The sequence below is a fragment of the Dioscorea cayenensis genome, chromosome 19 (assembly GCF_009730915.1).
Source record: "Dioscorea cayenensis subsp. rotundata cultivar TDr96_F1 chromosome 19, TDr96_F1_v2_PseudoChromosome.rev07_lg8_w22 25.fasta, whole genome shotgun sequence".
NCBI lineage: Eukaryota > Viridiplantae > Streptophyta > Magnoliopsida > Dioscoreales > Dioscoreaceae > Dioscorea > Dioscorea cayenensis.
Window position 1 is genome coordinate 16,299,183 of NC_052489.1, and position 72,089 is coordinate 16,371,271.

General features: G+C 37.8%; 1 protein-coding gene, 1 non-coding gene and 1 pseudogene across 3 annotated transcripts; 2 read left to right on the forward strand and 1 right to left on the reverse strand.

Moving 5' to 3' along the window:
• Window positions 1-41,995: 41,995 nt before the first annotated feature.
• LOC120284089 lies at window positions 41,996-45,029 on the reverse strand (annotated as a pseudogene).
• Window positions 45,030-47,120: 2,091 nt separating this feature from the next.
• Window positions 47,121-52,301, forward strand: LOC120249657 (beta-fructofuranosidase 1-like). Of its 2 annotated transcripts, none has more exons than XR_005532866.1 (8): window positions 47,121-47,514; window positions 47,620-47,628; window positions 47,715-47,862; window positions 48,715-49,438; window positions 50,916-51,077; window positions 51,193-51,433; window positions 51,574-51,661; window positions 51,958-52,099. XR_005532866.1 is itself a non-coding variant. In XM_039258237.1 (8 exons), exons 1-8 carry the CDS (start codon window positions 47,187-47,189, stop codon window positions 52,153-52,155), a joined length of 1,893 nt encoding a protein of 630 aa, XP_039114171.1. In that variant the 5' UTR covers window positions 47,132-47,186; the 3' UTR covers window positions 52,156-52,301. The 2 variants fall into 2 exon arrangements, 1 of the variants encoding a protein (XP_039114171.1); XM_039258237.1 differs by having other exon boundaries at window positions 47,132-47,514; window positions 51,193-51,428; window positions 51,958-52,301.
• An 8,090-nt stretch (window positions 52,302-60,391) lies between these two features.
• On the forward strand, window positions 60,392-60,498 carry LOC120250894. Its single transcript, XR_005533225.1, has one exon. It is a non-coding gene; the product is annotated as a small nucleolar RNA R71 (small nucleolar RNA).
• The last annotated feature ends 11,591 nt before the right edge of the window (window positions 60,499-72,089 follow it).

The window sequence follows — 72,089 nt, forward strand, 5'->3', positions numbered from 1 at the left end:
AATCGCATACAAGTAGTAAAGCGGTACCTCGTGAGGGGTAGGGTTGTTGAACCATAGGGACTTGACTCAAAGTATGAATTAATCTTCGAATGTCCAATCGGGTCACAAATTCAATGTAAAGATGACAACCAATAATCTCAAAAAGAGTGAAGGATGACAAGTAAGGGCTAAAATTGAACTTGTCGACGCACTCTAGAGATAGACCAAGTGGAATTATCAGGTAAATGATAAGTGCTTGTGTGATAAGAATGTGAAGTGTTCTTTCCTTATGATGAGCATTACTTTTATCGGGTTTTAGCGCTAATATGTGTGCATTTGTGTTACTTTCATGTATATTGGGTTGTGAAGCCGAATGTTAAAGAAAGAAGCCAATGTAGATCATGAACACACTATTTGGAGGAAATCTTACGAAGGATCAAACGCGAAGACATAAGTCATGTTCAAGATATGAGAATGTGTGCCAACCTCCATGTATTCAAGTTAGCACAATGATTTGGAGGGGCACAAAGGCAGTCACATTCGAGTATCCCAGCTTGAGCATTAATAGCAAGATCTTCACCGATGAAGCCATTGTTGAAGAAGCAAAGCGATCTACGATGTAAATGTGTGCTCGTTTATGTTACCTCGATGAAAATATGGATTCGAGAGTGTTTTGGGCCGGTACTGTACCAGGGCAATGTAGCAACACTGTAGTAATATACTATAGCAGGTAACCATAAACAGTAAGAAAGCAGTATTCTTTAAACCAAACCCCCCCCCTTGATAAGTGTCTAAATGTAGGTGTTTTCATATATGTATCGTATGCACTTTGCATGTATTTTGTGAGGTTTGATGCCCGTTTCGCGCTTAATCGTCTATTATTTGCTTTGTAGGGCATATGGAAGCCATGGAGAACAAGAAGATATCATTTTTGGCAATAAGAGAAGAAAACAGAATTTCATACTACCCCCATACTACCCAAGATGGGGGCCGTATGCAATCGTGAAAGCCGGATTGAGTTGGTGTTCGTCCGATTTCCATACTACTCAAGATATCGGGGCCGTATGGAGGCCGTATGCACCCCGTCTCGGAACGCGAATCTAGGGTTTTCGTAGTGCTATACGACTCCCCATACGACCCCTATACGGCCCCGTATGCCCTCGGGGGTATATATACTCACTTTTAGGGCTGATGAGGAAACTTTTTGCTGGGCCGACTTTTGGGAGATCATTTGGGAGATTTTGGGCGACCTTTGGGGAGGAGAAGAAGGGCAAGAAAGCTAGAAGATCATTCAAGCCCAAGGTCCAAGGCTCTCAAGGCAAGAAGGCAACATCATTCAAAGGGGAGATCGATCACGACTTGAAGGAAGGAGACCATGCGCTAGAGGAAGCGCCATTCGGCATTCCTTTGGCGGGGAAGCGTCATTCGGCATATTCTCGCCTCATCCTTCACCATTTCATCTAGGGAGTGTCATACTATGTCTTTGTTTCATGTTTTGCTTGATTGTATGCTTTGTTATGAGATGATGACAGACTAGACCCCCAAGGCCACCGGGTGTTGGTGAACCTTGGGGGGTTTTTATCATGTATTTTTGGATGATTACTTGTTAATTCTATGCTTGGGTATTTTTTTGAGATCTAATCCATTGTTTTCATGCTAAGTGTTACACCAAGGAGAAATCCGTAGCTCTTTTTATGAATGATGCATGTAGATGTGACTTGCTCGCATGTATTAGGTCATGAATGGATTAGAAGGGATACTTGTATCATCACGCAGAAATCGGGTGTTTGGTAGCCCTCCATGTAGGTTTAATCCGAAGAAGAGTAGGTTTATTCCTAAGCGAGATTTCCTTGTACTTAATGCAATCGTAGGAATGTAGATTTTGGAAGAAATTCCTATCTATGTTCGTATGGGATTAGGGTTCAATCGCGAGAAATTGGGGTTGTTCTAATCTTGGAATCTCATGGTCCAATTTACCCTTGCATCTTTAGATCATCATCCATGTTGCATGATAACCCCTCAAGGGGATCCACATCCATAGGCCTTTGCATTTCATCGATTATCTTGCTTGCTTATTGCTTGTTCTCTCTAATTTGTTCATAATATTGTTTTAATCTTGTTTTAGTTTTAATTGCACCTATTAGAGTAAAACCCATCACTTGAGATCTTAGGCTTGATAATAGCTCGAGAAGGAGTAATAGGAGATCCTTAGCCCCGTGGAATACGATCCTCGTGTCTTCACACGAGGTATTACTTGGCGATCCCGTACACTTGCGGGGAAGCGATCAAGTTTTTGGCGCCGTTGCCGGGGACATTAAGGAATTCTAGGAAACTTTTAGATTATTACTCTAGCCATTTCATTCTTTACTCATTTGTTGTTTTTCCTTTCCCTTAATCTTCACTCTCTATCATTTTTCTTTGTTGTGCAAGGTACTGTGCATGACACGTTCGAATCCATCGACCTTGATTACACCATACATGGAAAATCCGAACATCAAGTTGGAAGACTACGTATATAGATTTGACGGCTGGATTACTGGGCAAACTCAACTTCATGTTTCACAATTTCCGAATGATTGTCTAGACGCACTTTTACTATCGGGGGACCCTAGTATAACTTATGATGGAAGTGACTGGCACACAGTGTTTAAGGCCTTTTTGGATAGTGGTGCCCCATCAGCGAGTGGAGGAAACATGTCACTAGCCGAACTGTTTATGTTGACCACCGAGGGTCAGAGATCCACTGCCATTAGCCCCACTCTAGAGGATTGTACTGAAATGGGCCAGATGCTAGCATTGGTACAGGAATCCGATGTGGAGCCTCGAGATATACAAAACTGAAAGTCTTGGATATGGTACTAGATGTTGTGAGTTTGGTGTCCATGGTATCGAAGACAACTCTGATGGTATTGCAGGGTCAGAGCAGGGGTGATGGGCTTTGGGAACGAGGGTTACCGCCATCAACCGAGGAAGCACCCAACTTGGAGTTAAAAATCACTACCGCACCATCTTGAATATGCCTTTTTGGGAGAAAAATACGCAGCTTCCAGTCATCATCTCTGCAAAACCTATTAATCGAAAGCGTAAGAATAGATTGGTGGATTTGCTAAAGAGGCACAAGAGCGCGATTGCTTGGAAGATTGCGGATATAAAAGGAATAAATCCGTCGGCTTTGCACTCACAAAAATTCTAATGACGGATGAACACAAGCCCGCAGCCTTGCCCCCAAAGAAGACTCAACCCAAACATGAAGGAAGTGGTTCGGGCAGAGATCATCAAGCTACTCGATGCGTGCATTATCTACCCGATATCGACAGCTGAGTGGGTAAGCCCCGTCCCGTGTGGTCCCAAAGAAGGGGGTATGACCGTGATCACCAATGAAAAAAATGAGTTGATTCCAACTCGCATAACCACCGGGTGGAGAGTATGTATCGACTATAGAAAAACTAAATGACGCCACCCGAAAGATCATTTTCCCTACCATTCATTGACCGGATGCTAGAGCGATTAGTCGGACATTCTTACTATTGTTTTTGGATGGGTTCTCGTGTTATTTCCAAATCCCTATCGCCTCAAGATCGTGAAAAGACCACCTTCACTTGTCCCTATGGCACCTTTGCTTATCGCCGCATGCCTTTCGGGTTATGCAACGCCCTCGACTACCTTCGTAGGTGCATGACGGCCATTTTTTTGAGGATATGGTGGAAGATTTTTATGGAGGTATTCATGGATGATTTCTCCGCTTTCGTGATTCATTTGATGTTTGCCTCAAGAACCTTGAGTTGGTCCTTATTCGATGTGAAGAGACTAATCTGGTGCTAAGTTGGGAGAAATGCCATTTTTATGGTCCAAGAAGGGATAGTTTTGGGTCACAAAATCTCTAAAGATGGAATTGAGGTCGACAGGGCAAAAATCTCTACCATTGAAAAGCTACCACCTCCAAATTCTGTGAAGGCCATAAGAAGTTTTTTGGGACATGCCGGGTTTTATAGACGATTCATCAAGGATTTTTCAAAACTTGCTAGGCCCCTAACAAGGTTACTCGGAAAAAGATGTCCCATTCGAAGTTCAATAACGATTGCATGGCGCCCTTCACGGTGCTCAAGGAGAAGCTAATCCAAGCACCCATCATGGTCGCCTCCCGATTGGGATTCCCCTGCTCGAATTGATGTGTGATGCGAGTGATTTTTGCAGCTTGGGGCTGTGCTTGGTCAGCGGAGAGACAAACATTTCCACCCCATCTACTACGCAAGCAAGACTCTAACGGGTGCCCAACTCGAATTACACTACCACCGAAAAAGGAACTACTTGCCGTGGTCTTTGCCTTTGATAAATTCCGGTCATATTTGGTTCTTTCTAAGGTTGTGGTGTACATCGATCATTCGGCGCTGAGGTACCTACTTAGCAAATCGGATGCAAAACCTCGCTTTGATAAGGTGGGTTTTTGTTGCTCCAAGAATTTGACCTTGAGATTAAGGATAAGCGGGGAGCGGAGAATCTCGGCACGATCATCTATCCCGTTAGAAGCCCCCGCCCGAAAACTTTAAGAGAGAAGGACATTAATGACTCATTCCCTGAGGAGCATCTGTATAAAATTCAGGCAGTTGAAGAGAAGGAACCACCCCTCGGGTTTGCCGATTTTTGCTAATTACTTAGTTGGTGGGGTCATCCCGAAATGGTTTACATATCAATCAGAGGAAGAAATTCTTTTTCTCGATCTTAAACACTATATTTGGGAAGATCCATACTTATTCAGAGTGTGCTCCGATCAAAGTTGCTCAAGATGCGCCTCTAGAACGGAGGGTCTAAGTATTTTTGAAGCATTGCCACTCAGACCAACAGTGGCCATTATGATGCAAATAGAACAACCAAAAAGATTCTTGATGCAGGCTTCTATTGGCCATCAATATTTCAAGACACACAAAAATTCATTCAATCTTGTGACAGATGTCAGAGGGTCGGCAACATATCTCGCCGGGATGAGATGCCCCAAAATTGGAACCAAGCTTGTGAAGTTTTTTTGATGTGTGGGGGATTGATTTTATGGGACCCTTTCCAAGCTCCCAAGGATACAAGTTTATCCTCGTGGCGCTTGATTATGTGTCTAAGTGGGTGGAGGCCCTGTGCTTTTGCAAACAAATGACGCGAGGGTGGTCGTAAAAATTCTTAAAGAAATTATTTTTCCGTGTTCGTGCACCGCTAGGCGATCATTAGTGACAGAGGCACTCATTTCAGAATGCCCGCTTGCCAAAAATTCGAGCGCTACGGAGTATCCCACGTAATGGCAACGCCTTACCATCCACAAACCAGTGGGCAAGTTGAGGTGTCCAATAGGGACTTAAAGCGAATCCTAGAGAAAACTGTGTCTCAAAACCAAGAGATTAAGCGTAACATCTAGATGACGCCCTCGGGCCTACAGTAACGGCTTTCACAAGACTCCTATTGGAATCACTCCATATCGTCTGGTCTATGGAAAAGCGTGCCATTTACTCGCTGAGCTTGAGCATAAGGCTTATTGGGACGATAAAGTTTCTAAACCTTGATTCTTCTCTCGCAGGTTGCAAGAGAAAAACTCCAACTAAAATGAACTTGATGAGTGGCGCCCACGGCATATGAAAGTTCGAGACTCTATAAAGAGAGAGTAAAAGAGTACCACGTATGCACGCATCAAGCACCCTAAGCAATTTCACGCGGGCGATCAAGTTCTACTTTTCAACTCAAGGTTGAAACTATTTCCTCGGAAGCTTAGATCGCGCTGGTCGGGCCCATACACGATCACTCAAGTCTTTCCCCATGGAGCGGTCGAGGTAACTCACCCGAAAAAGGGCACTTTTTAAAGTCAATGGGCAACGATTGAAACTTTACTTCCAAAACAACACTACAAGGGAAACCGGGGGTGGCTTCAAATTGTTTGAACCCCCATGAGGTAAGGAACAAGGTACGCCAGGGCTCGTGACGTTAAACAAGCGCTTCTTGGGAGGCAAACCCAAGCATTCGGGGCATTTGTTTGCATTTTCCGTATTTTTTTAGTTCTTAGTTCATTTCAATTTTCGTATTTCTTAGACTTGTTTTTTTAATAAGTTCATGCTCATACACTTGGCACATTTCTCTCATCATTTTTTTATTGTGGTATATTTGTGAAAACCTCTTGAGACACACATGTGTAGGTGTTAATTCATGTGCTAGATCGTCGCTTTTATTCATTTTAGTCATTTTTGGAGAAATCGCCAGCTTTTCTTTTTTTCATTTTTTTACATCATTTGAGGCAGTGTTTTCATGGATTTGATTGGCATTTAAAGGTTTACTGGGCCATATCGGGTCGTATGGAGGTCGCTCTGAGCTGACCACGAGCCGATCCCGGATGGCTCCGTGCTCACTCGGGACGGCCCCCATACTGCCCTCGTATGGGGCCGTCCGAGTCGGGCTCGGATGTATCGGCCGAGGGGAGCTCCTCACTCAGACGGCCCCCATACGGCCCAGTATGGGGGCCGTATGGTGGCGGGACTCCCCCCCTTAAAGGCCTCTCATTCTCTCTCTCTCTCTTCCACCTCTCATTTCTCTTCAACTCCACCGAAATTTTCTCTCCTTTCTCTCTCGATTCTTGGCCGAATCTCTTCATTTTTCTTCCAAAAACTTCTTCCAATCCATTTGAGACTTCGATCTAGTGATCTTACCTGAGTTTAAAGCTTGTTTTCTCAAGATTACGTCGGTATGCTTTTTCTATGCCCTAGTTTTATCTCATTAATTTCTTGGGCATTCTTGGAGCTTTTATGTGGAGTTTATTTAGCATTTTGCTTGGTTTGGATGGTGTGATTGTTATGGATGAAGTTTCCCTTGAATTTATGTAAAAAATTTTTCGATTTTCATGTTTTTAGGGAGGTTCTGTCAAAATGAACAATAACCATACGGCCCCCATACGGCCGTATGGACATTATACATCATAATTTTCATTGTTTCTTCATCTCTTACACTACATTTTGAATCATATTGGATTCCTCTATGCTTGATTGAGTTTTTCATGGTTTGTAGGAATTTTGGGGATGAAGAAATTTACAAGAAACCATGGAGTGATATTTACACCACACGGGGTGACCACATGGAACAAGATGTTATTTTGTTATGAGAGACTTAATTCTAAGGACAAGGATGAGCATGGACACCTAGCATTTACTTTAGTTTGCTTTTGTTTTTGTATTTTTTTGTTGTATTTTGTTGAGTTGGCATGGTTCTACCCTACCGACTTGTGTTGTCGAACTCTATGTTATTTTCATCTTTGTGTTTTGTTGACTACTCCCTAGTTTTTCCCTTGTGCATATATTTTTTAAAATCTTTATGGAATGATGATGCCCCCTTTTTGCCTCGCAGGGCATTGAGGGAATTTGGTGAGCTTTCCTAGTTTTAATGGAGGTCGGACAAGACATGTATTGCTCACCACACCTTTTGTCTAGTCCCACCTCACGACGAACACAAGATAAACCGGGGAAGTTTTGTTTTTCACCCTCCTCTATTATTATTTGCATTGGCCCTTCTTACATGTCTTTCATGATTAGTGTACATTGAGGGCAATGTACAACACTAAGTGTGGGGATGGGTGCATTTCATGTTTTAGGAACATTGTTTACATGCTAGTGTTACCAATGATGGCTTTATTCATTCTTGTAAGATTCTTTTAGCTTGGACTAATGATGGATGTGAGTTACTTGTTTTTATGCTTTATTGAATCATGTTTCACCCCATAGTATTGTCTTGTGCACTCGAATTTTTTTGTCGATGCCCCAGGAATAGCCAATGTGACTACTCTAACTCTCTTGTATGCTTAACACACTACTTTGAGTACTTGGCCTTAGAACACTAAGTTCTATCCTTCAATGTTTTTCTTAAGAACTTCTAAGTCTTGTTGAGCTAATCCGAGTTTTGTGGCATGTAGTGTACTCGAAGATGTGATCTAGGGTGAGAGTGAAAGTGAAAAAGAAAATGAGTCTATGTCAAGTATTCCTCCGCTAATGAAGCATGAATGCGTCTATGTAGACCGTAATCGAGTAGTTGGGTGGCTCTTGTGCCTAACCAAAGCATGTGCATCCTCTAGAAAGATTTTTAAAAATGATTTTTGATGCAGTCTACGTTAGTCGGACTCGATGTTGAATATTGAGTTGAAAATAAAAAAACCCTAGTAATCTTTTTGAGTACCTACCAAAGGTTTTTGAAAAGAAAAAGGATTTAGTTTCAAGCTATAGAATTAGAAGGATCTTACTTGGCCATTAAAGTAGCACTTAGTAGTTTAAGACTTAGTATTCTTTGTATGTGGAGTGATTAGCATCTAGAGTCGCATCGATTGAAGTCCTTGAGCTAGACCGGATCGAGGGCAAATGAGATAAAGGATTCACTTACACGCACATACATATTAGGGGTGAGACAGGATATTTTTTTATTATGCTTAATGACTATAACTCAACATCTATGTTTCATTATCCTTTACTTTTTGGAATCTTATATTTGCTTGGGCGGAGGTATTGCATTTAGCCACTTCTCGTCTCTTTGTTTTTTTCATGAGTTGTTTGCTTGGGGACAAGCAACGCTTAAGTGTGGGGATGTTTGATAAGTGTCTAAATGTAGGTGTTTTTCATATATGTATCGTATGCACTTTGCATGTATTTTGTGAGGTTTGATGCCCGTTTCACGCTTAATCGCTCTATTATTTGCTTTGTAGGGCATATGGAAGCCATGGAGAACAAGAAGATATCATTTTTGGCAATAAGAGAAGAAAAGAGAATTTTCATACTACCCCCATACTACCCAGATGAGGGGCCGATGCAATCTGTAAAGTGCCGGGATTGAGTTGGTGTTCCGTCCGATTTCCATACTACCCAAGATACGGGGCCGTATGGAGGCCGTATGCACCCCGTCCCGAACGCGAATCTAGGGTTTCGTGTGCTATACGACCCCCATACGACCCCTATACGGCCCGTATGCCTCGGGGGGTATATATACTCACTTTTAGGGCTGATGAGGAAACTTTTTGCTGGCCGACTTTTGGGAGATCATTTGGGAGATTTTGGGCGACCTTGGGGAGGAGAAGAAGGGCAAGAAAGCTAGAAGATCATTCAAGCCCAAGGTCCAAGGCTCTCAAGGCAAGAAGGCAACATCATTCAAAGGGGAGATCGATCACGACTTGAAGGAAGGAGACCACTGGCTAGAGGAAGCGTCATTCGGCATTCCTTTGGCGGGGGAAGCGTCATTCGGCATATTCTCGCCTCATCCTTCACCATTTCATCTAGGGAGTGTCATACTATGTCTTTGTTTCATGTTTTTGCTTGATTGTATGCTTTGTTATGAGATGATGACACACTAGACCCCCAAGGCCACCGGGTGTTGGTGAACCTTGGGGGTTTTATCATGTATTTTTGGATGATTACTTGTTAATTCTATGCTTGGGTATTTTTTTGAGATCTAATCCATTGTTTTTCATGCTAAGTGTTACACCAAGGAGAAATCCGTAGCTCTTTTATGAATGATGCATGTAGATGTGACTTGCTCGCATGTATTAGGTCATGAATGGATTAGAAGGGGATACTTGTATCATCACGCCCAGAAATCGGGTGTTTGGTAGCCCTCCATGTAGGTTTAATCCGAAGAAGAGTAGGTTTATTCCTAAGCGAGATTTCCTTGTACTTAATGCAATCGTAGGGAATGTAGATTTTTGGAAGAAATTCCTATCTATGTTCGTATGGGATTAGGGTTCAATCGCGAGAAATTGGGGTTGTTCTAATCTTGGAATCTCATGGTCCAATTTACCCTTGCATCTTTTAGATCATCATCCATGTTGCATGATAACCCCTCAAGGGGATCCACATCCATAGGCCTTTGCATTTCATCGATTATCTTGCTTGCTTATTGCTTGTTCTCTCTAATTTGTTCATAATATTGTTTTTAATCTTGTTTTTAGTTTTAATTGCACCTATTAGAGTAAAAACCCATCACTTGAGATCTTAGGCTAGATAATAGCTCGAGAAGGAGTAATAGGAGATCCTTAGCCCCGTGGAATACGATCCTCGTGTCTTCACACGAGGTATTACTTGGCGATCCCGTACACTTGCGGGGAAGCGATCAAAACAGTTCATCCATAGCTCGACCCTCCTGAAATGAGTGATGAATAAAAGAATTAAGTAACAAAAAAAACAAAATAGAAAGGAATATATACAAAAAAAAGATAAATGGCTAGATCACTAGAAACCTAATGTGCCTAAGAGTTGCTAGTACCTGGCAATGACGCCAAAAACTTGATGCGTTCTCCGCAAGTGCACGAATCGCATACAAGTAGTAAAGCGGTACCTCGTGAGGGGTAGGGTTGTTGAACCATAGGGACTTGACTCAAAGTATGAATTAATCTTCGAATGTCCAATCGGGTCACAAATTCAATGTAAAGATGACAACCAATAATCTCAAAAGAGTGAAGGATGACAAGTAAGGGCTAAAATTGAACTTGCTGACAGACCTAGAGATAGACCAAGTGGAATTATCAGGTAAATGATAAGTGCTTGTGTGATAAGAATGTGAAGTGTTCTTTCCTTATGATGAGCATTACTTTTATCGGGTTTTAGCGCTAATATGTGTGCATTTGTGTTACTTTCATGTATATTGGGTTGTGAAGCCGAATGTTAAAGAAAGAAGCCAATGTAGATCATGAACACACTATTTGGAGGAAATCTTACGAAGGATCAAACGCGAAGACATAAGTCATGTTCAAGATATGAGAATGTGTGCCAACCTCCATGTATTCAAGTTAGCACAATGATTTGGAGGGGCACAAAGGCAGTCACATTCGAGTATCCCAGCTTGAGCATTAATAGCAAGATCTTCACCGATGAAGCCATTGTTGAAGAAGCAAAGCGATCTACGATGTAAATGTGTGCTCGTTTATGTTACCTCGATGAAAATATGGATTCGAGAGTGTTTTGGGCCGGTACTGTACCAGGGCAATGTAGCAACACTGTAGTAATATACTATAGCAGGTATTGTTCACAGCCGGCCAAAAAAGAGAATTCTAGAGAATCCACAAGGGCATGTGTATGCCCGATTCCAGCCCTATTTAAAGCCGATTTCAACCCGATTTCAGTATTCTTTTCTCCATCTTTTCCCCAACTTGAGAGAGGGCGGCGGCTACGGTTTTGAGAGGTATTAGCTAGGGATTTAGAGAGGTTCTACGGCTTGGACATCGCGCTCAGTTTGGATGAAGGTTAGTGGGAGAGCTTTCATTGGCACCAATCCGGCGAGGTGTATCCTAGGCCGGACAAACGGACCTTTGGAAGAGTCAAGGCTTCTCCATAAGACCATCGTCATGACTATCGAGGGAGTCTTCTATGGATTACTTACTTTTATATTCGATTTCATTGTTGATTATAACTAGATCAATGGAGAGCTAAACCCCCTACTGGGTACTTGGATTTGTGAACCCTAGGATGTATTTGTTTCATTAAACCTTTCATTATGCTTTCATTAATTGATGTTTTAATTGAGTTCCAATCTTGAATGCTTGATTGTGTGAATACTCCCTTAGAGTGACACTAGGGTTGAGAGTTCTTTTTGGCAACCCTTATGAGTGAGTGACACACCACGAGAGTTAGACAAAGCTTGATTGAAGAGGATTGAGAGGGTGAGTCAAGAGGTAGCGGAGCGTCCCCTTCCCCTTCCGGTGTGATTTATCCTACCTCCATTTCCTCGACTTCTTTGCGGTCATAGTAGAGTGAATGGGCTAAGGGATGACCTTCCTCTTGGGCTGAGTTGCAGAGGCAACAGAGTGAAGTGTTGAAGTAATTTTAGCACCTATGGCTTAACTTTGACTAGGGACATTTCACCTGGACCAAAGGGTTTGGTTTACATCTAGGAAGAGAATTTATCACTTGGAATCCCTAGAACTCATTACGATTCTATACGAGTGCGAGGTTGAGAGATTGTTCAATTTCTCCACCGGGACATGTATAGAGTTAGGCATGGTTGACCTTAGATTTGGGATCATGTATTGAAGGATCTCCACGACTCATTAATGCATTAGTTAGAAAGCATAACAGAGGGTTTTTGCACTTGAAACGATTGTCCTAGGCGGAACAATATCTGGGAACCCCATTTATATCGATTGCCTTACCTCCCCTTTACATGTGTTTTCTCTGTTGTCTCTTTTACTTTTGTTTACATTACATCTTCTCAATCAAATCACTATTCATTTTTGCTTAGTTAAGAAACAATTCAAGTATTTTTACTCCCTACTCCCTATGGATACGATACCCACTCACTTGGGATTTTTATTACTCCACAAACCCGTGCACTTGCGGGACATACGCAAGAGGCATTGTCAGTAAATTAGGATTGAGTATTTCAATAGCAAGAGAACAATGCCCCGAGATGATTCTTGTGAGCTATCAGATGCCGACTAACCTCTAATGTCTACCAGGTACATTCTATGGTTTTTGTGTTTGCTCAAAAGCAATGTTGCATATATGGTTCTCAAAAACACCAAGTTTTGCTAAGGTAACTGTGGTTTCATACACTTCGAGATTTGCAATCACACAAGGCAACTATAACTATGGCAATCCACACACCAAGTTTAACCTAAGAAACTGTGCAAATCAAACACATCAAGTTATGCAAACACGAGGTTAAACACAAGAAACCAAAAGAACTCCGTAGATCCTTAGAAGAAAGTATTCAAAACATACAAAGCATCAAAGTTCAACATCCCATGCACCATGGACTGTTAGCAACTAAGGGATTGGTACAACATGGAGGAAACAACAATAGATCTAAAGAAAGAAAACATGACTCCCTTCTTTTTAAGATCGCTTCCAACGTTGAGCTCCAATGCTAGCCCGACTTCTATTGTACCTCTAACTCTACTCGTGCTATTGCACCATAAGTTTAGTCTGGCCCCAGAAATGTGAAGGGGAAGAACTTGGCAGCCGCCCCCAAGAAGGAGGATGAAGGATGAGGAGATGATCATCTAAGAATGCCCTAGATCTGACTTAAAAAGCAAATCTCTAGGCATGGCACACCATAGACACAAGGGTGTCACTCCCGCTGAAAAACACTAAAAGACAGTCACTGAAAAGCAATTTCTAGCTCAACACACCGTGCGACACAAAGAAATCAAGCTCGACACGATCATGCTAGAAGCACACAGACCGTATCCTTTCTCCAGACTTATGCTACAGTGATTTGCTACAGTACTCTGCTACACTAATTTTGCTATAGTGCTCATCTTCACAAATCACCTAGAATAATCAGTGGAATGTGCACGGTCGTGTCGAGACTTTGTTATGCCTGAGAGCACTGTAGATTCTCATCTTTTCGCACTATAATTGTACCGAATCCTGCTCTTTTGCATAAGGACCTATTTTCAAGCACAAATACACTATAGTGCCCAAAGTAGCACCAAATCACAACCAATAAATGATTGAAGACACGATAAATACATGATAAAGGTATGGAAATATATATGTGAAATGCACTCATCATCGTAATAAAGAGAGAACCCAGGGGTTTAGGAAAGAGGGTCCCTCCCCCCTTCCCCCAAAGAGGGTGTAAGGAGTAGCTGCACCAAAAAGCACTAAGAAATGAGACTAGATCCTAACAGAGAATGGACAACTTAGTAAGAGATGGATTATCCCTTCATTAGCCACATTGCAGAGGACGCAGGTGCTAGTTGAGATATGATTACATATTACATCAGCGTCTAGTCAGGGTTTCTTGAGATAGGATTTTATTATGCGATGCCAACCAGAAAAAAGCTTTCACTTTGTGTGGGTAGGGATCCTTCCAAAGTGTTTTACCGTTAGCGCAGTGAGTCCTGCCATCATTGAGAAAAGCATAAAAGAATTTAACTGAGAAACCTTTGTGACTCCATCTCCAAAATTTATCGTCCCTACTTTGGGATAAGTCATTAAGCAAGTACCCTCGCAATGGTAGAAGCTTCAAAAGGTTCATGTCCGAATCATCTTGCAAAAAGGTTTGTAACATCTATCGAAGAGATTAGGCCATTTGTCTTTTAAAGTATAGCTATTGTCTAACCAAAAGAAGCATCAACCCCATCCTTGATAGATATCTCAATGCTAGCAAGGAAGGCTACTCTGCACATAAGCAGGCCTTTCCAAAAGAAGCATTTTTTCTTAGAGTAAAGTGCAATATAGTAATCAAACTATCGCTAGGCATATAGTTAAAAGTAATGATATCATACCAAACAAGGTTACTACAGTTGCAAAACTTCAATCACCATTTTCCCAACATAGCTAGATTGAAATCTGTTAGATTTAGGATACCCCAACCATCTTGGTCTTTGGACTTGTAAATTTGGGACCAAGCCACTCACCAACATTTGGTTTGGAGATATCACAACCACTCCATAGAAAATCATGCCAAACTCTATTGATATCCTTTTGTACCCATTTGGGCAGCTCAAACAAAGACATCCAATAAGTGGGCATCGAAGATAAGACAGAGTTGATCAGAATGATATAACCCCCATGAGTGAAATAGGTTTTCCATGTGGAGAGATGATTACTAATAAGAAGAGTAAGCTTGGTCCAATTCTTTTTTCTGAGTTGATTGCCTGAGAGTGGAATATTGAGATAGGTCACCGGAAGCTACCTCGCTAAATAGTTTAGCTTAGATGCTTCCATCTACTTAGGGGGGATTCCTTAGGTTGTCGAGTATAAACAACTTTTCTGAAAATTAACCACCAATCCCGTTAAGCCTTCAAAAATGAATAGAATAAACTTGAGGATTCTTAGGTCTTGCAACCCTTGATTGTTATCAAAGGAAGGTCGTCTACATACTGCAGATGGCACATATTACCTAGATAACCCAAGGGAACCTAGTAAGGATTCTAGAAGAAAGGACATGGGAACACATGGTGCTAAGAACATCCAAGACCAAACACAAAAGGCAAAGGGGAGAGAGGGTCACCTTGGCAAAGGCCTCACTTGAACCGAATATAACCAGATGTCGAACCATTGATAATAATATTTGCCTTGGAAGGTTCCAAAATTGAACGGATCTAAAGAATCCATTTCACACCAAAGCCCCTAGCAACTATAATATCAAAGAGAACTCCCAGTTAACCATATCAAAGGCTTTAGCGACGTCAACTTTGAAGATGTGGCCCAAAAGGTTAAGCTTTTGAATGTTAAAGATTAATTCCTTCAGTGCCACAATGTTGTCCAAGACACATCGACACTTAATGAAAATAGATTGGGTGTTGTTTACTAGGAAGTTGATCACAAGACTAAGTGATAAGTGCTTGAGTAAACATATTTTTTTATATGTTTTACATACATTGAGCATCAGTTTTATCATGTTTTATATCTCATAAATTGTATTTGGTGTTCCTTTGTGCAAACAGGATTATGAAGGCCTTTAGAGAAGAAAAGGGAGCAAAGATAGGTTATGAAGGCATATTTCGGGAGTCTTTTGTGCAACAAAAGAATCAAGACTCAAGTGGAGCTCATACACATGGGGGTGTGTGACAACTTACAAGAGAATTCAAGCTAGATTATGAATTGGAAGGGCACAAAAGCAGTCACACTCCCATGTCCTGACTTGGGTAAAGAATTCAAGAGCCTTATCACTGATGACTAGATGATTAGAAGCCTCATAACCTACCACGCGAACATGTTCCTGTCCATGTGGCCTCAAGAGAAGAGTGTTGGAACCTTGTTTATGAAGAGCAAAGTACTGCAGTAAATAAATGTAATAGTACTGTAGCAATCACTGTTCACACCACCGAGTGAAAATTCCGCCCGGTCGTGTGGGCAAATCTGTAGCCCACACGGTCACTTGGAGACACGTGACAGCCATGGGTTTTTTGAGTATAAATAGCTCTTTTGCCTGATTCTTTGGAGATTTTTCATGGCTTCTGAGAGGCAAAGCCGCTAGGGTTTAGAGAGGAGGTCTTTACGATGTTGGGGGAGGGGTATTCTACACCAAATTTGATAGATTCTTTCTTCGTCATAACATTAAGGAAGCTATTGGTGACCTAGTTTCTGAGAAGAATCCTTCAAGACATTGGACGACCCATTAAGGCCATCATCACGAATTCAAGGGGGTTTTATTCCGTGGTTTTCATTTATTTATATTGCATTATTTTTTTTTATAATTTACCCCTTGGAGAGCTAAACCTTAGTAGGTATTTGGCCATGAGAACCCTAGGATTTTATTCTTATATTGATTTACTTTATGTTTTCTATTAAATCCCAGTTTAATTGAGTTTTAATCTTGCTTTCTTATTGCTTGCTTGCCTTATTGCTCTTATGGTTGATTGGTATGCTTGATTTGTTTACCTTGGTGAGCGTGAGGTCTCCATTAGGGTTAGAATCTCAGGATTGAAGAGGGTTGAGAGGGTGAGTCATGAGATAGTGGAGTGTCCCATTTTACTTTTGGATAGTACATTCTATCTCCGTATTGCCTAGACTTTATACAACTATATTTGGTGTGAGGTGTGAGATTGAGAGATTTCTGTGCTGGGACCTAGTGGAGGTTAGGGAGCTTTCACTTAGAAGTAGGGTTACATCTTTCCTTAGGAATCGGATGTACTCTTAGGAATTCCTAAAGCCTATTGTGGCTATATGTGGTGTGAGGTGTTGAGATTGAGCAATTTTTCCACTGAGACCTCGTAGGGGACTAGTATTAATGATATGTAGGCAAGGACCGATTATTCTTGGATTTGTTCGACTTGATTAACTCAGTTTAGAAACACTTTATAAATCTTGTGCTTAATGTTTAAATCCTAGGGGGAGCATTGCCCGGGTATCTCATTTTCATTAATTGATACTTCCCTCATTTTTTACTCTTCCGTGTTTGCTCGTGACATTCATACTTCTCGTGATTAAGTTCATGTCATTATATTCTTAATTCCAACTAGATAACTTAGAAGTAGTTATTACTAATACTTCCGTTCTTTGTGGATTTGACACTCGTGCACTTACGGTACACACACGCAAGAGGTATGTCACTAAGTCTGGAAGTAAGGGTCTTGCAAATGATTTTGAGATAGGTGCTTATGAGAATAATAAGATAAAAATTGCCAATCTCAGAAGCACCAATCTTCTTAGGAATAAGAACAATATTTTCCAAAATGATGTGTTCTAAGTTTGTTTTTCCTACAAAAAATTCATGGCAAAGTTGGACCAAATCATGTTGTATAACATCCCAATGTTTTCAAAGAAAAAGGGTGAGAAGCCATCGAGGATAGGAGCTTTATCTGCACCTAAGTTAAAAGTCATTCTTTTAATTTCTTCTAGAGAAAAAAGAGCTTCCAAGACACTGAGGTTCACCTGGGGTTTGTGAATAAAGAGACAAGACCAATTAGCTAGGAATCGAAAGCCTCTTTTTGAGTAAAAAGTAAATGAAAGTGATTTGTGAAAGCTGCCCCTATCTCTAAGTCACGCTTAGTCCAACCACCCTTAGAAATGGTGCAGTTGATGTGATTATGGTTACATCACCCATTCACTACTACATGAAAGAATTTTATGTTGGTGTCGCCCTCCCTTAACCAAGTGACTTGTGATCGGGTCTCTATTTCTTTAAAAATTTCTTACTCTGAAAGAGCTCTGACCTTTTTAAGGATATCAAAGGAACCGAGACCTAACATTAGCTTATTTTTATGAACGCTAATAAAGATGAAGGAAGTCCTAGCCCAGGAACGTAGAAAGGATTTGAGCATCTTTAGTTTTTTTTAGCAAATATAAAAGCACCACAACCAAGTGGCACTGGGGTTAGGCAGTCTCAAATCTAAACACAAGTTTACGCAACAGAAAGATCCCTAAATGAGACATATAGGAGCATGATCTGAGTCAATTCTAGGGAGGGTCGTCTAAACACATCTTGGAGAATTCATCATCTAGTTAGAAGATAGAAGGAAGCGATCAAGCTGAAGCCAAGTGGGGGCTTCTTGGTTATTGGACCAAGTAAACTTTCTACCTCGAAGAAGGGGGTCAAAAAGGGATAGATCGATGATTAGTCGAGAGGAATTACTAATGTCTTTAAGATTGGGAGCACCCTTGCTTAGTAGAAAAGATTGCATTGAAGTCGTCATAGATGATCCAAGGTAGAAAAGAAGAGTGATTGCTAGCTTTGATCTTATCCCACAACCGGGGTTTAAGGGACCGGTCATCCAGGCCATAGATAGTGGTGCATAGCCAAATAGGATTATGAAGATTTTTTGGGCATAAGAACTAGACAGAAAGACTAAAAGTCCCTAGGAGAGTGTAACTTTGCTAATTGCCAGAGCACTATTCCAAGCAATGATAATACTACCAGCCAACCCAAAAGTAGACACATAGGAAAAGCTCTCCAGAAATTTTCCTCTAATCAACCTCCTACAAGCTGGAGATATTGTGGCCAATTTGGATTCTTGAAGACAACAAAAATCCACACTAGCTGATTCCAATGTGTTCCTAACCAGGAATCACTTATCCGGTCTTCCCTAGCCTCTTACATTCCAAGAAATCACTTTCATGGAAAACTTGAAGATTCCTAGGGCAAACCCTAGACTGGGTCTCTATTAAGATACGGTCCTTAGTTAAGGACTCCAAAGAGATGCACATTAGGTTATTCTCCATCATACTAATCTATTAAACAACAAGCCTTGTACCCCTAGGAGGTCTCTAAAACCATGCCACAGGCAATGCTATAGCAAGATAATTGAGAATCATTCCAATGAGAAACTAACAAGGGAGAAAAGGATATACCTGTGGGATGTCGGTCAGGCTTTTCCACTTCGAGGTGCAAGAAAGGTCTATAAGGAAGCCTAAATCTATGTTCCACTACAAACTTCATTTCTCCTTTTGATCATTGGGGAAGATCGAGATGCTTATGCCACTTCTGTGGGTGTGGTGATGACTAAGTTCCTATCATGTGCTAGAGAAGAGGACTCACCACCACAAACATCGAAAGCTTCACAGTGAACCATCATGTCTAAACTGTGTTTACCCTTTGGATAGTTAAATCCACATGGACTGGTAAGCTGTCAGTACTCATTGTTCTTTTAATATCTAGCAGAACAAAAGGGTAATTAAAGAAAATTGACTAATGACTCAAGTAAATGTAGGACTGAAAGTGAAATGGGTAAGGATTACAAAGATAGAGTAGTGCCCCAGACTAATCCCCACGACGAATGTACTGACTAAGCAATGATTATATGTACACCTCCATGGACCGTGGTGAACACCTCGGAGGATTTGATAATGTACGACCACATTCAAGGCTTGAAGTAGACTCAACCCTTTCCCTTAATCTGTGCCCTAACTAGATGGATCTCTCAATCATCATGTAGACAGTGGATGTATAACTAAGGTTAACATGTTGATTGACTGTAATTGCAACTATAAAGAACATGTACACCAAATCAATACTCACGCAGCTAGTTGCAATTCCCACATCAAGTTTTGTAACATACAACATTAAGACAATCAACACAAAGATGTGCAACAAAGATTAACAAGAGAGAGACTATAAGGAAACTCAATAACTAAAGCAACTAAGTTTAATACATCACAAGTTAAGGATCATAATCTAGGGCACCGAATGACAATTATCCCCTCATAGTATTACATACACATGAAAGACTAAAGAAAACTAAAAAGTGCTTGTGTACTAAGAATATGAATTAATCTTTTCTTATGATGAGCATTATTTTTATCAGATTTTATCGCTAATACTTGTGTTTTTGTATTCTTTTGCGCATATAGGGTTGTGGAACCAAATAGAGAATAAAGGAGTCAAAGTAGATTGCAAATGCACTATGTTGATGTAATCTTGAAGTGGACACACGAGAAGACGCAAGTTGTGCTCAAAGACATATGAGTGTGTGCCAACCTCCATTATGCTTGATGGAATATATAAAATGGAGGGGCACAAAGACAGTCACACTCATGTGTTCCGACTTGTGAAAGGCTAGCAAGATTCCCGCCAAATGTGCTTTTACTTGAAGATGCAACGCGATCTACAGCATAGATGTGTGCCTGTTTGTGTTGCCTCGATGAAAAGTGTGGATTCGGGAGTATTTTGGCCGAGTATTGTAGCAGGTACTGTAGCAAATCAATGCAGCAATTTACTGTAGTAGTTACTGTTCAAAGACAGGCGAAAAAAAAACTTTCTGCAAATTCACACGGGCGTGTGGAAATTCCACACATCCGTGTGGATTCTCGATTCTAGCCCTATATAAAGTCGCAATTCAGCCTGATTTTAGAATCTTTTTTCCATCTTTTCTCCATCTTTTGAGAGGCTTACAGCTAGGGTTTAGAGGGGCTTTGGCAAGGCTTTTGCAGTGGTTCTACAGCTTCAACACCATGTTTCTCTTGGAAGATAGTTATTGGTGGAGCTTTTGTCAGTACCGATCCAGCGAGGTGTGCCCTAGGCTTGAAAAGGAGACCTTTGGAGAGGATGAGGCTACTCCATAATGACCATCGACATGAATACCAAGGGGGTTTTTCTAATGGATTACATGTTTTAGCTTTTGATTTCATTATTGATTGTATCTTGCTCCATGGAGAGCTAAACCCCCTAGTGGGTACTTGGATTTGTAAACCCTAGGATGCTATTGTTTTATTGACCTTTTATTATGTTTTCCTTAATTGATTTATTTAATTGAATTCCAATCTTGAATGCTTGTTGAATGATTTCTCCCTTAGAGTGACACTAGGGTTGAGAGTCTATATTGGTAATCCTTGTGAGTGAGTGACACACCATGAGAGTTAGACAAAGCAAGAATGGAGAGGGCAAGAGGGTGAGTCGAGAGGTAGATGAGCATCCCCATTACCGTCCGATGCGATTAACCCTACCTCCATTTCCTAGAGTTCTTTGCGGTCATAATAGAGTGAAGTGCTAAGAGAGGAACTCTACTGTGGCTTAGTTGAGTGAGCAACAGAGTGAAGCGTTGAAGTAATCCTTAGTATCTGGGGATTAATCGTAACTAGGGGTCTTTCACCTGGACCAAATGGTTAGATCTACATATAGGAATAGGGTTTATCACGTGTAATCCCTAGAACTTCTTGCAACTTTGCACAGTGTGAGGTGTTGAGACTGAGCAATTTCTCCACCGTGACATAGTGTAGAGTCAGTCACGGTTAACCTTAGGTTTAGGACCATGTATTTTAGGATTTCCACCACTCCTTAAGCATCACTTTGGAGACATAATAGTTGGTCTTGCATTTGAATCAATAACCATAGGGGGAGCAATGTCTGAGTGCCCCCACTTTCAATCAATTGCCTTTCCTCTCATTTTACCGTGCCTCTCTTTCTTATTTTCATTAGTCTCATTCACATTGATTTTATCCACACCATTATTGTTTCATCTTCATTTAGTTAAGTAGCAATCATTGTGTTTCTGTTCACTATTCCCTATGGATACAATAACCCACTCACCTGGGATTTATTACTTCGACAAAAACGTGTACTTACGGGTCACACGCAAGGGGTGTGTCATGTTTTTGGCGCCGTTGCCGGGGAATAGGCATTTTAGAAACACATTGCACTTTGTTATTTGGCTACTCATTATTTGTTATATTTCACACTTTCTTATTCTATCATCATTCTGATTTGTTTTTCTTTCTTTTGTAGCAGCTCTAGGTTATGACTCGAGGAAACCCTTCGACTTTTGTTGAAGGGAATCCGGACATTGAATGAACAATTCATAAAAGGGGGAAAGAACATGTACAAGAACAGTCTAATCAAGTTGAGATAAAAGGTAAAGGGTCAGATAATATGGCAGAATAGAATGAGCAGCAGAGGACACTCTCAGATTATGTCAGACCCTCAGTTTTGGGCACACAGCCTAGTATTATAAGGCCACTGATTACGGCTCATATTTTTGAGCTAAAGCCACCATTCATCCACATGTTACAGCAGTCCGCACAATTTAACAATTTAGCCGATGAGGATACAAGCTGTCATATAGAGAATTTCTTGGAAGTACATCCTTTGTGGAACAAGTCGATTTTGTAGGTAATGCAATGAGGGGCCAAGGAATCGATATAGCAATACCTACAATCCGAGTTAGAGGAGCCACCCGAACTTTTCTTGGAATAATCAAGGGCAACAAAAGGCCACAGCATCAGGTTTCCAACAACAACAACAACAAGCCCCTAATATGGAGAACTGAGTTCAGGCTTGGAGACCTGGATGACTGATCTAGAGAAATCTTTGACTAGATTTGTTCACTCATCAGATACATGATTTCAGTCGGTCAAACCTACACTTCGCAATCGCACTGCTTCATTACATAATCTAGAAAATCAAGTGCGGCAAATTGCAAAGTCTCAATCGGAGAGACCTCAAGGGAGTTTACCTAGCAACACCGAAACCAATCCAAGAGAACTTGTGAAGATGATCACTTTGAGGAGTGGTCGTGAGGTTGAGGGTAGGCTTCCAAGTGAGAAAACCAATGTTAAAGCACCCAAAATCGTGGAGGTTGAGGAGAAAACTAACAAGGAGAAGGAGGTGGCACCCTCACCTTACAAGAGAAGAATCCCTTACCTTTCAAAATTAAAGAACGACCAAAATGATGAACAATACAAGAGGTTTTTAGGTCTGTTCAAACAATTGCACATCAACATTCCTTTTGTGAAGGAGTTGTCTCAAATGCCTCGGTATGCAAAGTTTTTGAAGGATCTTTTGACCAACAAGTGGAAGTTAGAGGAGAGTGCATCGGTAACCTTAGATGCCTCTTGTTTGGCAGTATTGCAAAAGAATATGCCGAACAAGAAGAAATGCCCCGGAAGCTTCATCATCCCGTGCAACATTAGTAACATGGGTGAAGAGATGGCATTGGCGGATTCAGGGGCTAGTATCAACGTCATGTCGTACTCGTTCTTTTAGAAGTTAGGCTTAGGAAAGCCTGCTCGGATGACACTTCAATTGGCAGACAGAACGGTTAGGCATCCGAGGGGCATCATTGAAGACATGCTTGTCAAGGTTGACAAGTACATATTTCCTGTGGACTTTGAAGTGTTGGATGTCGATGAGGATGTAGATGTTCCTTTGATACTTGGAGGTCATTCTTGCGCACTTCCAAGGCACTTATCGACATAGACGATGGGGAGTTGACACTGGGGGTTGGCGATGGCAAGTTGACATACCGCCTCGCCGAAGTCATGCGACATTCTCTTGACTTCGATGATACTCTTTACTTTCTTGATACTACTGATGAACTAATTGATGAATATGTGTAGGAAATGATGAATCCGGATCCACATGAAGGGGTGTTAAACCAAGAAGTGGAAAATAAAGAAGTCTTGATGCTTGGTTTAGAGGAAAAATTACCATCTACCCCGGGGATCGTGAAGAAGGTGCTCCAAAAGATGAAGCGAGCAAGAAGACGCCACAAGAAACACCGCAAGGCTATTGGGGATGTACAAGAATGGAGTAAGGGTGATAAATCCTCATGTGGTAACATGCTCGATAACTCATCTTCTACCCTTAAAAGATTATGTTAATCATGCTTTCAAGTTATGGGTAAGAGGGAAACCTTCATCTATGAGCCCCCATGAGGTAAGGAGAGGTACGCCAAGCTAAGTGACGTTAAACAAGCGCTTCTTCGGAGACAACAAAGTCTTTACTATTTTTCTAGTTTTTAGTTTAGCACTTGCATGAATAAGGCTTTGATTATTGGTGTCTTAATTTTTTTATGCAAATTGCTATGTTTTTATTGTGGATTATTAATGTTATTGTGTGCTTAATTGTGTGTGGCGAAGTTTCTTGGTTGTTTGAGCATGTTCTTCATGATTCTCTGTTAATTTTGCATTGTAGAGGCAGGCTCTGAGTATGTATTGGTCAGTTGAATTTGTTTTTCGAAGAAAAGTATCATATGATTTTGATTGAGGTAGTATTGATTTAAATATATTTTTAAAAAATAAATCTATATTTAATAATTAATGATGGTATTATTTAATGTTTATTATTATACTTAATTAATTGAGATTAGTGAGATAATCTTCATCTTTTAGTTTTGATATTAAATTTTGATAAACCATAGATTGGTACTCCAGGTTTTGACTTAACATAGGAATGAAATAAAGGACAAATCATTATCTCTTTTTAAAGGATTTTTCATTTCATTTAGGGTTATATATTTAGATAATACTTTAGTCTAGTTGGTTGCATCCTGGTTATGATGTATTGGATTTGAATATACTATTAAAAGAAGTTGAGGGAAAAGGAAAGAAAAGGGAAATGAATCACTGGATTATGCATGGGAGACGTTACATAGTCAAGTAGCATGATTAATTAGTTGGAAAAAAAATTAAATCTTTTAGCACACTCAACAGAATTTTTTTTTATTAGCTTTGTTTCTTCATTTTGGACTTTAATAATCCATATTTACTCCATTTCCAACTTATTTAATAAAAAAAATTAATATCTCACACCAAGTAGATGATCCAAAGTTTCAATTAGGGGGGTTTTCACTCAAAGTAGCTTTCATGGTTTGTCGAACCTGTCTATTGATTTATCTCTCTTCTTGTCAAATTTCATAAAGTCTAGTAACGTGACTATGTTCCGCATTAATAGGCTAGCTCTATGAGAAAAATTGATATCTGTATGCTGTTATTTCAATTTGAATTGTTTCTTGATTTCATGATTAATTTTATTAGTTTATTTTTTTTGTATTGTTATTTTAAATGATTATTTCAAATATTGTTATTTTTAATTGATTATTTTTTTATTAAAAGTTGACTAGTATTTGTATTATATTATAATCAAAGTGGTACTAATTAATGCTATATTCATGTATTTTTGGCATCTATCTTTAGATGATTGATATAAGGACTATTTTTCATTATTAGAAGGGAATTGACTAATGTTATGTTGATTTTTATCCTATTTGTAGAGGACATAAAATGAAGCTGATCGGGAATGGATGTATAACAGATTTGTAGAAGGGCGTAGATACATTAATCCTGAATTTTTGGTTGGAGTTAAGGCATTTGTTAATTATGCTTGTCATCAACCAGTATTTATGGATTGTGATAAAATAAGGTGTCCCTGTTGTAAATGTCAAAACCAAAGGTATCTTTTAACTGATGAAGTCAAGTTGCATCTTACTAGGGATGGATTTGTCTAGGATTACTGTTAATGGGTTTGCCATGGGGAACCTTTAGATATATCAAATCCTATGCAAACACAATGCAATTCATCTTTTACAAGAGAAGTAGAAGGATCAAATCTATATCGCAACATGGTCATGGGTGCCATTGGTTCTAATTTTGACCCAAATTATGATGAAAATAAATAGGAAACACCATATCCAAAAACTCAAAGATTATATGTCATGCTTCAAGTAGCCGATGAGCCATTGTGGGCAGGTTGTTCTAAGCACTCACAGTTGTCAGCTATGACATGATTGTTGAATATCAAATCTGAGTTTCATATGTCAGAGAAGTGTTATGATGCAGTATTGCAATTAATGAATAAAGAATTACTAACTGATAATAAATTAGTTGGTAGTTTTTATGAAATAATGAAGTTTGCTGCAGATTTAGGTCTTCCATGTGAGAAATTCCACTATTGTCTAAATGGATGCATGATATACAGGGATAACGATATCGATAGAAGAAGTTGCAAGTTTTGTGATTATCCTCGATATAACAATAGACAAAGAGCATCTCCAAGAGGGAAAATTGACATACCATATCAAAAGATGTACTATTTTCCTCTTACACCTAGACTACAAAGATTGTATGCTTTAGAAGTTACAGCTAAATATATGAGGTGGCATGATGAGCATAATAAAAAATATGGTGTTATGTGACATCCATCTAATGCAGAGACATGGATACATTTTCATCGAACAAATCCAACTTTTGCATTAGAGGCTCGAAATGTAAGACAAGGATTATGTACAGATGGATTTCAACCATTTGGGCAATCAGGTAAGCAATATTCTTGTTGGCCTATTATTTTGACACCATATAATTTGCCACCATGGATATGCATGAAAGAGGCTTACATGTTTTTGACTATTATTATACCTGGCCCAAGAAATCTGAAACAGTAGTTAGATGTGTACTTCCAACCTTCGATAGTAGAATTAAAAGATCTTTGGGATGTTGGTGTTCTCACATATGATGTTTCTAAAAGGCATAATTTTTTTATGAGAGCTGGACTTATGTGGACCATTAGTGACTTTCCAGCTTATGCAATATTGTCTGGGTGGAGTACAACAGGTAAAAAAGCTTGTCCATATTGTATGGATAAATCAAAAGCATTTAGCCTTTTGAATGGTGGAAAAGTTTCTTGGGTTGATTATCATCGTCAATTTCTACCACAATGTCATACCTTTAGAAGAAATAAAAATGATTTCATGAAGAATAGAATTGAAGAGTCTCCACGTCCTCTTATGTGGACTGGAAAACAAGTTTTAAAACAAATTGAGGATTTAAAATTGAAGAAAGTAACAAATCTTTGTGCTGAACAATGGAATGCTCCTATTTGCAAGTCATGTGGTTGGAACAAACACAGTATCTTTTGGGATTTTCTATATTGGAGTACTAATCCCGTTCGTCATAATCTTGATGTCATGCATATCAAGAAAAATGTTTTTGAGAATGTGTTTGATATAGTGATGGATGTTGAAGAAAAAACAAAGGATAATGCAAAATCGAGAGAGGATATAAAAATTTATTGCAGGCGTAAGGAGTTGGAGAAAAATGATTCAACAGACAAATATCCCAAAGCTTGTTATAGTTTGAGCACACAAGAAAAAAAGGTTGTGTGTGATTGGGTGACAAAACTCAAGTTTCCAAATGGGTATGTTTCAAATATGGCAAGATGTGTGGATATGCGCAAATATAAGTTTTTTGGGGATGAAAAGTCATGATTACCATGTGTTTATGCAACGGTTAATTCCAATTGCTTTTCGTGAATTATTGCCAATGTCTATGTGGAAAGCATTAACTGAGTTGAGCTTGTTCTTTAAAGACCGTACATGCACTGTGATTAAAGAAGAAGATATAATTAGACTCCAAGAAAGTATTTCTATGATTTTGTGCAAACTAGAACTTATATTTCCTCCTAGCTTTTTTGATTCTATGGAGCATCTTCCTATTCACTTACCTTATGAAGCAAGAGTTGGGGGACCTGTTCAATATCGTTGGATGTATCCTTTTAAGAGGTATGTGAAAGTTAATAACTTATCATTTTTATTTATGAAAATGTTAACTTATGAACTAATGAACATATTTAATCATGAATTAGGTTCTTGCGGAAATTGAAGATAAAAGTAACCAATAAAGCAAGGGTTGAAGGTTCAATTTGCAATGCGTACTTGGTTCAAGAAGTATCTACCTTTTGTTCTCATTACTTTGAACCTCACATTAACACTAAATTAAGAAAAGTACTTCGTAATGATGACAGAGGTGAGATGGAAACATGTGAAAGAAATCTTTCTATATTTACTTATCCCGGTCGATCTTATGGGCAACAAAAATCAAGATGGTTGACTGATGAAGAGTACAATGCTGCAGTAACTTACGTCTTGTTAAATTGTGATGAGATCCAACATTATGTCAAGTAAGCTTCTTCATAGTAATTTAATAAACATATAATTCTATTACACTCATTCTTATTAATTAAGATTCTTAATTTGAACGATATTTATGGAAGAATTAAAGTTAAATGTGCCAAATATGAATGATGAGCAAGTTGATATTAAGCTCGAGACCAAATTTGCCAATTAGTTTAGATGTTATGTAAGTATTATTACTTATAATTCTTTTATTATTTTTTTATGTTTTTAGGATATTAATTTTATATTTATTTAATAGGTACATGATCCAAACAATAATATCACTAGTCAAATCATCAAGGATGTTGCTTTAAGGCCTTTAAGAAATGTGATCAATTATCCCATGTATTTTGTTAATGGGTTTAAATTCCATACTAGCAATTATAGTGCGGGAAAATCAACCATCAACAATGGAGTGTGCATCAAAGGTTCCAATTACAGTGAGCTATCAAGTGATTATTATGGTATTTTAAAGGAAATTATCGAATTAGAATATCTAGCACTTCCAATTAAAAAGGTTGTCCTCTTAAAGTGCGATTGGTTTGATCCAACTCCAAATGTTAGGAAGAAAGTTCATAAGGACTACAATCTTGTTGATATCAACTATAAAAGAAGGTTTAACAAATATGAGCCTTTCATTTTGCCGAAACAAGCACTTCAAGTATATTATGCACCTTATCCAAGTATGAAGCATGACAAGGTTGACTAGCGGGCTGTGCGTAGAATTAAATCTAGATCAGTTATTGAGATCCCTACAACTGATTTGCCATTCCAAGATGATGAAGTAGAAGTGCATTCAATTGATACGATTGATGATGCAATGATACCTTTAAATGATTCAAATGATGCTTTTGTTGATGTAGATGATGGACATGATGATGTTGACTTAGAAAATGCTGCTGAACCTGATTTGCAAGAAACAGAAACAGAAGATAATGAAGATGATTAAGATGATAACATGTCTATTGATAATGAATACTGTTATTTTAGTTCTAATGCATTGAATGTACTTTGATTTTAACCTCACGTAGCATTTTTCAAGTCAAGTTTTATTTTATATAGTGAGTATAATTTGCTTTAAACCTTATATAGTATTTTCTATGTTATGTTTTATTTTAATTTCCCGAGTATAATTTGCTTTTAACTTTATCTAGCATTTTCTAAATTTTTTTATAATATTATTATGCATTTGGAATGCTTTATTTGAATTTGTTTATTGTTATTAAATTTATAATTTATATATTTCAATTTAGTCATTTTTGTAGACATGCCTAGAGGTAAAGGAAGGATTGGGCCATATCGAGGAGAATGGTCTTGTGAGATGCACACTAATCCTACAAATGAAAAGAACTTAATAAATCTTGTAAATGCCATTCAGCTTAATGATACAGCAACTGAGGGCCCTGATCCCGTAAATGCATCTTGTGATATTGCAAATAATGACCCAAATCATACAATTTCAACTCCTACTATATACCAAGCTAGAAATGATCTATTTGATGCAACAGCTAATGGAGGTAGACTTCGCATCATGGTTGTGAATGGATTGTAAGTATTTTTTTTTTTAAATATGATTGTATGTTATAATATATGAACACATTTACATGTTTATAATTATAAGTTTATAACAGGTTAGAACCCTCTAACAAATGTTCACATGTGATAACAAAGGTGTACAAGCAAAAGGTGGACACTAATGGCTACATATGGAAAACAATTTCACAAGCTACAAAAGATTTTTATTTTGAGGAGTTTAGGGAATTTTATTTTGAATTTAGTTTATTTATTTCATTCCATTTTCATTATTGAATATCAACAAGTTCATTGTTTTGCAGAAGCATTGTATGTGGGATTCTTCAATGGAAGCGCAAGTGAAGGTAGCATGGGTTGTGAAAGCTTCACAACAATACAGTGATTTTTTGCGAGATATAAGAAATTCTGATAAGAAATCATAATACATGTCTGATGATGTTTGGAGACATTGGAAAGCCTCTTAGGATAAACCTGAATTTAAGATGAAACGAGAAAAAAAATTCAAATAATCGAAGGAGCATTGCAGGACCGTCATCTCATACTAGAGGGTCAGTATCAAACGTTAAACATGGCAAAAGACTTGTAAGTATAAATAGAATTTATTTGTATGATGAATGAATGCAATATAATAAAATTAACTTGCATGTTATATGAGTTTGCGATTGTTGTAGTATAAAGTAAAGTACTTTATTTTTATATATGTCTAAAATTACATATGCTTTTATTGTTAACTAAATGATTATATATAATCAAAATGTAAATGTTGTGAATGTTATAAGCATCTTCAATTCATTAGGATAAATGTGTTCACACCATGAGTGGTTTTTTTTTATTTATTACCACTAAAAAGCATGATAGACAAACCTTGTTTACATATGTTTTTTATTTATGTCTAAAATTTCATATGTTTTTATTGTTAACTAAATAATCATAGATAAAGCGTATATTTTGTGTATGTTATAGGCATCTTCATTAGGCCGTATGCCTACACCACATGAGTTGTTTTTTTTTACTCATACTAAGAAGCATGATGGACAAACTTTTATTGATTAAAAGTCTAAATCACTCAATGTAAGTTTTTAAATTCTTTTAAATCATCAAGATTTTTCATTTTTCATAGTTTATTTGTAATTATTTATTTATATGTTTTATATTATGCATATAGGATAAATATTGAGCTTGAGAGACGCACCTCAAACAATTTTAGGATCTAGAAATGACAATTCTCAACAGATGAGTTCACACTTTATTATGAGGCAGTTTGTGGTGGAAAAAAGAGAAAGGTGTATGGTCTTGGATCTCAAGTATCTTATTATTGTGGTGGTAATACAAATGCAAGCAAATCATGTACTAGCTCTTTTGAATCACAAAATCAAGAGGAGCTTCAAAATGAGTTGGCAACTATGAAGAAGAAGATAGAGGCTCAAGATAATTTGATAGTTGATTTGAAAAGAACAATTAAGATGTTGTGTAATCACATTAGTGTGCCTCCTCTACATGGAACACAAAATGCAAGTAACAATCAACCAAAGGAGTGTGAAGGCACAAGAGATGGAGATGGAGATGGAGATGGTGGTCAAGATCCTAGATTTTTATAAATATTTGTGCTTTAATTGTTACTTTATTTTGCTTGTATAACTTTGGGTATTTTTTTGCATTGTTAATTTTTGTTGATGTTTTACATTCTTATATAGTGGTATTGTTGATATTTTAAATACTTATCCATTGATATATTTTATTTATAATATAATTTATAAAAATATTAGAGATTGTTATTTTTAAATTACATTTGAATTTGGGATTTCATGGATGTAGGTTAAATTAATTGCTTATCACGAATGCCCAGGAATTTTAACATTAGAATTACCCAGGTAATTGCACAGGGAATTTATATAATTCACAAAAGTGTTACCCATGGATTACCCAGAGATTATATATTATTAATAGGATATTTACCCAGGGTTTACCCAGCGATATTCTATTATTATATTATATTTACATAGTACTTACTCAGGGATGTTTCATGGGGACATTTACCCAGAGATCCCCCAGGGATTAATCAGTGGGTAATTCTTGGTGTTTTATCAAATCCCAAGAATTAATTATCTAGGGATATCAATTATGTACCTAGAGATTGATCCGTGGGTAATTTACCTAGGGATAAGAAATTTTGTGGGTAATATTTTACCCATGAGCGATTTAGCTAGGGCCTCAAATCCTTGGGTATTCCCTAGGTAAACAGATTTACCCAGGGATTTTTATAGTATTACCCATAGAATTATCCTTGGGTAAATTGTTACTTTCTTGTAGTTAAACCCTATGATTATCGTGGTTAGAGTTGTGCAAATACTTTATTTGCATGCATAGCTTTTGTTAATTAAAAAAGAAATTATGTAAAATAATATTAGTATATTTACTATAAAATATATTTATATGTATAATTTTAAATATTATTAATAAGGTACTGTTTAGTTGCAAAATAAAAAAAAATATATATGTGGCATAATTTTATTTTATAGGAAGTGCAAGCGATTAAGGAACTAAGGCATAACCTAGTGGTTTCTTACCTTATTTGTGCTTGAGAGATCTTGAATTCCAAACTTCTCAAGTACAATACAAAAAACATAAAAAGCTGCTTGTCGCCAATTTGTCAAAAAAAAGAGCAAGTGATTATTACAGAAATTGTGACATATTTTATTCTTACAGAATGAGTGTTTGTAACAAAATAAAAAAAATTACAGAGATAGCCCGATCACTGACCGGACCGCTGGTGGACTGGTGGCCGATCGCTAGAGACCGGATGGACCACCGGTGGACTGCCGGCGTGTCACCGGAGACCACCCAACAGATGGGCGGACCACGAGTGCATCGGTGGTTGGATAAAAAAAAGAGAGGATTTTTACAATGATAAAATATCCCTCTTAGTGGAATATTTTTTATGCCATAATACTTATATTATGCCATAATTTTTTATTTTAAAATAAGCACCCAAACAACAAATATGGCATAATTCTCAAAAAATATTAAATTATGGCATATTGTACGGATTATGCCATAATTTTGGCCTATCCAAATAGCCCATAAAAAATATATTAGTTTAGTTTAAAGAAAATTTGGTTCATTGCTATGATATTTGTTCAAGAAAAAAAAAAAGCACTTATACTCCATAGGATATACCAATATATTATTAGAAAATCTAAAAGCAAGGGGGAAAAAAAGTAAGATGTGAATGATAATTATATCGCTCTTCTATTTACTTATTCCAAAACATGGGAGAATAACCCTTCATAAAACCTTCAATTATGATCCTTCAATTTTCTAACTCCTGGCTCCTACAATTACAAGCATGCAATTCATGACTTCAAATAGAAAATTACATCCAAATAGAATCCCCATGGCTCCCAATATAACTCTAGATTTTTCATATACTAGCTAAAATTCCAAAACTCCTAATTTATTAAGTTGTAACTGCTAATTCATGACTTCAAATAGAAAATTACATCCAAATAGAATCCCCATGGCTCCCAATATAACTCTAGGTTTTTCATATACTAGCTAAAATTCCAAAACTCCTAATTTATTAAGTTGTAACTGCTAAATTAAGTTTATTCCAACATATATCATCTAAACTAGGCATTCTCCCCGGCTTCGCATCGGAGTTTTACATAAATAAATAAGTACAATTAAAATTTTTTTCAATTAAATTTTTTCCAATTATTAATACCATAAGTAACATAAATAAAAATTTAAATACAATGAAAAAAGTTATATTTGTTTTTTAAACACTCTAGGAGCAAATTATAAAAATAATATAATTAAACAATTCAATGGAAACAGTAGAATACTTTGGATTTCAAAGGTCATATGGGCATTTATTGTATAAATAAATAAGTGAAATTAAAGTTGTTCTATTATTAATATCATAAGTAATATAAATAAAAACTTAAATGTAATAAAAAATTTAAATTTATTCCTTCAAAGTGGAAGCAGATTATAATAATATAATTAAACAACTCATACAATGTAAACTGTTATATACTACAATTACTGCATAAATAAATATGTGTAATTAAAGTTTTTTAATTATTAATATCATAATTAATATACATTAAAAACTTAAATATAATAAAAAAATTTAAATTTATTTTAGATTTTTCATCTTCATCTTCACATAAACGCAATTTATATCATTTAATAAATATGAAACTATTGGTAATTTTAGAAAATAAAGTTTATGTTGTAATTTAATGTAATACCAAATAAATGTCGTTAATTTTTTATTCATTTAATTATATATTTTTTATTAATAACACAATATTTTTTTTATTTTTCACATTTTCTGTCATACCAAATAAATGTTATTTATTCTTTTCTAAACTAATAATTCCAAATAAATTTAGCAAAGAATTTCAATTTCCAAAAGTCATCTGTTTCGATGAGTACGTCTCATTAAATGTTTAATATAAAATAATGCCCATGATAAATCAATTCCATTAAATCTTATATGTTTATAATGCAATGAGAAAAATTCTTTAAAAAAGAGTCTAAAAATTTTCCTTGAATTATAATCTATTTTCATTAGAAGTTCTTATTTAATATAATAATATTATCTATTAGTCTTCTATATCTTTTTTGTATTTTTAATATTTAATATAATACCAAATAAATATTTTTAAACCAAAAACTTTTAAAAGAATACGAAGGATTTAATATAAAACCTATTTGATTGCCATAATGAAATCTATGCCACTTTAAATATATGCAAAAATAAATAAATAAATAAATAAATAAATTCTTCCTTAAAACCCTCTCCAATCATATTACCATTCATTTCCCTTAGAACATCCTATTAAATATTTAATATTAATGCAATGAGGAAAATTCTTTAAAAAGAATTTAAAAATCTTTCTTGAATTATCATTTGTTTTCATTAAAAGATCTTATTTAATATAATAATATCATGTATTAGTCTCCTATATTTTTTTTTTGTATTTTTAATATTTAATATAATACCAAATAAATATTTTTAAGGGAAAATTACTGTTCACCCCTCGTAATTTTCAAAACTTCACAAAAACCCCTCCTACTTTTACACACCCCGGACAGCCCTTCCGTTAGTGTTTAACTTCCCTTTTATCCCGTACCGTTCACTTCAAATGGGTCCATGTTGTGAAATCCCATTTTTGCCCTTGAAAATGGTGGGAAAAGAAAGCGCCAAATCACATCATGTTCAACCTTTTCAGGGCTTTCGCTTGGTTTCGATAGACAATGCCGAGAAGTTGCATTATATCTTGTTCTTCTCCTCATTTCTCCTCATTTGATTTGTTCGACTTTCGATTCGCCGGTTTCAGTATACTGGTGAGAATCTCTTCGTTGCTATCAGTTTGACCATTCCACAGGTGTTTATTATGCCAGCTTATTTGTGGTAGTCTGGGTGAAGTTTATCATACCCGAAATATATAAATCAGTTTCTCCATCAGAAAATGAAGTTGATTTCCATCGGATTGGTCAAGTGCACTCCATCTTCAAATGAGCTTTAGTCGATTTTATTGTCGAGACAGAGCATGTGCCATTGTCGTCTCCGTTTGAAAGCGAGTTCATTTCGTTGTAAAGTTCTTCTCGTTTATGGTTATCTATTTGTATATTTTAAATACTGTTTAACTATTTGCTATTATCTGTTTAAATACATTACCAATATGTTTAATAATTGCCATCTCTATTTAACTTTATCTTTACATGTATAACTATTCATATTAATGTGTAAATTCTCAAAGTCTCTGCGTAAAACGGTGATCTTTTTCGTTTGATTTGAATTGTTGGCAGGTGGCACGTGGCAGGTGGCAAGGTTATTGTATCCCGTACATAAGAATTATTGTACCCCGGACATGAAGAATAATGCTTGTATTCTTGTTTATCATTGTCAAGGACGACGACATGGAAGTGGCCATTCATGATTATCGGGAGGATGACAATTTTGAACTTCATGCGAGTTCGCTGCACGTATCCCACGACCATAGCCATAATTGTTTCATGTGCGTCGTCCCGCTTTTGACATACACAGTATGAGCTGTCCGGTGATGGAAGCGCTTCTTGTAAGGATATGGCTCTTTGCTCAGCGACTTTTTGTATTATGCATACGAAAGCGTCCCATCACATCATCTCGTGACCATTTCCTTCCCTCAAGCGGTGTGTATAATTTGTCCCGGTGAGGCCGGCATGTCGATTCTTCCACACGACAATCGTCGAGGTTAAACGATAAGTCGATATAATAAGACCATATTGTAAATATTTAAATGATATTATCAATTGTTAAATGATATTATATATAATTAAACGTTAAGTAGACAAATTAAATGATAACATAAAGACATTAAACACTATTAGAAAATCGTTAAACACTATAATAAAAAAACTTTAAACACTATCATAAAAACTTTTAAACTTACCTCAGTCCCATAGAGCGGGTTGAGGAAGATCCTCATCAACTCCCCGCTCAGTATTTGTTAAAGACGAGACAGAGCCAACCCATTTTTTTCTTCTTCGTAATAAAAAGCTTTTTCGAGCAGTCCGGTCCCATTGTTGATTGGCCTTGATCATCTCTCTCGTTGCTCGGTCGGGGTCTTCATGGGGACCGCTAGTTGAGCCTTCACGATGTTCGACACCAGCGACGATCTTCCATCGATACTGGGGATGACTGGCGGCGAGATCAATCGCAGACACATCCTTACATGGTTGTTCTTGTTGTGGGATTGTGTCCCTCGCTCGATGCGAGGGATGACAACAACGACATCAACCGCGATACACATCCTTACATGGTTCTTGTTGTGGTGGGATTGTGTCTCGCTCGATGCGGTACTCGTCGGCCACGGCCACGACACATGATTCAACGATCTTCTCAACCGTGGTACGCAGCAATGACATCATTGGGAGACACACCCTTAGCTTGTTCTTGATCTTCAGGGATTGTGTCCATCTTTGATGCTGCAATCTCGGCAACTGGTTCCACCGGGTCGGGGATTTCATTAAGAAGAGAGTTAACGACCTTCTCAACCACGGCAACGGTGACATCATCTACGATGTCCTCCACCGTCATGGCCATGTCATCAACGGCGATAGACTCAGTAACAGCATCAGCCGCCGATGGTGTTGCTATTGTTTCATCGTCAGCCGGCGGTGGAGACATAGGCAGTATTGTTCTACTCTTTTTCTCAAGTCTCTTCGAATGTGGCCGTCTTGGAATGGCCCTCCCGATGATGTCGTCGTCGTCAAATTCCGACGCCTCGTTCATCCCGGGTGCTTCAGTTCTTTGGAGGGATGGCGCAGTCGATTGTGAACGTCCTTCCAGTGCCTCAACACGAGCGACAAGCCGAGGAAACTTCGGTCATCAATATCGCAGCGCTGCGTAAGAGTTGCGGTGACATCTTCGCTTAATGTCGCCGGTGGGGCTGCCACGGTCGGAGGGGCTGCCACGGTCGGGGGGACTGTCGTTATCGTGGTAGGGGGGGTTGTTGCAATCTGCCGGGGTAGGGGAGGGCTTCTCCAGCGTCGAGGAATACGTGCGCGTGGTGGACTGGAAGTAGGAGAACGGCATCGAGCGCGCACGATAGAGGTTGCCCTCTCATCCTGCCTTCGAGCAAGTGGTTGCGGAGCAATAACATCCATCCGTCGGTTGGCCCCAATAAATATTTCTTCTTCAGTATTCGCCGGAACAAGCTCAGAAAACTAACATATGTAAACCAAACAATTTCAGCGAAATCATTCATTTTAAACTATAAAAACTATATTTAAACAGAGTGTTTATATATTTAAACTTTATAGAATATATTTAAACGGAGAACAAAATATTTAAACCAGTATGAATAAGTTTTAAACGGTAAATACGAAAGTTAAACGCTAAATAATATGTTTAAACATTAAAGACTTATGTTAAACATTGTCCATGATTTATTACCTCTTTTCCATCGAGCGATGACAAGCTGGTTTCTACCGTCGCTTCCTTCCGGTAAGTACTTTCGCCGTAGCACAGCATCCTTTGGATCTTGCCGAAACGGACTTTCTTCCCTGTTCCGGTCAGCTCGTAAAACCAGACGTTAACCGCGACCGAGCAACCCTTAATATACCCTGTGTTGGTCTTCTTCCCGGCGCATCTATCTTGCACTCGAGCGGCTGCTTGTGGAATATCCTCCATAAGCCACTTGTGCGTCGCCTGCGCCCATGCGTATCGCCCCATGGCTGGTAGATCTTCGACATAATCAACGATCCAGTTCGGAACCGAGCATGATATATTTGGGAAGAGGACTGTGCCCATGAGGTACACCATCAGGAGTTTGACAAAATTATCTTCTTCTCCCCTCTGTCGAACAAGTTGCACTAGAGTGCTCTTGATGGAGTCTCTGTGTCTCTCGTAGGTTTTTGATAGATACCTCCCATCGAACGCTGACCGGGTTTTCTTCTTCTGAAAGACGACTGCGTCGCCATCGCAACGCAGACCAAGAACGAGGGCCACATCTTGAGGTTTGAAACTCAACAGGCTTTCCCCGATCCTGAATTTATTGGTGCGACCGTCGTACCTTTGCAAAAGAGAATCAAGAAGGACCCTCTCTTGGTATATAGCTTCCAGCTCAGTGAACGCTGCAAACGGTGTCCTTCGAATAATCTCCCAGTGTCGAGGGGTCATGTTATCTTTTAATTCAGCTAAGGTCTCCACTACCGGTGTCAAATAGCATCGCCCATTAACTAGGTTGACCGCCATAATCACAAGCCTGCGACAATAACAACACATTCAACATGCAGTATTCACAAAAGTTTAAGCGGAAATATAAGGTTTTAAACGGTAACCTCTCAGTTATTAAACAGAGATATCAAATGTTAAACAGAGACCCAGTTTATTAAACAGAGACGAGAATACTTAAACAGAGACAACAAAATTTAAACTGTAACATCTCATTTCTTAAACGTCAACCTCATTTGTAAAACTGCAACCATATCAAACGAAAGGGGAAATGTACATTATAAATATTACACAAATCATAACAATCGAAAAAACTATTTCGATAGTGTATACAGACGAAAATGCAAAACAAAACAAAACCCTAGCCGAGAAATCTACATGCAGACTAACAAAACCCCAGCCGAGAAATCCCCCTACAGACTTCAATATCTTCCAACAAAAATAGGAGCACAAAACAAAACTGAAAAATCTTTCTTTGTAACAGAACAGTTAACATAAAACCATACTCAATACCTTAAATTGCAAACTGATGAAATGCCAACTAGTTGCGTGGGGGACTTCTCCTTCGATATACCGGTGGAAAGGGAAAAGCTGCAATTACAGAGGCTTCACCGGTAGAGACAACTTCGGAGACAGCTTCGAAAATGGAAAAGCTGAAGACACGAGTTGAGAAAAAGCAAGTAAACGGCTCCAATAAATTCGTCTCTTGGGGTTACCCTACGGAAAACCACCCCACTTCCTCTCAAACCGCCGAGATGGCTGCAGCCACGACTCCCCATGCAAGGGCATTTTCATCCATAAAATTTGAAACTCACTCTGTTCACATCCGTTACAGGCTTTGGGGTTTGAAAAACATAGAGTTTAAAAGGAGGGGGTTTTTAGGGATTGCAAAACTAACGGAGTTTTTGGCAATTTTACAAACTTAGAGCGTTTTTTTGGCAATTTCCACTATTTTTAAACCAAAAACTTATAAAAAAATACGAAGGATTTAATATAAAACCTATTTAATTCTCATGATGAAATCTATGCCAATTTAAATATATGCAAAATAAAAAATAAAAATAAAAATCTTCCTTAAAAACTTCTCCAATCATATTACCACCCATTTCCATTAGAACATTCTATTAAATATTTAATATAAAACCAATTAATGCCCATGATGAAGTCAATGCCTATTGTGCAATTAAAATTTTTAAACCCTCTCCAATTATACTACCATATATTTCCATTAGAGTATCCTATTAAATATTTTAAATAAAACCAATTAATGCCCATGATGAAATCAATGCCTATTGTACAATTAAAATTTTTAATTATTAATACCATATTTAATATAATAAAATTATTAAAATTATTCCGTGAATCACTCCTAGAGCACTTTATACATCTACTTTAATAGTATGTATAGATTATCAAGATATAAACTAGTATCACTTGAATACTCTCATTTTATTTGTTTTATATTGAATATATATATATATATTCCTATCTTGTTACATCAATGCTAATCCAAACAATTTTTTTTTATCCGTTTTCATTTTATATGATGAAAAAACTTTAATAAAAGAAATTACCTAATTAGTTGAATTAATTAGACAAATTAACTTGTTATCGGATATGGAATGGTTAATTGTGTCCATCATTTTGATTCAAAATATCTTGATTTGGTTTAATTAACTTCTCTATATTTGTGTGGGCTCCTTTTTTTCCATCCGGCCTTTAATTAGGGTATGACCGGTTGAAAAGCATGGATCACAAATCAAATTTTAATTTTTTTTTATATGTCAGATGATTTCATGTTTATGACTCTTATTAGGGGCAAGTCCCTAATATTAATTACCCCAGACAATGTCATGGGAACCTCCGATTAAGAAACAAGTGTGAATGAGAAGTAACTGAGTAAACATAATAATTTTTTTTATATTTAATTTCAAAAATGCATGCGAATACATGATCATAGACAAGAATACACAAGTAAGAGAGCTATTCTCTAAGAGAGCTTAACAAGAGATTTTTTAGAAAGAGCTATTTCTATCATGCTCTTCAAAAAAAAATTTTTAGCTGCCGCTCTTAGCTCCTATACTGAAAGTATGTTAGAAGATCCTTTTAGCTTTATGGATGTAGCTCTCCTCGATTTCTTTTTTTTTATGTGGGTTAGTGTCTTGACACATTACTTAGTCCAAGCTGCGGCCACTCTACATTTACGAGTTGCCTACTTGGTCACTTTTGCTTCTTTTATCGCTGAAGACTTTGGTTCTTTGTGCTTGTAAAATCTCCAGCTCCTTGACTTGTGAAACTCCTCAAGTCTTTGACTTCCTGATGTCTTGAAACTTCAGAGTTGCATTTGTCATTTATATTTTATTTAGATCTTGACTTTTCGATGATTTTGAGCCTTGACCGTTGGATTTTTTTTTTAAGTCATGACCTTCAACATGGTTAGGTCATTAACTTGATAATTTTGACTTGCCTTTAAAATGGATCTCAAACTCATTTTTTTCATTTGTGAAAGAAACCACCTAATGGGCTTGGGTAAATCTTTGCCAAATCAACTTTTTCAATGAGTGTTGATGAGAAACATTTTTCTTCTTTTTGTGGAAATTTCCATTCCCTATCCATCATCATTTTTTCAATGAGTGTTGAACATTGAATTTTTTTTCTTCTTTTTTTTAAAGTCATGACCTTCAACATGGTTAGGTCATTAACTTGATAATTTTGGCTTGATTTTACAATGGATCTCAAACTCTTTTTTTTTTAAAGAGACCTCATAATGGGCTTAGAAAAATCTTTACCAACTCAACTTTTTCAAAGAATATTGACGAGAAATATTTTTCTCCTTTTTGTGAAAATTTTCATTCATTTTTTTTCTTCATTCATCATCATTTTTTTGTGAAATTTTCATTTTTTACTCTTCCTTTCATTTCAAGAAAAGATTTTTTTTTTTTTAGCACTTTTCATTTCACCTCTTTTCACTCTAACGGATGTTAAAAGACCTCCAAGTGAGCTTCAAGAAATCTTTGTCAGCCCTTCTCTTTTTTTTTATGAGTGTTGACGAGAGATATTTTTTGTGAACTTTTCATTTTTACTCTTCTTTCCACTTCAAGGAATTTTTTTTTACACCTATTTTCATTTCATATTTTCCTTTTACTCCAAATGAGTGTCAAAAGACCTCAAAGTGAGCTTAAAGAGAGGATTTGATTTTTTTTTTTTAATAGAAGATTTCTCGTTACCCCAAGAAAGTCAAGACTCCAAGGTGGAATGAGAGAAATTCATGAAAAATTCACGTTACCCCAAGAAAGTCAAACTTCAAGGTGGAATGAGAGAAATCAGAAAAATTTCTTGTTACCCCAAGAAAGTCAAGACTTCAAGATGGAATGTGAGAAATTTCATAGAAAATTTCTCGTTACCCCAAGAAAGTCAAACTCTAAGGTGGAATGAGAGAAATCATGAATAAATTTCTCGTTACCCCAAGAAAGTCAAGACTTTAAGGTGGAATGAGAGAAATTCATGAAAATTTCTCGTTACCCCAAGAAAGTCAAGACTTCAAGGTGGAATGAGACAAATTTCATAGAAAATTCTCGTTACCCCAAGAAAGTCAAGCTTCATGGTGGAATGAGAGAAATTTATTGAAAATTTCTCATTACCCCAAGAAAGTCAAGACTTCAAGGTGGAATGAGAGAAATTTCATAGAAAATTCTCGTTATCCCAAGAAAGTCAAGCTTCATGGTGGAATGAGAGAAATTTCATAGGATTTTTCTAGAGGAGGCCCTGCAAGGAAAATTACCTAAATACCCTTACCAAATTCATCCTTTACTTTTTTTCACATTTTTTTTTAACCCATCCTTTCATTTTCCCATATTTTCCTTTCTTCTCTTATTTCCATTTTTCCATATTTTTTTTCTCTCTCTTTTTTTTAAAACACACCGTTCATTTTTTTTATTTTTCCCTTTCATTTTTTTTACTAACGTTTCATCATTTTTTTTTCTCTCTTTTTTCATCACTCATCCCTCATTTTTTTCATTTTTTTTTCATTTTTTTTATTTTTTTTATTATTTTATCCTTCATTTTCCTTCTCTATTTCTAACTCATCTTTTTTTAAAAAAAATCATCCTTCATTTTTTTTCCCTTTTTTTCTTCATTTTTTTAACTCACCCTTCGTATAACAATAATTTTTTTTACTCACCCAAGAATGACAACCTTGAAGTATGTCTTCACCAAAACATATTTCCCTCATTAAGCTTCATACACAGGTCCACTATTGACTTAACAATGCCCCACATGTTTGCAACATTGATCTGAATCATACTGAGAATCACATGATTGTAATGGTCTCTTGGATGAACTCTTGAGACATATCCAATCTTCATCAAATCGGCACTTGCAAGAAAAGCCTGTGCGATCCACTTGGCAAGTTTGTTGGCATTGTTCTTGAGCTTTCTAACTTCAGTTACAGTATGGACCTCACAGCGAGTAACCAAATGAAGATCATCATCAAGTTTCCATCTTCGGTAGCGGTATGAAACAGAGGCGAGCTCCTCCCCATAAGCAGCGAAGGGTATAGGCTCCTAATAAGTGCTTGTGTGATATGAATGCGAAGCATTCTTTCCTTATATTGAGCATTACTTTTCTCGGGTTTTTACATTAATATGTGTGTTTTTATGTTACTTTTATGCAGGTAGGGTTGTGAAACCAATTATGAAGGAAAGAAGCCAATGTAGATCACAATGCACCGATTTTGGAGGAAATCTTGCTAAGGTTCAAACGCGAAGATATAAGTCGGGTGCGAGATGCTAGAGTGTGTGCCAACCTCCCCGTATTTGAGTTTGCACAACCATTTGGAGGGGCACAAGGGTAGTCACATTCAAGCATTCCGACTTATGCACATAGAACAAGATCTCCATCAACTTATCCGTCATTGAAGAAGCAAAGCGATCCACGGCATAAACGTGTACCCGTTTATGTTACCTCGATGAAAGGTGGATTCGGGAGTATTTTTGGCATAGTACTGTAGCAGGTTCTGTAACAAATCACTGCAACAAACACTGTAGCAGTTACTGTTCACAGCCGGCCGAAAATGACAGTTTCAGAGAATCCACACGCCCGTGTGGAAATTCCGCACGGGCACATGAAGCATCCACGCCCGTGTAGTCGCCCTATTCCAGCACTATTTAAAGCCGAATCAGCCCCGATTTTTTTATTCTTTTTTCCATCTTTTCCCCAACTTGAGAGTGGGCTTCGGCTAGGGTTTCGAGGGGTATTGGCCAAGGTTTTGGAGAGGTTCTACGGCTCCAACATCATCATTCCTTAGGAAGAAGGTTGGTAGGGGAGCTTCCGTCGAGGCGTATCCTATACCGGACGAGGGAATCCTTGGACGACGAGTAGAGGACTTTCCACAAGACCATTGACACGACTATCGAGGGGGTTTCTTTTATGGATTCTTTGCTTTTACATTCTATTTCATTGATTGTACATAGCTCCATGGAGAGCTAAACCCCTAGTGGGTACTCAGGTATTGTGAACCCTAGGATGTATTTGTTTCTTTGAACCTCTTTATTATGCTTTCAATAAATTGATGTTTATTGTGAGTTCCAACCTTGAATGCTTGATTGTATGAACATTTCCCCTAGAGTGACACTAGGGTTGAGAGTTCTTGTTGGTAACCTTGTGAGTGAGTGACACACCACGAGCGTTAGACAAAGCTAGGTTGGAGAGGGTTGAGAGGGTGAGTCGAGAGGTACAGGAGCGACCCCTTTCCCCTCCGGCGTGATAGATTCTACCTCCGTTCCTCGAGTTCTTTGTGGCCATAATAGAGTGAATGGTCTAAGGGATGAACTTTCGCTGGGGCTTAATTGCGCGTGCAACGAAGTGAAGCATTGAGGTGATCTTAGTATCTATGGCTCAATTGTGGTTAGGGACCTTCCACTTGGACCAAAGGGTTAGGTCTATAATTAGGAAGAGATTTATCACTTGGAATCCCTAGAGCTCATTGCAACCGTATGCGAGTGCGAGGTGTTGAGATTGTTCGATTTCTCCTCCGGGACATGTATAGAGTTAGGCATAGTTGACCTTAGATTTGGGACTATGTAATTAAGGATTTCCACGACTCACCATTGCATTGATTAGGAAGCATAATAGAGGGTTCTTGCACTTGAAACAATTATCCTAAGAGGAGCATTATCCGGGTACCCCATCTTTATCGATTGCCTTACCCCCCTTCTTTACTTTTGTTCCCTTTCTTGTTGTTGTTATTGTTGAGAATTGAATCATTATCACACTCATTATCATTGATCTTTCACATAGCTAAGAATCGAATTAAGTACTTTTATTCCCTACTCCCTGTGGATTCGATACCCGCTCACCCGGGATTATTACTTCGACAAACCCGTGCACTTGCGGGATATACGCAAGGGGACCTTGTCAGCTCTTCAAAAGCGACCTTGTTGTCATCACAAACGAGCACTTGTTGTGGAAAGTTCTAGTTGATGTAAGTAGCCTCCACGGCAAGTGAGTGTGCGGAGTTGTTGTCTTCCTTTGCCTCAGAAAATAGCTCCTGAGAGGGCTCATTCAGTGACAAGAGATCAAGCTGGAAATCATCGCGCTTGTCAAAGAAAAGCTTTGTTGCCAATGCGCTGGATGACAATGTCCTACGAGTAAACAGAGCGCAGGGCGCACATGAGGGCGGAGGGGATAGCATCAGTGACAAAGACAGTGGCTTTGTCTTCATTTGCGAGGCAGTAGATGACGGGGTCGTTGGTAGTGGTGACCTTGAAGAAATTCCTGGTCTTGAAGTGTTCCATGCGGCACTCATTCTTAGAGCTGACACGATCGTAGGAGCGGTCGTAGGGCTCGAGGACACCACAAACCAGAAGGTCTTCTTGCGGCGCTGAGGTCCATGGTGAGCATTAGATGCAGAGCCGGAGGATCGGTGGTCATGGTGATAAAGCCGATCCCGGCGTGCACGCTCCTTCTCGCCCTCGCGGCGGCGGGCTTCGACTTCTTCATCACGTCGCTGATGCCATTTTCAGAGTCATCAATATGGTCCCTCCCAAGATTGAAGACCGGTTGCTCCGCATCGCTGGAATCACTATCACTGGAATTAGAATCCAATGGAATCACATCCCGCTGCTTATGATAAGCGTCGATCTTGTCATCCATAACTTCACCCGCGAATACATCGTCATCATCGGCATGGGTTGTCTTAGCATTCTTCATCGCCTTCCTCGGCTTCTTCGACCTTCTACTCATTGTGTTTGATCAAGAGAGAGAGAGAGAGAGAGAGAGAGAGAAAAGAAATGCATGCTAACCATGGATGCATGCACGTATATGTGTTTTCTCCTCTTTTTTTTATATATTTATTATTATTATTAATTTTTTTTGAATTTCCCTCCCTTTTTTATTATTATTCATATATATATATATATTTGAAATTTCAAACGAAAATATATATATATATATATGCGTATATATCTTTAAATATATAAATATATAAATATATATATTCTCTTTCCTCTTCCTTTTCTGTTCTTTTTTCTTCTTTTTTTAGCATCTGTTCCCCCAAAAATCCTCAAAACCCCCTGAAAATTCTCAATCACGTGAGAATTTTTTTTTCAAAATTTAAATTCAAATTTTTTTCAGTTCTTATCACTTCTTTTTTTTTTAAATTTAATTTTTTTTTTTAAACTTCAAACTCCCTCTTTTTCCCTCTCTCTTTTATTCATTTTCATTTTTTTTAAATATCTTATTATTATTTTTTATTTTAATAATAAATTCCTAATGGAATTAGGAATTAAAAGAAAACCATATAAACAATTTGCTCCTACATTGGGTATATCTAACACATTAGATACCTAATTGGTTGAATTGATTTCTCTAATCAACTAGTTATCTCATATGGCGGTTAATTGTTTATATTGATTTAAAAAAAAAATTGATTTGGTTCAATTAACATGTCTATATTTACCCCTACATTGGATATACCTAACACATTTGATAGCCAATGTGTTAAACTAGTTTGATAGATTAATTAATTACCTAAGATGGAACATTTAATTATTTCTATCATTTTGATTCAAAAAATCTAATTTTGTTCAATTAACCTATCTAAATTTATCCCAACATTGGAAATATCTAACATATTAGATAGCTAATTAGCTAAATTGATTTAAAATAACTATTTAACTAGTTATCTAATATGGAACAATAATTGCCTTCCCATCATTTTGATTTGAAAACTCTCGATTTGGTTCAATATGTTTACCCTTATGTTTGATATATCTAACACATTTGATAGCTAATTTGTTGAATTTTTTGATAAAGTAACTAGTTATCTAATATGGAACAATAATTGTTCCCATCATTTTGATTCGAAAACTCAGGATTTAGTTCAATTAACTTGTCTATATTTACCCTCATGTTAGATATATCTAACACATTCGATAGCTAATAATTGAATTGGTTTGATAAATTAACTAGTTATCTAGATTTGGTTCAACTAGGATGTCTGTATTTGCCCTTATGTTAGATATATCAAACACATTAGATAGCTAATTTGCCAAATTGATTTGATAAATTAACAAGCTACCTAAAATGGATCAAGTATTTGTTCCCATCATTTTGATTCAAATAAACGGGACTTGGTTGATTTAACCTATCTATATTTACCCTACATTGGATATATCTAACACATTAGGAAGCTAACTCGTTGAATTGATTTAATTGACCAATTGATTAGCTATCTAAAGTAGAGCAGTTAATTGTTCCCATCATTTTGATTCAAAAAATCTAGATTTGGTTAGATTAACCTGCCTATATTTACCTTTACAATTGGATATATATATATATGAACACATTAGATAGCTTTTGATTATTTAATATAAAAAAACATGACAGTTAAATTATTCAATAATTCAGTCCAATCACAAATCCAATTTAGAAATGTGAATTTTGGAAGGAAGTCGTGCTAGCAGGCAGAGGTAGTTGGCACAACCGGTCCAGTCTATATATCTGGATTATCATCTCCTCTCATACAACACAAACGCAAGATGAAACGTGGCTGAGAAACACCCACAACCTAACCTTTCTCCTTCCCAGCCACCCATGGTCCAATATCAATTTTGTTTTTCCTCAGCTTTTGGCAGGAACACATATGGACATATCCAAAAGGGACTCCAAGTAAACATCAAAACCCCCACAACATGGTCTCAATACATCATCCTTGACAACTTTTTCCGAATATTTTGATCATTATCCCCTACCTACCGAAATTAACAATTGAATTATTTATCATAATCCTTCATACATTTTTATGAAAAACTTGAAAAATCATGATAAATGGTTTCATTAACTATCACATGCATATGTATATTTATATAGCTAGTATAGTCAATCCTATCCACAAAAAAAATGTCCACCATGAACAGGCAAGATATTGAGTCACCTCTCATCATCTCAAGACCTTCTCCTCCTACTCTGAAGCCATGGTTTTTATTAAAGGCAGCATCAATCACTTTTCTTCTACTCACTCTGGTGTTCTTACTCTCCTCCAGAACACCTCTTAGTTCATCTCAAAGCCAACAACCAGTCCTCACCTCCCATGGCCCTTCTCAAGGTGTCTCTGAGAAATCCATCAACCAAGAACTCATCTCTAGTACACCCTTCCCATGGACGGACTCCATACTCCAATGGCAACGCACCAGCTTCCATTTCCAACCCCAGAAGAACTGGATGAACGGTTAGTCAAACATTTAGGTTTGTCGTCAACGCTTATATTTCATCATCTTCACTTTTTACTGATTAACTGCTCTTTGTTTTTTTTATTTTTTGTTTTTCTTTTCAGATCCTGATGGTAAGTCAGCCAATTGAAAAGATGTATAGAATTTATGCAGATCTTGGTATCATGCTGTATAAACATGTCAAGGCTTTTGCATGCAGCTCCATTGTATTACAAAGGATGGTACCATTTGTTCTATCAATACAACCCAGACTCGGCTGTCTGGGGGAACATCACATGGGGACACGCTGTCTCACGTGATCTCATCCACTGGCTTTACTTACCAGTCGCCATGGTTCCTGACCACTGGTAAGGTGAAAAAATATTTGATGTTTTATATATTAATTAGCACCTAGTAACTTTTATGTTAATGTTTTACTTCTATTAAATACATTATTAATTTTATTTTCTATTTTGAAGTGCTAGCTGAATGAGTAATTTAGCGGATAAGTATGAAAAATATTATAGTATTTTAGTCCTCAAATTACCTCTTTATGTTCAAGTTCATCTCTCAATTTAACCCAATTACTAAGGAAATGATAATTATGTTAATTAATATAAATTAATTTTTTTTCTGACAATTAAACATATGATATTTTAAGAAATATAGCAACCAACATGGATATGACAAACCAATGACAAATCATGTGAGAAAGTACATATACTTAACAAAAAATGTACGGTCAGGCATTAAATTATTGGTGAGAAGCTCATATACGCCATTAAATTAGTACATCAACAAGCTTTTTCCTTAAAAAATATATTTACTTGGGCAACCGTGCGATGAAAAGCATAGTTTCAACATGTGGTGGCAGTTGCAGCTTGTGCCAGAAATGTTTGTCACAATATTGACTAAAACACTGTAGTTAATCAACATATATTATTTAAAACATTATTTATTTAATATTATTTAAAAAAAAATTATATATGTCAACGGCATTTGGGTCAATTGGTATTAAGTCCCTTGTGTAAAGTGTTCATTTCGGGGAGGACCCGGATCGAATCTCATAGCTTACGCAAGGTGAGGACACGTGGGTCTGCGTTGAGCTTTACTCCGCACACGTGCACGTCTCAGGGTTCTGGTGCTTGTTATTTTTTTAAAAAAAAAATATATATATATATATATATATAAATTCTCGCACGGTCACACATTTTTACAAGGTATGATGCAAATGGAGTCTGGACTGGCTCAGCCACCTTTGTATCCACCGACAAGCTTGTCGTCCTCTACACCGGCTCAACAACAAACTCAGTCCAAGTTCAAAACCTGGCATTCCCAGCTAATCTAAGTGACCCACTCTTAATTGACTGGGTCAAGTCTGAGTCCAACCCAGTCCTAGTCCCACCACCCGGCATTGGCCTCAAGGACTTCCGTGACCCTACCACGGCCTGGCTCGTCCAGTCCGACATGTCCTGGCGAGTTGCGATCGGATCAAAGAACGACTCGAATGATCATGCCGGCATTGTTCTTGTCTACCGAACCAAGGACTTCTTATCATACGAGTTGTTGCCGGGGGTGATGCATCAAGTCAACGGGACAGGCATGTGGGAGTGCGTTGACTTTTTCCCTGTGTCAACGACGGCAGATGTTGGGTTGGACACGTCGACTCCGGCCGGTGATGGAGTGAAGCACGTGGTGAAAGTGAGTTTGGATGATGATAAGCATGATTACTATGCGATTGGAACGTATGATGCTGTGGAGGACACGTGGAGGCCGGATGACAAGGAGATGGATGTTGGGATTGGGTTACGGGTTGATTACGGCAAGTATTATGCGTCCAAAAGTTTTTATGATGAGAAGAAGCAGAGGAGGGTTTTGTGGGGTTGGGTCGGTGAGACTGATAGTGAGCTCACTGATTTGCGAAAAGGTTGGGCGTCTGTACAGGTAATAACCCAAATCCCTCCTCTCATCAGTGTTAAAAAAAAATTAAAGGTTTTCTCTGAAAAATTTTTATTTTTGTCACCGGCGGACCTCTCGGCTCTCCCTTTTGCTCTCTCTGTTTTTATTTTTATATTTCTCTCTATCTTTCTAAAGCGATTTATTTTAAATTTTTAAAAATATCTCTTTCTAGGGGTTTTAATTTTTATTTTTAAGCCAACGACCATTTGGTCTATTGGCATCGGGTCCCTTGCGTAGGGTGTTCGCCTCGAGTGTCGAGCATGGCTCCCCGAGTTCGATCCCCTGCCTCTGCAGGTGAGCAGCTGGTTCGGTGGTGAGCGTTGCCTCCCACGTGTTCGTCCCCTGGGTCCCGTGACATTGCGCTTTCTCAAAAAAAATTATTTTTTTAAAAAAATTATTTTTTTAAAAAAATATTAATAATATACTAATTTTTAAAAAATAAATTTACAAAAAATTATTATTTAATCTATTGATATTTTATAAATTATTTTATGTAGTATATATTTAAAAAAACATATATGTTAATTTTTGATTTTCATAAATTAATTTATATAATATATAAATTTATATTTTTAGCGGCATTTTTGTTAAAATTTATTGTTTGATGATAGATTTTATAAACATATATAAAACTTGTACTAATTGATTTTTTTTATAAAAAAATTTGTTTTTGCAGAAATTATGGTTTCTAAGAGAAAACGCTTTAAAGTTTCTTTGGTGAGAACTTGCTGCTTTTCATAGAAATATTAGGAAATTAAAACAGTTGAAAGAAATATTCACCCAAAATTATTTTTTAAAATTTATGTGGGTTGAGAAAATTAATAACTTGACATATATAATTTTTGTTTTCAAAAACATCGATCTTTTGGTTGATCATAATGACTAATGACAATTTTTTTTGTTTTATGTTTTTTTTAATACAACACCAAACACTCAACCTTGTTAAGAGATCCATGTTCATGAATAATAGAAAAAAAACACAAAAAAGTTTATCCAAATACCCATGACTTTGTTTATTAACAAATATGTATATATATATATATATTATTGATATCGATAGGGGCATATCATTCATGAACAAGTATAATTTTAAATTTAAAAATATTTATTATTATAACTTAATGAAGTCATAATTTAATTAATAAAATTTTTTCTTTATTCAAAACAAATTCAAAATTTAAAAAATAATACCAACTTAAGCCTACTTTTGATAACCCAACCAAACAAACAACCACATTTATATGCAATTATATATACAATTCAATTAGGTGCCTTCCATCTTTATTATTTAGCAATATTATTGAGGTGGGGAAGGTACCCATCTATCAACATGCTCATTTTAATTAAATTCTTGTGGTCCCTAAAGTCACCTTACCCTTACCAGAATAAAATAATCATGAGTTAATATTGGGTGAATGACAAACGTAGTAAATTACTCACAAGGAAGCTGTGCTTAGCACAGACCATCCCTAGGACGGTGCTGTTTGATTACAAGACGGGTAGCAACTTACTTCAATGGCCAGTAGAAGAGGTGGAGAGTTTAAGGCTCACGTCCAAGAACTTCCATGCAATCAAGCTTCCCCCAGGTTCACTGGTGCCTCTCAACCTCACCAGTGCCACACAGGTGCCATCTATCTATATGCACATACCTTCTCTATATGATTATATGTATACATTATATTATATCAAAAAAACATGTGTTTCTTTGGATGACGCATGATGTGTGTGTTGGTTTTTAGTTGGACATATTAGCAGAATTTGATGTGGAGGATTCTTCATTGGTCGAAGCGATTGAGGCTGATGTGGGATATAATTGTAGCACAAGTGGTGGAGCTGCCGGCAGAGGTGTTTTGGGGCCTTTTGGATTGATTGTTCTTGCAGATGAGAATTTGTCTGAGTTGACGTCTGTTTACTTTTACATTGCAAAGGGTGTTGATGGAGGGCTTTCAACCTTCTTCTGCCAAGATGGATTGAGGCAAGGTTTTGTTTTTATTATATAATTAATTGATAACTATTAATTATTTTATTATAATACATAATCTGTTTGCCTAGCTAATAGTCTATATAAATATTATGTGAACCATTATAACTAAGATTCATAATTCTTGCCATGAATGAAGATCGTCTAAGGCTAATGATTTGGTGAAACGCGTGTATGGAAGCACAGTGCCAGTGCTTGAAGGTGAAACCTTGTCTGTGAGAACACTGGTGAGCAAGCTCCTGTATTGCTACTTACACAAATAGCTCATTTTTGTTAAATTCGAAAAAACAAAATTCTAAAAATAGTTTTTTCAAGACATTTTTGAGATGGGGAACATTATATAGATGTATTAAATAATTTAGTTTCATTTTAAATTATATAGATGTATTTCATACTTATTATGTAATTGGTAAATTTTAAAATAACTAGTTTAGGTATATTCGCTTCCTCTTTTGTTGCTATTTTGTCGAAGTAACTTCATCTATCACAATATTTTTAACCTCTAGTGGATTTGCTATATTAGGTAGATCACTCCATAGTGGAGAGCTTTGCACAAGGAGGACGGACATGTATAACCTCGAGGATATACCCTACAGAAGCTATCTATGCTAATTCTAGAATCTTCCTTTTCAACAATGCCACCCATGCTAAAGTAACAACCAAATCACTAGAGATATGGGACATGGAGAAGGCATGCATCCACCCTTACCCTTCCAATTAGTAAGACGTCACTTATCCTTATCACTCTTTGAGGTGGATTAGTAACTTCGCGTGTTTTATTACATTTAAAATTAAAGGCAGTTGGTGCATTGTATTGTGATATTTTGGCTCGAATAAATTGAATGTAGTATTTTCATTTTTCTTTAACTGAACAATGATTATAAATAAATAAATTTATTGATAATTTTTGTGTTTAAAGTTTGACTTTCTCAAATTAAAATAATGATTTTATTGTTATTTGAATGGGCTAATGCCATATAAAAAGTGGTCTCCGATTTCTAGTGGTGATTTTGTCCATTAATAAGATATTATATCACAAATTGATTACTAAATGAAAGATTTAAATTCAATGCAAGCCATCTAATGGTTTGTAGTTTCATGTAGATGTCTCGAGCAACTAATAATTATATTGAGGGAATTCATAAGACCATTTATGATAAAAGTCACTATTTGATTTTGAAAGAAGCAAGATTATTTGTTATCCTACTTCAATTAAAAGATAGTGTACATGATTTACAATTAATTCACTTGTATTATATTCAATTTTCACGGGAAATTATGAGGAATTGAATCAATGTGCAAGCATAACAAGAGAAATGGAGTTAGGAACCAAAGCATATCCTAGTGGTTTCCTACCTTGTTGTGTTTGAGAGGTCTCGAGTTCGAAATCTCTTAAGCGCAATTCAAAAAATAAAAAGGTGCTTGTTGCCAATTTGTAAAAAAAAAAATGGAGTAATCCCTTTAGATAGAGTTTGAATGACAAAAATGGAGTAATCCCTTTAGATAGAGTTTGAATGACGCCCATTTTGGCTTCTTTGTATGCGTTTCCAAGATGATAATTGACAACGCCCCTTGAGATGTAATGTAACAAAAGTAAAAGAGACAAGAAAAAGAGCACAAGTAAAGGGAAGGTAAGGCAATCGATATAAATGGGGTACCCGGATATTGTTCCGCCTAGGACAATCGTTTCAAGTGAAAACCCTCTATTATGCTTTCTAACTAATGAGTCGTGGAGATCCTTCAATACATGGTCCCAAATCTAAGATCAACCATGCCTAATTTTATACATGTCCCGGAGAAGAAATTGAACAATCTCTCAACCTCTCACTCGTATAGAATCGCAATGAGTTCTAGGAATTTCAAGTGATAAATTCTCTTCCTAGATGTAGACCTAACCCTTTGGTCGAGGTGGAAGGTCCTTAATCACAATTAAGCCCTAGGTGCTAAAATCACTTCAACGTTTCACTCCGTTGCCTCTACAACTAAGCCCCAGTGGAAGGTCATCCCTTAGCCCATTCACTCTACTATGACCGCAAAGAACTCGAGAAAATGGAGGTAGGATAAATCACACAGGAGGGGAAAGGGGACTCTCCGCTACCTCTCGACTCACCCTCTCAACCCTCTCCAATCTAGCTTTGTCTAACTCTCGTGGTGTGTCACTCACTCACAAGAGTTACCAAGGTGAACTCTCAATCCTAGTGTCACTCTAAGGGAGCATTCAATCTATCAAGCATTCAAGATTGTAACTCAAATAAAACATTAATTAATGAAAGCATAATAACCAGGTTTAATGAAACAAATACATCTTAGGGTTCACAAATCCAAGTACCCACTAGGAGGTTTACTTCCCCATGGAGCTAGTTACAATCAGTGAAATCGAATGTAAAAATAAGTAATCCATAAGAAACCCACTCTATAGTCGTGATGATGGTCTTGTGGAGAAGCTTCTACTCGTCCAAGGGTCCCTTTGTCCGGCCTAGCATACATCTCGCCGGATCGGTGCCGACGAAAGCTTTCTCACTAACCTTCTTCCAAACGGAGCACAATGTCACAGCCATAGAACCTCTCCCAATCCCTAGCCAATACCTCCCAAAACCCTAGCCGCCGTTCTCTCTCAAGTTTTGGAAAAGATGGAGAAAAGAATCCTGAAATTGGGGCTGAAATCGGCCTTAAATAGGGTTGGAATCGGGAATCCACACACCCCTGTGAATTCACCACATGACCCGTGGAATTAACACATGAGAGTGTGGAATTTCTACACGCCCATGTGGATTCTATGGAAATCACTTTTCTCGGCCGGCTGTGAACAATACCTGCTACAATGAATTTCTACAGTATTTGCTATGATACCCTGCTATAGTATCGGCCTGAAATACTCCCGAATCCATGTTCTCATCGAGGTAACGTAAATGGGCACACATTTACGTCGTAGATCGCTTTGCTTTTTCAATAGACGGCACATTGGTGGAGATCTTGCTATACATGCACAAGCCAGAATACTTGAATGTGACTGCCTTTGTACCCCTCAAAATCGTTGTGCTAACTTGAATACGAGGATATTGGTACATATTCTCGCATCTTGAACCCGACTTATGTCTTCGCGTTTGATCCTTCTCAAGATTTCCTCCAAATGGTGCATTCACGATCTATATTGGCTTCTTTCTCTAGCATTCGGCTTCACAACCCTATATGCATGAAAGTAACATAAATGCACACATATTAGCGCTAAAACCTGATAAAAGTAATGCTCATCATAAGGAAAGAACACTTCGTATTCTTATCACACAAGCACTTATCAACACTTTAAGCTTTTGCTTGTCCTCAAGCAAAAATTAAAACATTAAGGCATAGATGAAGGAAATATTAGAAGTGCTTGGCCTTAGGTTCACCAAAGCATACAAAGAGAGCATTCTACAAGTATGGGAAGTTTTAACATTAAATACGAAAAATCAATGCTCTAGCTAAAAACTTAAATAAAAAAAGATAACAAACCCAAAATCGTATAAGTCTGTGTAAACTCGCTCAAGTCAACCCAAGGTATACTCCTCAAAGTTCTAAGTAAAAGGGACTTATTTATCTACAAAAAGTAATGAAAATTTGAAAAGATGGTAGTAGCTTCACACATCCTCTAAGATAGCCCTTTCCAAAGCGGCCGCTAAGGTGGCTTTCACACTTTCGAGTTGGTAGCTCTTTCTACCGGGGTGGTAGCTTTCACTCATCTTATGAGATAGCTCTTTCTCTCATTAGGGCATAACTAGTTTCTGACTTATGAGAGTAGCTTCATACTTCATAGGTGGTAGCTCTTTCCACCCAACAAGCACAACTAAACAATGAAACTATTTTGTTCTTTCTTTTCCTTTTTTTCCATTTTTTTTAAATTAACACAAGACACAACTATAACTAGTCCCTTTAACATCAAACTTGAGTTTCTAAAAGAGTTTAAAGAGTGAGTAGTGCAACAAGTGTGAATCGGGCAAAAATTCCTAGAAATTCAAGTAAAAACTAGAGCATGAGAACATTCAATGTTAAAAATTCTCCTAAACTCAAGAATACAATCATTGTAACTAAAGTGAACCGCCATTGGCTATGTGAGCATATATAACAATCAAACTAATATAAAAGAAGACATGTGCACTATGAAACTCCCCCTCCCCCACAATTAAGTTGTACATTGTCCCCAATGTACCATGCAAGCACAATAGAAAATAAAGCAATCAAGTATAGATGTGAGAGTGGCAAGTGGCAATTTAAACAATACTCCCCTGACTCCGAGTGTTGCGTTTGATGGTGATAAATCCTTAGGAGTAAATTCCAACGGGTTGTGAAGCACACACGACCCACATTAGCTTTGTCCATGACTAGTTCTCAATTCCCATACTGACAAGACCATCTACACACATACATGAGGGGGTTCAGTAAAGCTCAATAAAACAAAAACAACTCGAGTATATAAAAGATAAGGCAATGAGTACAACTCGAGACATCAAAACGAAAATAAACTCAGAAGGAAAGTCCTTTTTGAGTATACAAGTGTAAAATAACATGCGAAAGTAAAGAAGCGAAAAACGAACTCAAGTGTCGGTGTCGTCCGATATCGGCTCTGCTGGTGTTGCGGGTGCTAAATCAAATGGCGCCGGTGGAAATAGTGGTGGTGATGCCGGAGGGGTCCTCGGTCTCCTGATAAAGGGTGAGAATGCGTCTCGCTCTAATAGCTACAATATGATGTCAAGACGCACCATCATCCCGCATACTGCACAACCTGTAAAGTCTGGACCTCCGCGAGCTCGGGCCGAAGCTCATCCACAGCACTATCGAGCCTCTCAAAATGATCATGAGCTCGAGAGGGAGTGAAAATGGGTACCAAACGCTATACTGTCTCCTACGCTACAAGGGGTGCTCCGGTCCCTATCGGTGCAAACTAAGGCTTGGAAACCTGTCTTAAACCCTCCGCTGTATCCCTTCAGCCCTCAGCAATCTCCGGGGTAGCCGTAGCTAGAATGTATGCTCCAGGCCCACATCTACGCACCAACCCCATCATCCTAATCGTATCAAACCCAAGAGAAGAAGGCACGACCGTCCTCTCGGCACCTTGGATGGCGTCCAGAAAACCTATCCCCAAGATGAGTCTAGTGATGTAGGAACTAGCGAATAATACTCCCACTCTCGCAAATTGGCCCTGTTGCGTAAAGACGTTCTCCACTATGTGCCCCAGGTGAATCGGCACATTGCAGACCATGGAGTATAAATAGAGCAGTTCCTGCCTGCTCAAAATAGCTGTGTTATTACCTCGACTGGACACAGACCTGCTGAGGACTGAGTGTAAGTATCAGTAGCTCAGCCGGGATAGGCTGGTAGCCTTGAACACTCCTGGTTCGTACTGTCCATGTCCACACAAAACTCGGTACTCTTGCTGCGGAGTCATTGTGCCCGAGAAATCTATCGGCAAGCGTCCATACTCCTCTGTACCTGTGTAGGTTTCGTCATACAAACCCATACGAACAGAGAATTCATTGACACTTATGCAAAAATGGATGTCCAAATACTCAGAACTGTATAGCATTTACGGTGTCAAATCTCCCATATGGCTGATCAAACTCAAAAGACACCAACACCTCTAGCGTCAATGTACGGAAAGCAGGCTCTTGGACAGTCAATAATCTTCTCCAGCTTCCCACTGCTAGCATCTCATCAATCAAATCGGCAAGTTCGTCACCCCGCCGATTCTCTCTCAGCACACTCAAATCCACAAAGCGAGACTGACCAAAACTGAGTGCTGATAATCTCTCAAATCGAGTCTGATGCTCAGGATTCGAGAATTCCATGTATACTGGCTCAGGTGGGGTATCTTTGGGACGCTTAACTTCATGCTTCTTCGAACGAGGTACCATATATGCAGGAATTGACGAGAAAACGATCAACGAAGCTCTAGAAATAGTACTACAGAATTCCACACGGGCCTGTGGAAATTACCCACGCCCGTGTGGATTTGTGGGGCATGAAATCCCCACGGTCGCACGTCAATGCTCTAAGATTACAACTTAAAACCATGGTTAAACGCTTTCTAAACATGCATAAACTATTATAAAGTGGAAATTGCATGCAACTCAAGACTTTTGATCTATTAAAAACAAGAATTGCCGAAGAAAAGAGGGTAAAAGGTTTACCAATGAAATAGGTATGAAAACTTCAAATTCGGCGTGGAAATTGAATGGAAAACCCTCTAAAACAGCGATATGTGGGCCAGGAAATTGATCAAAGTCGATCTTCGAGTGATTGGAAGTGAAGAAGAAGAGAATTCAAGAAGATTTTAAAGAAAAACTCGCATCTCTTGGAATTCTACGCATCCACACGGTGTGTGGAAATTACCCACGCCCGTGCGCCTCCACCAGAGAGACTCACAGGGCAAGTGCACACCCTTGTGCGCTCTCGGGAAAAAACACTCAACCTCTCTGAACCCAACCGCACGGGCGTGTAAAAAATGCCCACGCCAGTGCGCCTGACTCACAGGGGTAGACGCACACCCCTGTGTCTTCTCTGTCCAACCGAGAAGAATTCCTCACGGGCGTGGACATTCACAGGTCTAACTCACAGGCGCGATCGCACGCCCCTGTGTCTTCATGGAATGGAGGAGAGCTCTGCTACAGAGATCCACACGGGCGTGTGGAAATTACCCACGCCCGTGCGTTTATCACAGAATCACCCACAGGGGTGAGTCCACGCCCTTGTGTACTCTTGGGAAAAATTGCTAAGTCTCTGCAGGGAGACGCACGCTTGTGCAAAAATTACCACGGGCGTGCGAAACTCATAAGGTTGTTCATAGGGGCAAGTCCACGCTTCTGTGCCTTCTCTGGATCAGCTCGTAGTGTAGATCTACGGGCGTGTGGAAAATACCCACGCCCGTGTGTTTTCTCTGGATGCCTTAGAAAACTCTACAGGCTTTGCAAAAAATTCCTGAACATGTATACACACTCAGAGCCTGCCCTACTATGCAAAATACACCAGCTAAAACATGAAAAACTCGCTCAAACGACCAAATCTTCGCCATATACATTAACGCGCACAATTGCACCAAAGATCCACGAGAAAATCACAACAATGCATTAAAATATATAGACACCAACACTCAAAGTCTTATTCAATGGTTCATCCATCTTGTTCAGTTCTCGCACATCCCCAACATCCTTGAGACGTTTCCGGTGGCGTCTCCTCGCCCTCTTCATCTTTCGGAGCACCTTCTTCATGATCGCCGGAGTAGATAGTACTTGTTCCTCCAGACCAAGCATCATTACTTCTTCAATGTCTACCTTTTGGTCGAACAAACCCTTGTACGGGTCCGGATTGAACATTTCCTGTATAAATTCATCAACAATATCATCACTAGTGTCAAGAAAATACAAAGTATCATCGAAATCAAGAGAATGTCGCATGGCTTCGGCGAGGCGGTATATGAGCTTATAATCTCCAACCCTCAGTGTCAACTCTCCGCCGTCTATGTCAATCAATGCATTGGAAGTGCGCAAGAATGGCCTCCCAAGTATCAAACGTACATCCGCATCCTCATCGATGTCCAACACTACAAAGTCTACAGGAAATATGTACTTGTCGACCTTGACAAGCACGTCTTCAATGATGCCCCTCGAATGTCTCACTGTTAGGTCCGCTAGTTGCAACATCAACCTAGTGGGCCTAGGCTCTCCCAATCCTAGCTTCTAAAAGAAAGAATATGGCATGACGTTGATACTGGCCCCTGAGTCTGCCAATGCCATTTCTTCACCCAAATTGCCAATATTGTACGAAATGATGAAGCCTCCCGAGTCTTTCTTCTTGTTTGTCATATTCTTTTGCAAGACCGTTGAGCAAGAAGCATCTAGAATCACATAGGCACTCTCCTCCAATTTCCTTTTGTTGGTCAACAAGTCTTTCAAGAACTTTGCATACTTAGGCATTTGGGATAATGCCTCAATAAAGGGAATGTTGATGTGGAGTTGATTGAACAAACTCAGGAACTTCTTGTACTATTCATCCCCTTGGTCAATCTTCAATCTAGAGGTATAAGGGATTCTTGGCTTAAAAGGTGGGGGTGCCACCTCCTTCTCTTTGCTTGCTCCCTCCTCAACCTCTATGACCTCGGGTGCGTCTATATTGGGCTTCTCACTTGGAAGACTACCCTCAACCTCACGACCACTTCTCAAAGTGATCGCCTTCACATGCTCTGTAGGATTAGTTTCGGTATTGCTTGGTAAGCTTCCTTGTGGTCTTTCCGATAGAGACTTCGTAATTTGCCCCACTTGATTCTTAAGATTGTGCAAAGAAGCGGTGTGATTGCGAAGTGTAGCCTCAACTTATTGAAACCTTGTATCCGATAATTGCACAAATCTAGTCAAGGCCTTCTCTAAATTGGTCATTCAGGTTTCTATGCCTGAACTCGGTTGTCTATATTTGGGGCTTGTGGTTGTTGGAAACCAGTTGGTGCCATGGCCTTTTGTGGTCCTTGGTTACTCCACGAGAAATTGGGATGATTCTTCCAACCCGGATTGTAGGTGTTGCTATATATGGATTCCCTTGGTTCCTCATTAAATTACCCACAAAATTGACTTCCTCCACTGAAGATGCATCACCAATAGAGATCAAGCAATCGGAGGGAGCATGCCCTCCACCGCATCCAGTGCAAGTAGTCACTCCCGCCACTCTATTAGAAGTTAGAAGGTCGAACTTCTTACTCAACGATTCCACTTGAGCCGCCAATGAAGTTACTGCATCTATTTCATGAAGCCCGACCATCTATTTTCTTTCCCGCGCATTCTATTGATAACCGTTCATGGCCATGTCTTCTAGTAACTGTCAGGCTTTTTTCCGGGGTTTTACTCCCCATTGTACCTCCTGCGGCGACATCTAACAACTGCCGTGTACTTGAATTCAACCCATTGTAGAAAGTCTAAATAATCATCCATTCTGAAAATCCGTGTTGTGGGCACCTCCGCAAAAGATCCTTGAAGCGCTCCCATGTCTCAAATAATGACTCTAACTCCATCTACACAAACGACGATATCTCATTGCGAAGCTTAGCCGACTTCCCCTGAGGAAAGTATCTAGCAAGGAAAGCTTCGACCATCTCGTTCCAAGTCGTGATGAAGGCCTTGGGCAAAGAATGTAGCCACTGCTTGGCTCTTCCCTTGAGAGAGAATGGGAAAAACCTCAATCTAATAGCATCATTTGATACACAGTTAATCTTCAGCATATCACAAACTTCCAAGAAGTTCTCTATATGGTTGTTTGGGCCCTCATCGGCCAAACCATTGAACTGTGTAAATTGCTGAATCATTTGGATGAATGCTGGCTTCAGCTCAAAATTCGAAGCTGTAATTGGGGGTCATACAATGCTCAATTACGTGCCCAAAACTGAGGGTCTAGCATAATCAGAAAGTGTCCTCTGTTGCTCATTCTGTTCTGTTATATTATCGAACCCTTTAACTTCTATTTCAGCTTGATTAGGCGGTTCTTGCACAGGTTCTTTTCCTTTTCTTCTGAGTGTACGTTCAAGTTCAGGATTTCCTTCAATAAATATCAAAGGGTTCCGTCGGGTCATAACTTGGTGCTGCATCCAAAGAAAGAAAACAAATCAGAATGATGATAGAAAAAGAAGATGTGAAATAGAATGCATGAATAAATAGCTAAGAAAACAAAGTGCAAAAGATTTCTAAACGCCTACTCCCCGGCAACAGCGCCAAAAACTTGACAACGCCCCTTGCGTATGTCCCGCAAATGCACAGGTTTGTCAAAGTAATAAATCCCAGATGAGTGGGTATCATATCCATACGGAGTAGGGAATAAAAACACTTGAATTGTTTCTTAACTAAGCAAAAAGTGAATAATAGTTGTGTGATGGGATGTAATGTAACAAAAGTAAAAGAAACAAGAAAAAGAGCACAAGTAAAGGGAATGTAAGGCAATCGATATAAATGGGGTACCCAGATATTATTCCGCCTAAGACAATCATTTCAAGTGCAAAACCCTCTATTATGCTTTCTAACTAATGCATTAATGAGTCGTGCAGATCCTTCAATACATGGTCCCAAATCTAAGGTCGACCATGCCTAATTCTATACATGTCCCGGAGAAGAAATTGAACAATCTCTCAACCTCGCACTCGTATAGAATAGTACACAGGAGGGGAAAAGGGACACTCTGCTACCTCCCGACTCACCCACTCAACCCTCTCCAATCTAGCTTTGTCTAACTCTCGTGGTATGTCACTCACTCAAAAGGGTTACCAAGGTGAACTCTCAACCCTAGTGTCACTCTAAGAGAGCATTCAGTCAATCAAGCATTGAAGATTGGAACTCAAATAAAACATCAATTAATGAAAGCATAATAATAAGGTTTAATGAAACAAATACATCCTAGGGTTCACAAATCCAAGTACCCACTAGGGGGTTTAGCTCTCCATGGAGCTAGTTACAATCAATGAAATCAAATGTAAAAACAAGTAATACATAGAAAACCCCCTCGATAGTCGTGGCGATGGTCTTGTGGAGAAGCTTCTACTCGTCCAAGGGTCCCTTTGTCAGGCCTAGGATACATCTCGCTGGATCGGTGCCGACGAAGACTCTCCCACTAATCTTCTTCCAAATAGAACGCAATGTCGGAGCCGTAGAACCTTTCCCAATCCCTAGCCAATGCCTCACGAAACCCTAGCTGCCGCCCTCTCTCAAGTTAGGGAAAAGATGGAGAAAAGAATACTGAAATCGGGGCTGAAATTGGCCTTAAATAGGGCAAAAAACGGGAATCTACACGCCCCTGTGGATTCACCACACGGGCCGTGCAATTAATGCACGGGCATGTGGAATTTCCACATGCCCGTGTGGATTCTCTGGAAATCACTTTTCTCGGCCGGCTGTGAACAGTACTTGCTACAATGAATTGCTACAGTTCCTTGCTATAGTACCAGCCTGAAATACTCCTGAATCCATGTTCTCATCGAGGTAACGTAAACGGGCACATGTTTACATCGTAGATCACTTTGTTATTTCAATAGACGGCTACATTGGTGAAGATCTTGCTATACATGCACAAGCCAGAATACTTGAACGTGATTGCCTTTGTGCTCCTCCAAATCATTGTGCTAACTTGAATACGAGGAGGTTGATACACATTCTCGCATCTTAAACCTGACTTATGTCTTCGCGTTTGATCCTTCTCAAGATTTCCTCCAAATGGTGCATTCACAATCTACATTGGCTTCTTTCTCTAACATTCGGATTCACAACCCTATATGCATGAAAGTAACATAAATGCACACATATTAACGCTAAAACCTGATAAAAGTAATGCTCATCATAAGGAAAGAACACTTCGCATTCTTATCACACAAGCACTTATCAATAATGTAGGTAATAGTTAGATCTTCAACATTACACAAGTAAATCCATGATAACTTTCTGATGTGAGAAGATAAATAGATATATATATATATATATATATATATATATATATGTTGGACGAAAGATTGAGAAAACTAGCAAATAGAAGATAATTAAGCTCAAAGAGCATCGTACAATGTGTAAGAAGCTTGCTAGAGACTACAATGCCGTACAAAGTCAACAAACAATATGACTTAGAATGTTCAGAAGATTAGAAACGGATTGATTATGTTGCTAATTAAATTCAAATTACAAAGGAACTTGTATTCCGTTTCTAGATTAGCAACAGAATAAAAATCTATTCCTAAATTAACAATGGAATATAGGTTGGTTTATAATCGGTTTATAATTTAGAAATGGATAAACTATCAGTTTTTCTAATCCATTTTTACTTTAGAAATAGATCATGATTCTATTTCTATATTTAAAATGTACATATAAAATATATTATACAAAGAATTTATTAAAAAAATTAATACTTATCCCTTTTATATATTTAAATACTGATAACAATGGTTATTCAATATATATATATATATATATATATATATATATATATATATATATAATCATTGTATAACATTTCTAAAATTTATTAATTTATTAAATATAATACTATTTGATAAATTGTAATTCTATTTGAAATAATTTTATGTATAATTAATAATTTGAAATAGACTTATAGAGCATTCTTTTTATAAATTCATTTTAACTTTAATATTACTTAAACATATGCAAATAAATTGATAATTAATCTATATATATCTACAATAATCATGTATAGAACTATATATATATATATATATATATATATATATATATATATATATATATATATATATATATATATATATATAAAAGATAATGTTAGGTAGAATGTTATTTATTAAATTGCTGTCAATAATATATTTAGATAATGTTATCCTAAATTATAATTATTTTAAGTTAATATAAATAAAAACGGATATTTTTTTTATAGAATTTTAAATGTATCTTAGCTTTTTAAATCATTTTAAAAATGTATAAATAACACACAATTTGTTGAAAAAATGTATTAAACAAATATATATATATATATATATATATATCAATTTATATATACATAGCCGTATGACTATAGCTTTGAAAATATAGATAGAGAGAGCTATTGTTTTATCTAATTGTCACACCCCACACCCAGATTGGTGGACTTAGAGCATGGACAAATGGGTGCATGCCTATAGGCAGGGACTTAGTAGACATGCAAGGTTTCAAAACCTGACTTAACAAAAAATAAAATAAAATAACAAGACAACAAAATTTTTGATACACCACAGAGTTGAAACTATAAGATTCAAGGACTATAATAAGACAGAAAATAACAACTCAACTACACTGGGAAACATGATACTCGACACGCACAAAGCTATTGTCATAAGTTTATCTTGATATGAAAAGGATTAATAGCAACTTAATGAGCTTGATAGTCTAGTAAGTAATTCACTAAAAAATTAGAATCATACAGAGTTCAGAAAGTTAGATTCAAATATGAAGAAATGATCATAATTCCATACTTGGATGCATTTGAAAATATAGTATATTTCAAAGCGCAATGTTAGCAGAATACATGTCTTATAACAAGAATGATTCAACCAAATACAATTCTAGAATAGAATAGATACTCTTATATATATATATATATATACATGCAGAGTATTTCTATTTATTTATTTTCAAGTTTAAGTTAGAATACTTCTTCATAAATTCGGATTATATATATATATATATATATACATCTATATAGCAAAAAACAATTGTTTTCTAAGGTTCAAATAAAGCATAAATGATAGAAGCAAAGCCTTCTGACAGAGTAATTCAATAGAAATATAACTTTCAGAACATATGTGTTTTCCATTTATATGATCCTAAATTTACTATAATCATTTATTTTACTTCAGTGGCACCCAAGTCAGAATATCAAAGTCCATTTGTTTTACCTTGGTGGACTAATTCAAAAACTATTAAGATTCATTTATTTTATTGATAAGTACTTGAGTGAAAATATTTCTTTATATGTTTTTGACGCAGCGGTATATTTGAAACTATTGATTTGCACAAGAATACCAGGTAGCAAGCATTCCAACGCCATAGAACTGATGCAGCGGTATACCTAATACCGTTGATTCGCGTACGAATACTAGGAGTGAGCAAAACTGGGTACCCGATCGGTTTTTAAAACTGAATTGGGTACCCAGTTTTTCGGATCAACAAAAACTCGATCCGTATTTGACCTGGTTTAAACTGAGTATTGAAAATCGGGTACCCTATTTAAACTGGATTGGATATCGGATATCTGGATTTAAATTTACGTTTTATCTACTCCATGGATTTGTTTTATATAACGCCATTACATAAGAAACAAATATGAAAAACTTACAACTTAGCATTAAACTCTTATATTATTCTCCACACAACAAAACCTATAATAAAAGTAATAAAGAGTTTTATTAAAGATTAGGTATTACAATAAAAAAAATCAAATAACTTCTGAAGCATCAAATGTCTCATTAATAATGATCATTAGTTGCTAGAGAGAAGAGATTTGAATGGAGGCTAGAGAGAAGAGGTGGGGTAATGGCTATTGGTGAATGGGAGGCAGAGATTTGAAATTTTATTTTTTTTACTTTTAACCCATGTAGAATATATATATATATATATATATATATATATATATAACTATATGAGTATATAACCCTTTAAGTTATTTGATTAGGGATTTGGATATTTTTGTTTTATTTTAAGCCCTTGTAAAATTTAAATTTATTAATGTATATATATATATAACTTTTAAAGGGTTGAGACAAGGGATTTGGATTTTTTTTTCATTTTTACTTTTTAGACCATATAAATTTTTTTAAAAATATATATATATATAATATAATAAAAATTAAAACTAGATCAAATTCGGATACCCGATTTTTAATTTCTCCCAACCCGGATTTGACCCAGCTTGCATCTAAAAAATTTGGATCGGGTACCCGACCCTTTTTTTTCGATCGGGTACAAAAAAAAATTAGGGTCAAAAAATCGGATAACGGATCGGATCATCGGATCCGGATTTTTTTGCTCATCCCTAATGAATAACCGGTAGCAAGCCTTCCAATACATATTGATCAAAGATAACCAGGATTGGGAAAAAAGGAAAAATCTTATTACTCAATAAAATAATGATCACAAAACTGTTTTACTCTTGTCCGTAGGCTTACAATAAATAGGCGAACTAAAGATACGAAAATAACCCTAAAAATTTGAAAATATGCCAAAAATGACAAATTCTAAAATTTCAGCAAGAAATATAAGGCTTAACAAATAAAGACTACTGCCAAAAATGGCTTACAAATTAGAGATTTCTAGCTGAGGTAAAATGAAATCAATTATTACTATAAATGACAAAATTAGGGTTTTTGAGGCCTAGATGATGGAATTTGGTTGAATTTCGGTATGGCTCATAAGCTAGTGACTTTTGTTTGTTGACTCATTTTCCATCAAATTAGACCCATAATACATAAAAACTCCAATGCCCAGAAAAATAACCAAAATGCCCTCCGCTAAGTTGAGTCCCATTTTTGCATGAATGCGCAGGCTAGCTCCTTGATACATCCACCATCAGTTTTACATGCATTGAGCATCATTTTTATTATGGTTTATGTCTCATAAACTGTATTTGGTGTTTCTTTGTGCAAATAGGGATGTGAAGGCTTTTAAGAAAAATGAAGCAAAGATAGGTCATGAAGGCAAAATTTGGGAGTCTTTTGTGCAATACAAGGATCAAGACACAAGCGGAATTCTTACACATAGGGATGTGTACCAACTTCCAAAAGAGTTCAAGCTAGATTGCAAGTTGGAAGGGCACAAAGGTAGCTAAATTCCCAAGTCCCGACTTGTGTGAAGACTTCAAGAGCCTTCCCAATGATGTGTAATCGACAAGAAGCCTTATGACCTACCAAGTGAGCTTGTGACCGTCCATGTGGAGTCAAGAGAAGGAGAATTTCTACAGCACGATACAAGAAAATACTGTAGCAGTAATGAAGGCAATCATTGCAGCAAAATACTGTAGTAGTAATGTAGCATTTACTGTACATGACCGGGCGGGTGGAGGCACATGACATGCACAGGTTTATGTTTATAAAAGGTTATTTTACCCTATTTTGGGATATCTTTTGTGCAGCTCTTAAGATGTGAGGTGGCTAGGGTTTGTAGAGGAGGTCTTAGCGGCTTAGGGAACGTTTCTTCACTAACTTGGATTGATTCCTCCTCTGTTATAGCATCATGGAAGCCATCGGCAACACTAGCTTTGGAGTGGATTCCATTAAGACATTGAAACTCTCCATCAAGGCCATCAGCCCAGATATAGAGGGGGTTTATTTCTATGGCTTTTGTATACTTTCATCCATTGATTGCTTGTTTTGTATATTACTCCATGGAGAGCTAAACCCCTAGAGGGTATTTGGGCTTGTGAACCCTAGGATTTTAATCTTGTGTGGATTTGCTTTGTGTTTCTATTTAATCTGAGTTTGGTTGAGTTTCAATCTTGTTATCTTAATGCTTGCTTGTCTTATTGATCTTATAGTTTTTTGGTTTGTATGATTTGTTCATCTTAGTGAAAGAGAGGTCTCTATTAGTGTTAGAACCTCAAGATTGAAGATTGTTAAGAGGGTGAGTCATGAGATAGTGAAGTGTCCCCTTTCCCCTCCAATTGGTGTATTCCATCTCCATATTCCCTAGGCTCTAAGCAACCATATGTGGTGTGAGGTGCTGAGCACAATTTATATCATGTTTTTCTTACTCCCAAGTCATACTTTTTCTTCCCTTTTAGCACCTTTTGCATATATTCGATGTTGCTTCGGGTGTTTTTGTTCATAGTACAAGAAACTAGGGCTTAAAGCAATGAGGAGTGAATTCAAGGACAAAACGAGCAAGGAATGAAGAATTTTTCTAAGTGTCCAAGCCAAGCACGGGCAAAGCATGGTCGTGCTTTGTCCCCATGATTATCGCTGTCTAAAGTTGCTTGAGTAACTAAACAAGCAGGGGGGTGCTTCCAGGGCAAGCATGGTCGAGGCACAGTTGTGCTTGTCTTTGTGGTTTCCTCTAGAATTGCAGCATCATTTGCTCACAGGGAAAGTACACCCCGGATGTTTCTTGTACGATCCTGCTTAAGCAAAGCACAGGTGAGCATGACTTGGGTTACTCCCTGTGAATATCCCTGGTTGACCTTTAGCCGATTTACTCAGAGCCTCTCAGAGAAGCATGGTCTGAGCACGACTGAGCTTAGATTGTGTGGAGCCCGAAAACACCATTTTTAACTCCAACTTCTAGGGTTTCTCCTCATCTTTTGTTCAGGGATTTCCTTCTCCACTAGGACAACATTGATGAGGATGAAAATCAAGCTTCACCGTACCACCTAAGGGGAACAAGGTCAAGTTAGAGGCTCAAGGGAAGTGGAGTTAGCTCACCCATGAAGCTCTAAAGCACATTTGAGAGGAGATTTGTTAAGAGGGAGATCATAATTTCTTCCCCTAGTTCTTCCTTTCCTTTTTTCTCATTTGTATCAAATCATGAGGGGCTAACCATTTCACAGTGCCCCGGGATGCTGAACTATGTTGTTCTTGATGCTTTGAATACTTGCAATCTTTTGCCTATGACGTTTTAATGCATTCTTGTGTTTTTCATGTGTTTGCATAACTTGATGTGCTTGATTTCCATAGATGCTTGCATAAAACTTGACGTGTGTGGATTTCCGTAGTTGTGATTGCCTAGTGTAGTTACAAAACTTGACGTGTATGAAACCCGTAGTTACGCTTGCAGCCCTTGACGTGATTGAGAGCCATAGATGCAACATAGCGTTTGAGCACCCACAAGGATCTTAGAATGTACCGTGGTAGGCATTAGATCCGAGTTAGTATCTCGAACACATAGAAATCGTTCCAAGGTATTGTGCGCTTGTTACCAAAAACACGATCCTAGTCTACCCATTAATTCCACCTTTATCTTATTATTCTTTTTCATCCTTTATAATTCTTAAACTAACTCTGTGATTTTCTAGATATTAGAAGAGTAATTAATACTAGAAGTTCAGTCCCTGTGGTTCGACAACCCTACCACCTAGGGGGTACCACTCTATTACTTGTAACAATCGTGCACTTATGGAGAGTACATCAAGTTTTTGGCGCCGTTGCTGGGGACTGGCAACTTTTAGGAATATTAGGATCCTAGTGATCTAGCCATTTATCTTTTATTGTATATATTTATTTTTATTTTGTCTTTGTTTTCTTACCTAATTCATTTATTCATCTTTCATCTCAGGGGAATCAGGCATATGGAGGAATTACTTTTAACTTTGAGAAAACACCCTTACATTATGTACCTCCACGAGGAAAGCACCGATTCTCATGATGACAAGCATAAATTGGCAGAACTAATAGATACCTTTAATGAGCAAACTACACAATGGAGTTAGTTCATGAGTATAGAAATGGGCTTCAATAAGGGAGAACAAGTGCAGGATATGGATATCGGGTAGGTGATGTCTGTTTCGATTGAACTAGCCAGTGACACATTATGCACAAAGAATGATAGTGACAATTCCTTGAGCTAGAAAGATATTCTTGGGGGAGAACAAATAGTTGACACACCGGTTGAGAGCACTAATTTTCACATGGAGCGAATCGCTATGGAAGTTCCAACTCAAGCTGAGATTGAGCCAAAAGAGTTGCCTGCGCATTTGGAATACGCCTTCTTAGAAGAATACTCTAAATTGCCTATTATCATTTCCACCGAACTCAGTGCAGACCAAAAGGAGAAGTTAGTGGCTATGCTCCGTGAGTATAAAAGAGCTATTGATTGGAGTACTGTTAACATAAAGGGGATCATTCTGTCTTTCTAAATGCACAAAATTCTCATGGAAGACAACATCAAACCGAAGGTGCAGCCTCAGAGAAGACTGAATCGCAACATGATGGAAGTCATGAAAAAAGAGGTCAAGAAGCTTTTGGATGCCAGAATAATATATCCAATTTCACATAGCCCATGGATTAGTCCAACTCAGGTGGTACCTAAGAAGGGAGGATTGACCGTAGTATCAAATGAACACAATGAGTTGATCCCAACTCGTACAGTGACAAGGTGGCGTGTTTGTATCGACTATAGGAAATTGAATGATGCTATGCGGAAGGATAATTTCCTCATCTCTTTCATTGATCAAATGTTAGAACGACTAGCAGGACACAAGTACTATTGTTTTCTTGATGGGATGTCTGGGTACTTGCATATTCCAGTGGCACTGGAAGATAAGGAAAATACCACTTTTACTTGTCTATATGGTATGTTTGTATACAGGAGAATGCTTTTTGGCCTGTGTAATGCACTCGCAACCTTTCAAAGATGTATGATGTCTATTTTTGATAAATTAATTAAATACATTCTGGATGTGTTCATGGATGACTTCTCAAGTTTTGGAGATTCATTCGAGGGGTGTTTGCACAACTTAGATCAGGTCCCACCAAGGTGTGAGGAAACAAATTTAGTTCTAAATTGGGAGAAATGTCATTTCATGGTCAGGGAAGGAATCATTCAGGGACACAAAATTTCAAGTGATAGAATTGAAGTTGACAAGGCCATACTTGATGCGATCAAGAAGCTCCCTCCAATGAATTCCACTAAAGATGTTCGAAGCTTTCTTGGCCATGTACGTTTTTACAGAAGATTAATTAAAGATTTCTCAAAAATCTCCAAACTGATGACAAAGTTATTAGAGAAAGACACATCCTTTAATTTTGACAATGAATATCTCTTAGCCTTCCAATTATTGAAGGAAAGGTTGGTTATCGTGAGGACATTCGATTGGGATCGGCCCTTTGAACTCATGTGTGACGCAAGTGATTGTGTGATAAGAATGCAAATCGTTCTTTCCTTATGATGAGCATTACTTTTGTCAGATTTTAGCGCTAATACGTGTGTATTTATGTACTTTTATACAGGCTGGGTTGTGATGCCGATTATTTGTGAAATAAGCCATTGTAGATCGTTTTACGCATTATTTGGAGGAGATCCTGAGAAGGCTCAAACACGGAGACATGAGTCGGGTTTAGAATGCTAGAATGTGTGCCAACCTCCTTGTATTCGAGCTAAGGCAATGATTCAGAGGGGCACGAAGGCAGTTATATCCTAGTATTCCGGCTTGTGCATATTTAGCAAGATCTCCACCAACGTGACCGTTTATTGAAGAACCAAGACGATCTACAACGTGAACGTGTGCCCGTTTACGTTACCTCGATGAAAGCATGGAATCGGGAGTATTCCGGGCCGGACTGCAGCAGGGTACTGTAGCAAATCACTGTAGCAGGTATTGTTCACAGCCAGCCGAAGAAGGAGCAAAACAGAGGAGCCACACGGGCATGTGGAAATTCCACACGCCCTTGAGTTAATTCCACAGGCCGGTGTGGAATATCCACAGGGGCGTGTGGATTCCCGATTTTAACTCTATTTATGGCCGATTTCAGCCCCGATTTCAACATTCTTTTCTCCATCTTTTCCCCAACTTGAGAGAGGGCTGCGGCTAGGGTTTTGAGATGTATTGGATAGGGATTTGGAGAGGTTCTACAACTCCAACATCGTCATCTCATTGGAAGAAGGTTGGTAAGGGAGCCTCTGTCGGATTGATTCGGCGAGGCCTATCTTATACTGGGCAAAGGGATCTTGGGACGAGTAGAGGACTCTCCACAAGACCATCACCACGACTATCAAGGAGGTTTTCCTATAGATTGTTTTCTTTTACATTTGATTTCATTATCGTTTGTATTGTGCTCCATGGAGAGCTAAACCCTTAATGGGTACTTGGGTATTTGTGAACCCTAGGATGTATTAGTTTTATTGAATCTTTTTATTATGCTTTCAATTAATTGATGTTATTGTGAGTTCCAATCTTAAATGTTTGATTGTTTGAATACTCCCTTAGAGTGACACTAGGGTTGGGAGTTCATGTGGTAACCCTTGTGAGTGAGTGACACACCACGAGAGTTAGACAAAGCTTGATTGGAGAGGGTTGAGAGGGTGAGTCGAGAAGTACAGGAGCATCCCCTTTTTCCTATGGTGTGATAGATTCTACATCCGTTTCTCGAGTTCTTTGCGGCCATAATAGAGCGAATGAGCTAAGGGATGACCCTCTGCTGGGGCTTAGTTGCGAGTGCAACGGAGGGAA

Excerpts from the sequence above, each read along its gene's own strand:
- LOC120249657 (XM_039258237.1), top strand. The coding sequence starts at position 47,187 with ATGTCCACCATGAACAGGCAAGATATTGAGTCACCTCTCATCATCTCA. Across the intron at positions 51,429-51,573 it reads TTCTGCCAAGATGGATTGAG|ATCGTCTAAGGCTAATGATT; the intron begins GCAAGGTTTTGT and ends CCATGAATGAAG. Across the intron at positions 51,662-51,957 it reads CCTTGTCTGTGAGAACACTG|GTAGATCACTCCATAGTGGA; the intron begins GTGAGCAAGCTC and ends TTGCTATATTAG.